Genomic DNA, 59,142 nt, shown 5'->3' with positions numbered 1-59,142 from the left:
GTCTTCTGAGGCGTGTCTCACAAGGTCCTCTGGGGCGTGTCTCACAATGTCCTCTGGGGCATGTCTCACAAGGTCCTCTGGGGCCTGTCTCACAAGGTCTTCTGAGGCATGTCTCACAAGGTACTCTGGGGCATGTCTCACAATGTCCTCTGGGGCGTGTCTCACAAGGTCCTCTGGGGCCTGTCTCACAATGTCCTCTGGGCCTGTCTCACAAGGTCCTCTGGGCGTGGCCCACAAGGTCCTCTGGGGCATGGCTCACAAGGTCCTCTGGGGCGTGGCTCACAAGGTCCTCTGGGGCGTGGCCCACAAGGTCCTCTGGGACGTGGCTCACAAGGTCCTCTGGGGCATGGCTCACAAGGTCCTCTGGGGCGTGGCCCACAAGGTCCTCTGGGGCGTGGCTCACAAGGTCCTCTGGGGTGTGGCTCAGAAGGTCCTCTGGGGCGTGTCTCACAAGGTCCTCTGGGGCGTGGCTCACAATGTCCTCTGGGGCATGTCTCACAATGTCCTCTGGGGCGTGTCTCACAAGGTCCTCTGGGCGTGGCCCACAAGGTCCTCTGGGGCGTGGCTCACAAGGTCTTCTGAGGCATGTCTCACAAGGTCCTCTGGGGCATGTCTCACAATGTCCTCTGGGGCGTGTCTCACAAGGTCCTCTGGGGCGTGTCTCACAATGTCCTCTGGGGCGTGTCTCACAAGGTCCTCTGGGGCCTGTCTCACAAGGTCTTCTGAGGCGTGTCTCAAGAGGTCCTCTGGGGCATGTCTTACAATGTCCTCTGGGGCGTGTCTCACAAGGTCCTCTGGGGCGTGGCTCACAATGACCTCTGGGGCGTGTCTCACAAGGTCCTCTGGGGCCTGTCTCACAAGGTCTTCTGAGGCATGTCTCACAAGGTCCTCTGGGGCATGTCTCACAATGTCCTCTGGGGCGTGTCTCACAAGGTCCTCTGGGGCGTGTCTCACAATGTCCTCTGGGGCGTGTCTCACAAGGTCCTCTGGGGCCTGTCTCACAAGGTCTTCTGAGGCGTGTCTCAAGAGGTCCTCTGGGGCATGTCTTACAATGTCCTCTGGGGCGTGTCTCACAAGGTCCTCTGGGGCGTGTCTCACAATGTCCTCTGGGGCGTGTCTCACAAGGTCCTCTGGGCGTGGCCCACAAGGTCCTCTGGGGCGTGTCTCACAAGGTCCTCTGGGGCGTGTCTCACAAGGTCTTCTGAGGCGTGTCTCACAAGGTCCTCTGGGGCGTGTCTCACAATGTCCTCTGGGGCGTGTCTCACAAGGTCCTCTGGGGCCTGTCTCACAAGGTCTTCTGAGGCGTGTCTCACAAGGTCCTCTGGGGCATGTCTCACAATGTCCTCTGGGACGTATCTCACAAGGTCCTCTGGGGCGTGTCTCACAATGTCCTCTGGGGCGTGTCTCACAAGGTCCTCTGGGCGTGGCCCACAAGGTCCTCTGGGGCGTGTCTCACAAGGTCTTCTGAGGCGTGTCTCACAAGGTCCTCTGGGGCGTGTCTCACAATGTCCTCTGGGGCGTGTCTCACAATGTCCTCTGGGGCGTGTCTCACAAGGTCCTCTGGGCGTGGCCCACAAGGTCCTCTGGGGCGTGGCTCACAAGGTCTTCTGAGGCATGTCTCACAAGGTCCTCTGGGGCATGTCTCACAATGTCCTCTGGGGCGTGTCTCACAAGGTCCTCTGGGGCGTGTCTCACAATGTCCTCTGGGGCGTGTCTCACAAGGTCCTCTGGGGCCTGTCTCACAAGGTCTTCTGAGGCGTGTCTCAAGAGGTCCTCTGGGGCATGTCTTACAATGTCCTCTGGGGCGTGTCTCGCAAGGTCCTCTGGGGCGTGTCTCACAAGGTCCTCTGGGGCGTGGCTCACAATGACCTCTGGGGCGTGTCTCACAAGGTCCTCTGGGGCCTGTCTCACAAGGTCTTCTGAGGCATGTCTCACAAGGTCCTCTGGGGCATGTCTCACAATGTCCTCTGGGGCGTGTCTCACAAGGTCCTCTGGGGCGTGTCTCACAATGTCCTCTGGGGCGTGTCTCACAAGGTCCTCTGGGGCCTGTCTCACAAGGTCTTCTGAGGCGTGTCTCAAGAGGTCCTCTGGGGCATGTCTTACAATGTCCTCTGGGGCGTGTCTCACAAGGTCCTCTGGGGCGTGTCTCACAATGTCCTCTGGGGCGTGTCTCACAAGGTCCTCTGGGCGTGGCCCACAAGGTCCTCTGGGGCGTGTCTCACAAGGTCCTCTGGGGCGTGTCTCACAAGGTCTTCTGAGGCGTGTCTCACAAGGTCCTCTGGGGCGTGTCTCACAATGTCCTCTGGGGCGTGTCTCACAAGGTCCTCTGGGGCCTGTCTCACAAGGTCTTCTGAGGCGTGTCTCACAAGGTCCTCTGGGGCATGTCTCACAATGTCCTCTGGGACGTATCTCACAAGGTCCTCTGGGGCGTGTCTCACAATGTCCTCTGGGGCGTGTCTCACAAGGTCCTCTGGGCGTGGCCCACAAGGTCCTCTGGGGCGTGTCTCACAAGGTCTTCTGAGGCGTGTCTCACAAGGTCCTCTGGGGCGTGTCTCACAATGTCCTCTGGGGCGTGTCTCACAAGGTCCTCTGGGGCCTGTCTCACAAGGTCTTCTGAGGCGTGTCTCACGAGGTCCTCTGGGGCGTGTCTCACAAGGTCCTCTGGGGCGTGTCTCACAATGTCCTCTGGGGCGTGTCTCACAAGGTCCTCTGGGCGTGGCCCACAAGGTCCTCTGGGGCGTGTCTCACAAGGTCCTCTGGGGCGTGTCTCACAAGGTCTTCTGAGGCGTGTCTCACAAGGTCCTCTGGGGCGTGTCTCACAATGTCCTCTGGGGCATGTCTCACAAGGTCCTCTGGGGCCTGTCTCACAAGGTCTTCTGAGGCATGTCTCACAAGGTCCTCTGGGGCATGTCTCACAATGTCCTCTGGGGCGTGTCTCACAAGGTCCTCTGGGGCCTGTCTCACAATGTCCTCTGGGCCTGTCTCACAAGGTCCTCTGGGCGTGGCCCACAAGGTCCTCTGGGGCATGGCTCACAAGGTCCTCTGGGGCGTGGCTCACAAGGTCCTCTGGGGCGTGGCCCACAAGGTCCTCTGGGACGTGGCTCACAAGGTCCTCTGGGGCATGGCTCACAAGGTCCTCTGGGGCGTGGCCCACAAGGTCCTCTGGGGTGTGGCTCACAAGGTCCTCTGGGGCGTGGCTCAGAAGGTCCTCTGGGGCGTGTCTCACAAGGTCCTCTGGGGCGTGGCTCACAATGTCCTCTGGGGCATGTCTCACAATGTCCTCTGGGGCGTGTCTCACAAGGTCCTCTGGGCGTGGCCCACAAGGTCCTCTGGGGCGTGGCTCACAAGGTCCTCTGGGGCGTGGCTCACAAGGTCCTCTGGGGCGTGGCCCACAAGGTCCTCTGGGGCGTGGCTCACAAGGTCCTCTAGGGCGTGTCTTTAAGACACTCTGCATTATTACCCTGTAGTTTACACCCTCTTGGTAAACACCCTAAAAATTATCACTGAATAAAAATACCCATATCTCTGGAACTGTATGACGGATTTATATATCTAAAAAAAGGAATACTCAGGGAAGCAGCAGGAATATAATAAGAGTGAAAAATAGGCGTTTAAGTATTTTTTGTGAGCTTATCAGACCCATCGTCTGTGTGTGAGAGGTTCTATATAAATTGTGTAAAATTAGAAGGATCCACAGCTTCCATGTGTGACCGGGATGGGCCGATTTATTGAAATAATCCCAGCTTCTGACTTTACTGAGTATATGGGCAATGATTGAAGGTCCGATCCATGGGATTACAGTAGCATGTAAAAGTCTGGGCACCCTTGGTCAAAATTACTGTAATTGTGAACAGTTAAAGTTAAATATGACACATTTCTTTTATATGTTAGGCAATTGATATATATTGTCATTTTTTATGTTTTAAAAATTACAAAAGGGAAATGGGCCCATGCAAAACTTTGGGCACCCTTGGAGATTTGTGTGCTCAGATAACTTTGACTAACGTTTCAGGCTTTAATTAATCTGTTAGGGTTATGGCTTGTTCGCTGTCATCGTTAGGAAAGGCCAGGTGATGCAAATTTCCCAGCTTTATAAAAGCCCAGTCTCCTCCTACCTTGTGCCAAACACCAGTAGCCGTGGGTTCTTCTAAGCAGCTATCTAGCACTCTGAAAATGAAAATGCTGGAGGCCCACACAGCAGGAGAAGGCTATAGGAAGATAGCAAAGTGTTTTCAAGTTGTCCTTTCCTCAGTTCGAAATGTAATTAAGAAATGGCAGTTACCAGGAACACTGGAGGTCAAGATAAGGTCTGACAGACCAAGCAAAATTTCAGTGAGAACTGCTCGTAGGAAGCTGGAGGGGCAAATCAGAACCCTCTTGATTGCAAAAGACCTTAAGAAAGATTTAGCAGACTTTGGAGTTGTGGTACATTGTTCTACTGTTCAGAGACAATGGCACAAATATGGCCTTCATGGAAGAGTCATCAGAAGAAAACCTCTCCTGCATCCTCACCATAAAATTCCACATCAAAAGTATGCAAAAGAACATCTTAACTAGACTGATGCATTTTGGAAACAAGTCCTGTGGACCGATGAAGTTAGAATAGAACTCTTTGGTCACAGTGATCAATGTTCACCATAACAGTAATTTTGACCAAGGGTGATCAAACTTTTACATGCCACTGTATACTCCAGTCAGCCCAGAGTAACTTTTACAGCAGATATTACTGTTGCGGACATCTTGGAGAAAATGGGGCTCATGATCTGCACCGTACGGACATCTGCAGGATACACTGATATGTTGCATATTTTGCAATTTACGCTGCAGCTCTGTTTCGTAGGACGTTCCATGAAACCTCATTCACATGCTGGTACTGTAATTCACAGTGGATTAATTTATGCGCATAATATATTCGCCCCCTGCCAGTTGACACCATATATTTTGTTGTTTTGTTTTTTTTTAGCTTCTCAACCAATTAATTTTATTGTCGTAATGCATCTAAATGAATATAATTACAAATAAATTATTTTGTGTTTGCATTTCTACATGTCTCCATGTCACAGACTAGAAATGAACCCTGTGTAGTCCGAACCAACACTCACGCTCTCGCCCGTCTCCCCAACTGGTGGTTTTAGAAGGAGTCCAATAAATACGTAGGAAACACACAGGTCTGCATAGGAGCAGCCAACTCTTTTCAGATTCATCGGAACAGTTGAGAACATTGGACGTGTATTTCAGGCATAATCGGTCAGGCTGTACGTTTCCCGGCTTTTGCGAGCTAGTGTTTTTCCGATAGTTGACCCTTTTTTTTCCGATAGTTGACCCTTGTGCCATCTCTTCTCTTCTAAGTGATGCCGGCACCCGGCCGTCCTCATGATGTAGAATGGAACAAGACTCATCAGACCCGGACACCTTCTCCCGTCGGTCGGACGGCGGTCCCGATGCTTATGTGCCCGGTGTAGGAACTTTTGGCAGTGTCGGCATTGGCTCTCGGACGGGTCTACCGATGCACATCCCTACGATACATGCTACAATATGCTTTGTGCGCTGACACTTTTTTACTTTTTCAGAAATTTGTAGGACAGTAGCTCAGCTGTGGGATCGGACCAGGCAGGCTAGCATTGGCTCCCCATTTACATTTATGAGCCTTGTGCACCAATGACCCTATCGCTTACTTACCAGTTGTCTCTTTTTGGGGCCCCTTTTGGTAGCTGCTCTGCCGTTTTGGAGCTGCTCTGACCCATTCCTCATAATTTGGCCGATGTCAAAGTTCTTTATATCCTTACTCTTGCTCATATTTCTTGCTTCCAACACATCGGCCTCAGGAGCAGACTCTCCACTTACTGTCTAATTTATCCCATCCATTGACAGGTGCCATTGTAATGAGATAATATGATAAACGTCGCCTGTCTGTGGCTTATCGTAACGGCTGATAGGAGCATATGAGCACGTGGAGGCGGTATTAGGTCTGACCGCGACGTTCTGACTGACTGCGGGTGTCCTGACTCGAACTCGAAAGCCTGGAATATGCTGAGCGAGACTGTTGTGTTCATGTTAGGAGACCTGCAGGCTGTACATTGCGGTCCATGCTTGAACCATGAAGAGGGGTTGACTAGTAAAACAAGTTATCGCTTATCTAAAAAAATAGGTGAAAGCTTAATGATTGGTGGGGTTTTGACTTCCAGGTGCTGCACTGGTCAGTGGAATGGGACACTTGTATGCCCATTAGAATGCAGCACCAGTGCACAAGTCCAACCACAACTCCATTCATTCTCTATGGGGCTTCCGGAAAAACCCACTCGGAAGGCCCTTAGACAGACCGGAGCTGTGATTGAGCATGTGGACTGCCAGTCCGTTCTAACGGGGATAAAAGTTCCCCATTCTGTCCATCGTTGCAGGTCTCAGTGGTCAAACCTCCACTGATCAATACGTTTTCACCCAGCCTTTGGATAGGTGATCATTTGTTTCCTGCAGACAACCCTTTGAAGGACACCTCCATAAATGGGAAAACTTGGCTCAACCGAGGTTCTCTGATAGCTGTTGCCCGACTCCTATTTCTGTAGCTTATATGTAGGAGAATAAAAGGATCGGCAGTTGGAATTCCAACGTGAGGATATTTCTCCCCCAACATCTTCTGTCTGGGGATAGTCAAGTGACCGATATTAGTAAGTTTGGCCAACTTTAGTATATTGTGAATAGAGACCTTTAGAAACTGTATTGTCCTCCATGATGGTATCACCTTCTTCGATGGATAAGCAATACATTTTTTTATGCAGAATACCCCCATCATATTACTTCTTGGTGAACAGAAGCATAAATTGAGGTCTACTATGACCACCGCGTCCCTGAAGTCACGGATGAAAAGTGTTCTGCTTTAAGACATACTTTAATAATCTGTGACTGAATGTAGGGCACACAATGATGTCAGATGTGACTCGAGAAGGCATGACTGCATGAAATAATAGAAGGGGGCGTAGAAATGGATAAGGGGTTATTACAAGGTCCTGACGTGTAATGAGTTCACTTACCCGTGCAACAGGAAAAGACACTTGGAATGAGAGCAATAACAGAATATTTAGGTTGAGGTGAGAACGGTTTCGTTAGAGGACCAAGACTCTTCTTACTATGGAAACACAGTTCATAATAAAGTCTCCCTGCCATCAATAGTTTAACATTGGCAACTAAGGAGTCTTCTATCAGACATCAAGGTCATTGCTGTCAGACTCTTGGTTCCCTTCAGCAATGGTGGGAAACTCTATTCTGTCCTGGGTCTGCAGTGAACCGTCCCCAAATCCTATATTTGGGTCCCCGGGGTTACCCTGCTGAAACATGTTGTCCCAGTAGAGGCTGAGGCTCGACCGGTCATTCTGTTCATTCTCCTTCAGTTCGTGCATTTCCTTTGCGCTTCCCCATGGCGTTTGGACATCAAAGGTCTTATCAAAGTGGCTGTAGTCCACGCGGAAGGCTCCTTTCTCCAGAGTCATGCAAGGCTCAAACCGGTGACCCCACAGTATCTCATCCTCCGTGTAGGAAGTCTTGGCTTGACACGTCATACCTTATTTCAGGGAGGCACAGAATGGAAGAAAGGGTTAATGCAGAATCTGATAATATATCTGTATTCATTAAAGAGGAGCTGGGGTTTTAATTTTTGTTTAATACATCAATATGAGAATAAGAAACGTGGTAATATATCTTAGAAGAGAAACCTGATTCTTTCAGTCTTAAAATTCCCAATTTACGGTTATAATCAGTCTCCAAAAATTACAGATTTTCCTTTCATGGAGATAGAAGATGACTGTTTGTTTCATAAAGTTGTTTTAAATATCTTCATCTAGCTCCTCCCCTCCCACATCCATAGAATTATAAAAGTACCAACTGTCATCTCCTATCTCAGTAATGGGGAAATGTGTCTTCACTGCATACAGATTTTTACAGATGAATGAATGAATGATCATTGTCAATTCATGGGTTTGGTCACCCCTGGTCAAAATTACTGTTATTGTGAACAGTTACTCAAGTTAAAGGTGAAATGATCTCCAAAAGGCCAAAAGTTAAAGATGACACGTTTTCTGTGTATTTTACGGAAAAAAAAAATATGATGTGATTTTTTACATTTTAAAAATTACAAAAATGGGCCGATGCAAAAGGTTGGGCACCCTTGGAGATTTGTGTAGTCAGATAAATTTTGACCAAGGTTTCAGACCTTGCTAAGCCTGTTAGCGTTATGGTTGTTCATTATCATCGTTAGGAAAAAGCCAGGTGATGCAAATTTCCCAGCTTTACTAAAACCCAGCCTCCTCTAACCTTGTGCCAAGAAACAGCAGCCATGGGTTCTTCTAAGCAGCTGCCGAGCACTCTGAAAATGAAATGGTGGAGGACTACAAAGCAGGAGAAGGCTAGAAGAAGAGAGAAAAGAGTTTTCAAGTTGCCCTTTCCTCAGTTCGAAATGTATTTAAGATATGTCAGTTAATAGGAACAGCAGAGGTCAAGATAAGGTCTGGAAGACCAAGCAAAATTTCACTGAGAGCTGCTTGTAGGATTGTTAGATAGGCAAAACAGAACTCCCTTGACTGCAAAAGACCTTAAAGGTACCGTCACACTAAGCGACGCTGCAGCGATACCGACAACGATGTCGATCGCTGCAGTGTCGCTGTTTGGTCGCTGGAGAGCTGTCACACAGACAGCTCTCCAGCGACCAACGATCCCGAGGTCCCCGGTAACCAGGGTAAACATCAGGTTACTAAGCGCAGGGCCGCGCTTTGTAACCCGATGTTTACCCTGGTTACCAGCGTAAACGTTAAAAAAACAAACACTACATACTTACCTTCAGCTGTCTGTCCTCCGGCACTGTGCTTTCCTCTGCACTGTCAGCGCCGGTCAGCCGGAAAGCAGAGCGGTGACGTCACTGCTGTGCTTTTCGGCTGGCTGGCGCTGACACAGGATGCAGGAGGAGTGCAGAGGAAAGCAGAGCGCCGGGGACAGACACGGAAGGTAAGTATGTAGTGTTTGTTTTTTTAACGGCCCTGCGCTTAGTAACCCGATATTTACCCTGGTTACCAGTGAAGACATCGCTGGATCGGTGTCACACACGCCGATCCAGCGATGTGAGCGGGAAGTCCAGCGACGAAATAAAGTTCTGGACTTTCCTCAGCGACCAACGATCTCCCAGCAGGGGCCTGATCGTTGGTCGCTGTCACACATAACGATTTCGTTAACGATATCGTTGCTATGTCACAAAAAGCAACGATATCGTTAACAATATCGTTATGTGTGACGGTACCTTAAGAAAAGATTTATCAGACTCTGGAGTTGTGGTAAATTGTTCTACTGTCCAGAGACACCTGCATAAACATGGCCTTTATGGAAGAAACATCAGAAGAAAACCTCTCCTCACCGTAAAATTCTGCATCGGAAGTATGAAAAAGAACATCTAAACAAGCCTGATGCATTTCAGAAATAAGTACTGTGGACCGATGAGGTTAAAATAGAACTGTGTGGCCACAATGATCAAAGTTATGTGTTGAGAAAAAAAGGGCACAGAATTTCAGGAAAAGAACATCTCCCCAACAATTAAGCATGGGGGTGAATCAATCATGCTTTGGGGTTGTGTTGCAGCCAAGAACTGGAAGTATTTTCCAAGGAAGAATGGATGAAAATCTCTCAAACAAGAATAGAAAGACTCAATGCATCTTCTCCAACCTGACCGATAAATGTATTGATCTTCTTCTATGGGCCAAATGGACTTTTTAGGCCTCCGTAGTCTCCAGGTCCCCAGCGCGGCATCTCCCATTACAGACACAGGTTGCATGATACATTGTGCTTTCTTTGCTTTTCCTCTTTATTTGAGATATTTAAATCATTACCTTTTGTCAAAGAAAATAAGTTGTGTAACTCTGTCGGCCGTTGTTTATGTCATTTGTGTCTACGTGAGGCTATATAAAATTTGTGTTGTGAAAAAAGATATCCACGAAATTAGTAGATAGGTAAAATGTGGACACTTCGGTCTTTCTTTTCTCCAAATCCACTGTTGTTGTACTTTATCCTGAAGCCTATGGGCCTCAGTAATATTCAGCTTGCAGGATAACTCCATACTCAGCAGTTTTCATGGTGGAAGCCAACGCAAGGCTCCCCTATTCAGTAGTCGTTCTTCATCATCTTGCCTGATCTGCACTGGTCTGTATTAAAGATGTTGTAGCCAGATAAAAAATTTTACCAGGTGCATGAATATTGTGAAGATAGCAAACTCCATCATACTTTGGTGGTCTAGAAGTGTCACTGGACCACTTAGGCCTGTGATTGGCTGTAGATGTCAAGAGACTAGAATGGAACATCACAAGAGAAACAGCTGCAGCCAATCACTGGCCTCGACGATCCTGTGACACTTCACTTTCTGGCTCTTGATCCATGGGGTAACAGTAGGTAAGTTTTTATTTCATCAAAGCCCTAGGTAAAATTATTATTTAGCCAGGACAACCCTTTTACATTTACATTCCTAACTGTGTTATTTAAAGACACCTGACACGTTCTTCTGGATGTATCCAAATAAATTTCTAAGGAGCACAGTGTCTGAAGACGCAAGCTGACGTAGGACAACATTCCGGTAAGGGCAGGCATAGCAAATTAGCTCTCCGCTAGGACGAGGAAAGCTGGCTCTCTAGCGCCACCTATTGAAGATGGCTACCCTGTAAGTCAATGTCATAACCATTAAAGGGGTTGTCCACTTTCTGAGGAGTTAAATGCTTGTATTCTTGGCTAAATGATGGAAAACCGGGCCAAACGGTGCATAATTTTAAGAAAACTAAATTGCAAAAAGTATTTTTATTCCACTAAATATTTGGATACTTTTACTTGTCTCCATCTGTTGTCCATAAAAAATGAAGATCAGGCGAAACCCTGACGGCATCTGAGTACAATGAGGCAAATGGGGGCAAATGTTTGACCCTTCTCTGTCGTGGTGTCCAGCTTAAAAGATGGAAACTGCTGGAAAAAAAAGTGTGAAACAGAGGCTACAGGTGCAAACTTTTGACTCTATGTCCTACTCATTGGCTCAATCAGGGTTTTTTTTTTATATCCTATTTTTCTGGGATATAAGGCATGAGCCCCTGGTGAAGACTCATGCGTGGTGTGAAACTGGTCTAAAACTATGATCATGCAGAGTTCATATTTGCGCAAAAAGACCAGATAGTGGGAAAAATTATATATATGCCCCTAGATGGAGTGTACAAGTTGACACAATGTATTCAATGCCGCCTATTATTCATTTACCTGTGTGTCAGGATGATGCCGCAGGGATGGTGGTTCCAAGTATGGAAGGTCCTTGCGGTATGCACTAGTTTGTGCGCGCCAGATTCCACCAAGCAGAAAAGGCTTCCTTACTGGTGGGGCACCGTCCCGACCGGAGACAGACACCCCTGTTCGGTTGGTAACAAGTTACCGCGTGTAGGTGTTCCCGGTCAAAAGCCGGCGAATAGCCAGCAAGGTGCAGGAAACTGCAGGACCTTGCGTGACGTCACCGTCATGTGATACCTTGTGATACCTCACGTGACTGGCTATGGCTATGGAGCGCCCTAAGGACCACAATCCAACGCGTTTCAGAATCACTGATTCCTTCGTCAGGGATGGTCCGATGGGCTTTGTGGGCGCTTTTTATATCAGCCTAATCCTGCCTTAGGTGTTAAAAGCAAATAATTCGATCTCACTATTTAACCCATTAGGTATCAAAGTGTTCATCTGGAAACCCCACCTTATGACAATAAATTTATGGGCCATCCTCTATCTCAGCACAATGGGGGATCGATCAAAGGCATAAAGGTAACTGGAATAGAGATCATTAAAAAAAAGTTGGAGGAGAGGCAATTTCATCCACCAGATGTCCAGAGAAGAAAGTAGGTGGATTTTCCAGATTAACGCTTTGATCTGAGCTTTTGAGAGTTTGGCATGGGCCATTGTTCATGGGTGATGGAATTTAACAAACCACTTGGCCTATTCGGACATTGACGGCAATGTGCAGTCTGGCCGCTGGTCTCCTAATAAAATTTGATAGGTATATCTAATACTTCTGTGCTAAGGGTGGGAGATTAGAGGCCGATCTGTGCACAGGCCAAGTTTCTTGGACCACTGAATATGAGGTTGATTGGGCTGATAGAACAAGCACTTATAAGAACACTTGTTCTCGATCATCGGCCCATACGATTCTGACAAACAAGCCAAAGCTCTTTCCTTGCCTGGTTGGATCATTTATGAGGTCATGAAGTTAGAGGCATTCCAGGGGATGTGCTGCCGACAACGAGCACGCCATATGGGGACACAACGATGGCGCTAACAATCATTGCGTCACTGTTTTCTCAGACTTTATGGGAGAGGATCAGAAATGAGAGCCGCTTGAGTTGTACAATCCTCAATAATTAAAATTGCAACAGAAAGAAAGAGAAGTCATGGAACTACAGATATCGCAAGATGGAGACATGTCCATGATTCGCAGATGATAAACAAAATTGGAAACACACTTTTCAAAACATCTTGATTTATTCAGTCTGGAGTCTGAACGCTACGTGCACTTACTACAGCGTCGGCTGCTCTCGATAAGATTATTAATCTTGGGCACAGTGCATGAAAGCGGAGTTGACTGTCAGTGCTGGGATCGCATGGTTACAGCCTTCGCTCATTAGCGATCACTGAAGCCGCTCCGTCCGTGCCTCTAGGTTGCTGAGAGAAATGCAGTTCATTTTCCCCTGGCAGCGGGGCTTTCAGGGTGGCGGCCACACATCCTTAGAACACATTTAACCTGAAGATTAACCCCATATCTGCAGGTTATAGCATTTTGATACACGTCAGATTTCCTTAAACAATAGATCAGTTAAAAAATGGATGAAACTTGTACGGAACTCTGACGTATGCTACATTCATATGGTACTTCCTAGTGCTGTCCTTTTTTTTTTTCTCGAGCAGCGCACCAACCCATACTGCTTCAGAGAGCCACACACACAACAGCACTTCACTAAAAATTAATCCAAAAGTTACCCAAAGTGAATAACTACTCAATTCACTATGGGAAGGGAATCTGTCAGCAGGGTTTTGCTATCTCTTCTGAGAGCAGCTGTCATGCATCTGGATTTGAACAGTGTATCCCGTGCTCTGTAGTCGGCGTCTCTTTACATTGAGCCACAGTAAAGACGCTCTGTTCTGTTATATTTTTACTGTCAGTTTTGGGTAACAAGTGTTTCTCACTTACTCTGTTTGTCTGTCCTATCACCTTTTGGGTGCAGCTTTATATACCTTCCCCTACTGATGTTTCCTGCTGGTGATAGACTTTGTTGGATTCATTCACTTTGCTGTAGTTTGTGTTAGTTGCAGTGGTTTTGTGTGTGATTCCTTTATTTCGTACAGAAATTCTACTCTAGCGATACTAGATTCTGCTGAAGACAATCAGGATAAGCTGCAGGCGAGTGGGGGCGCCATTGTGTTATTTTAGGGTGCCATCCTCAGCGGTCAGGCAGGGACAGACCAGGGTCAGAGAAGGTTTTTTTCCAAGCCTGGACAGGGTTCTGTCAGGTACAGGTATTTGTCTCCATGGATTGTACACTACCTGTGTGAAGGTGCTTTACCAGTTATAACAGAAGCTTAATATAGGAAGAGACCAAGATTCCAATGGTGTATCACATAGCTTACTCGGTGCCACAGTTGTCATACAATCAGAGGTTATAGATGTAGCATCGACCTGACCTGCCGACACCAGGTTCTCCATGTACATTGCATATTGACAGCAAGCTGCTACTCAGTGCTGGAGGTGTGGTTGGACCAGGATGCGTGAGAGCTGTAGTCCTGTAGCGATCTCCTGCTTATGAAGCACTGAGTGTATTGAAACAACAGCACACAACCTAATAAGTGATACATAGCTGGAATCAATGTCACAGCCCCTACCTCATGCTGCCCTCAGATTACATATCAATAACCTGCTGACAGATTCCCTTTAACGCTGATAGAACAATGCTATTGTGCACTGAGGCGTGCACATATTGGCAAGATTGGTGGCCGAGTACGGCGGCACAGTTGCCCGCATTATAAGCACATAGGCACATAGGCACACCCCTGGCCTCCATTCAATCAATATGACAGCCGTTCGTGCATCCCTACAAATTCAAGGGTTTCGCTCCAAAGGGACCAATCAGGATTCACAAGATTGAATCAGTGACGGTATATTAACGTCAGTAGGGTCATCCATTGGGACCAATCGGAAGGTGCCGAAAGCAATCACCCCCCCCACCCCAATAACAGATGTCAGATAGAAAACCTACACATCAATCCTTAACTACGGGACCCGAAAATTTCTGTTATTTTACAATCACTACAATATATAATCCAGATGCAATGAAATTCCACCCATACATGCTTTGATTTTTTTTTAAAAAGAATCAGGGCTGTAAGGCTCCGCATATGTCCTATTATCATCTGGTTTACCAATCAGATTCCGTCATTTAAGTCTACGGATATCTCTGAAATACTGAAATACTGCGGAATGACTTTGTACTTCACAGTTCCTTCTTAGAATCTTCCATTTTTATCTGATACATTAAGACCGGGGTCACATAAGAGTATAAAAAAGTACAATGTTCATCCTGAAAAGTGGGATGATTTTTTTTCTCACTTATCATCCGTCTGCTGTCAGTGTACAATCTGTTTTTTAGTCAGCAATTATTAATCTCAGGACCATTTACAGTTTCCTATATTACAGAATTGCAATTTTCCCATAAAAATCAGGTGCCGTACTGATGGTCCATATGTCATCTGTGATGCAGTGACCCATGTTACAGCCAGGGGGCGCTGTATGTGCTCCTCAGGATATGCATGGAGGCGTATCTGTAATGGTGAGGGTGAAACAGTGACCGGCAGGATTGTAAATGGCCGGTATGTGTCACAGAGGGAGTCTGCGCTGTAAGCCTGAAGTAAGGTTGTTTTGGGACCTGTAGTCCTACAAGTATTTGTGTTTGTTTACTTATAAGGAGGCTTGCAGGGTTAGTCGGAGAGCCGAGCAGGTCTGGCTAACCACCCATCTATGGGAGTGGTTACAGCTACATAGTGTGACCAGGGCTTGGGTCACATGTTCAGAGTGTATAGACCAGAGTGTGAGGTCCTGAATGCCTGTGTGTTGGAATGTCCTGGAGTTGACTGGATTCCTGGAAGCACATGTTGAGACCATGGACTGAAGGCCTGTGTGTTGGAATGTCCTGGCGTGGACTGGATTCCTGGAAGCACATGGTGAGACCATGGACTGAATAGTCAATGTGTTGGAATGTCCTGGAGTGGACTGGATTCCTGGAAGCACATGGTGAGAACATGAACTGAATAGTCAGTGTGTTGGAATGTCCTGGAGTGGACTGGAATCCTGGAAGCACATGGTGAGACCATGGACTGAAGGCCTGTGTGTTGGAAGTTCCTGGGACTGGATTTCCTGAATAGCGCACGGAGAGGCCATATCTGCAGAGCCTGGGACAGCTACTGTGTTGGGGAAGCTACAATTCCTACTGCCGGTCTGGACTATCTGAGGTGCCCTGGTCACAAGGACGGTGATCCCAGTGAGGCAGCTTTTCCCTGGGAACCAGGACTGACAGGAGTCAGTGTGTGGAGCTGGAGCTCCTGTAAGGTAACTCCAGATAAAGGGGGTTACGGGCAGAGAAGTATCTGCCATTGGAACAGACTGTCGGTGGTTAATGTGTTCTGTTAATGTAAATAATGAACTGTTCGTGGTGCGGTTTATGATGTTTAATAAACCGGAAAGACTGTTTATGTGGAAAAACCGTGCCTGAGTGTTTTACTCCTGTTGCCAAACGAGTTTCCCCAACCCACTCAGGTAGCGCTATCTCACACATCCAATTTTGTTTTAAGCAATCATCTGATTTCGGAGTGAAATCGCACCATGCTGCAATTTTTATCTCACGCCAAAAACAGCTGACAAAGAAAATGCGAATCTGCACTGCCTCATTGAATATCATTGGTTCAAGAGTGCAATCCCTTTTTTATCAGATTGCACTCTTCCGAGTTATGTGGGTGACCCCTAAGGGTACCGTCACACATAACGATATCGTTAACGATATCGTTGCTTTTTGTGATGTAGCAACGATATCGTTAATGAAATCGTTATGTGTGACAGCGACCAACGATCAGGCCCCTGCTGGGAGATCGTTGGTCGCTGGGGAAAGTCCAGAACTTCATTTTGTCGCTGGATCTCCCGCTGACATCGCTGAATCGGCGTGTGTGATGCCGATTCAGCGATGTCTTCACTGATAACCAGGGTAAATATCGGGTTACTAAGCGCAGGGCGCTCACCAGTCAGTGCGGGAAGCTGAAGGCGAGGGACATGACCAGACACCGGGAATGTAAGTATGTAGTGTTTGTTTTTTTACATTAACAATGGTAACCAGGGTAAACATCGGGTTACTAAGTGCGGCCCTGCGCTTAGTAACCCGATGTTTACCCTGGTTACCCGGGGACTTCGGGATCGTTGGTCGCTGGAGAGCTGTCTGTGTGACAGCTCTCCAGAGACCAAACAGCGACGCTGCAGCGATCAACATCGTTGTCGGTATCGCTGCAGCGTCGCTTTTAGTGTGACGGTACCTTAAGAGTCAATAGATAAAAAAAAAAAGTTTCGACAGTCTACCTGATTCAGTGAAAAAAAAGAGATAAGAAAAAATCTGATACAAATTGGAGTACACTTAAGAAATAGTTGGTCTTTTTCTCTCAGATGGTGACACAGTATTGGGTCACGCACCTTTGTACAGTAGCACAGTTACCAATTTTTGCGTAAATTTCTAAAATGGTCGAACAGAGGGATGGCACAATGTAGAGTACTATTAGGGCGCATTCAGATGTCTGTGCATATCATTCTGAGATCGGACCATAAGGTCCATGCATTGTAGGGCAATCTCGGAGAAATTTGCATGGACGTCGCAAAGCACCCTCTGAGATACTTTTTAATGAGAAATACAGGCATTTAGTAAACCAGACATGTCAGCAAAGTCTCCTCTATAGCTTGTCTCTTACCTGTGGCTTCAACAATGCCTTCAAGTATTACAATAATTTCAAACTGCTCTCGCTTCAGCGACTCCGCAGACATCTCCCAGAATGGACTGTGGTCATTAATGAAATGACAGATGATCTGAGGTTCCACCAGGAAAAGTCGGTCCTCTCCAGTATCATAACCAAGGTTAATTTCTGATTGCTCCAGTGGAATAAACTCCCCTTCCTTTGTCTGTCGTGATTTGATGAGTTTGGCTCTTATCTTGGCATCTACCATGTGGCTATCTCGTAGATCTCCGATCCTGAACATCAAGCAAAGCTTTTCATCTCTGTGGGACACCACACATTTCTTACTGAAGATCAGGGTCTCGGCTCTCTTTTTGGGCCGTGAAATTTTAACAAACATACAGCCCACCATGAGGGCATCAATCACCGAACCGATTATTGACTGAGCCATGAGCAAAATAACGCCCTCGGGGCAATAGGCAGTTACCATCCGGGTGCCGTAGCCGATTGTCCGTTGACTTTCCACAGAGAAAAGTAAGGCAGAAAGGAAGGAGTCAACATTGTCAATGCAAGGCTTCCACTCGGGATCCCCAATGTGATTCACGTCATCTCTAATCAAGGCGTCCACAAAATAAATAACCCCAAAACCAACCCAGGTGACGATATAACATAACATGAATACAAATATGAACCAACGATACTTTAGATCCACAACAGTGGTGAAAATGTCCGACAAAAACCTCTTCTTTTCCTGTATGCGACCAAGGTTAACCCTACACTTGCCGTCCTTGGTGACGTATCTCTGACGTGTCTGCCGATTAGTGAGGTTGAAGAGCTGACGGTCATCGGCCATGAGCTTACATCGCACCCTGTGCGATTTAGTGGTGACTGGAGCGGAGACGACACTACGGGTTGGGGTTTTACTTCGGTTTGGGATATTTGGAACACTAAGTGCGTGTTTCGTATGCCAATTTGAATTGGCTTCATTTACGGGCGTCTCCGGCTTGGCAGCTCGTTGATAACGAGGTAAGTCTTCAGTATTAATAGTCACACTAGGCCTAGGCTTGGCAACAGGGTTGACAGCACCCGTGTTTGTTTGGTCCACAGCACTGAATCTCCTTAAGTTTGAGATGATGCTGCCTTTCTTGGGTGGAGGGAATTCTGTTTTTTGGTGATAATCTTCACAAGACGTCACAGACATGACCATTGTTTCAGGCTGTTTGAGAACATGGAAAATGAAAAGGAAAATAAGCAAACATGTGAACATATAATTAATCACATAATTAATTAAAATTAATTGGCTGTAGATGGATAACCCCTCCAATTATGACTTTGCTATGGCCATCTTCTAAAATGGAGAACTCCTTCTCTAAGCCCTGGTGACCGTCATGCAACCAAAAATGAACGGGCAACAATATGATCTAAGGAATGGTCGTGTCAAATTTACTTGAGCTGTGTTTTAATAGAGGGAGATCTTGACCAGGCACGTTCTCCATATACTTTTTAAAAGGTCTATACAAAGGTAACTAACATTTGAAAAAAAAAACTTCTAACTAATCAAAAGTTTTGATCAATGAGACATAAATCTCCCTGAGAAAATAGAGAGCATAGCAGCGCTCTATAAGAGCCAAAGTATATGCAAACACTGAATGCATGAGATCTAAACTGTATTGTTACTAAATAAAATTACAACACCACAAAACATCGAGAGAGTTAGAGCAGCAGTACTGCAATCTCCGAAACGCTCTGCTCGGAAGCAATCATTTGCTCTTGGCATTTCAAGACGTTCTCTCCACCGGATTCTTCATGATGAACTGAATTTTCACCCGTATAAAATGTGCGTGGTCCAACATTTGTCAGCATGGGACTATTTGACACGGCGGACCTCTTGTGAAGACATGTTAGCAACGATACCCCGTGACGCAATTGTGTTTTTTTCTGATGAGGCACATTTTCACCTCAGTGGGTGTGTAAACAAACAAAATATGCGTTACTGGAGTGAAACAAACCCCAGAGAAGTTCACGAGAGCCCTCTGCATTCGGACCGCGTCACTGTGTGGTGCGCCATATCACGAGTAGGCATCATTGGTCCTTACTTTTTTCAGGATAATGGTCGTGCCATAACTGTGAACTCCGAACGGTACTTATCTATGATACAGGATTATTTTCAGCCGGCTCTTGAGGCAATAGAACTAGAGGATACATGGTTCCAACAGGATGGTGCCACTGCACACACAGCGAGGGTTACCATGAATTGTTTGAGGCAAATGTTTCCTGGACGGCTTATCTCTTTGAGGGGAGATGTGAACTGGCCAGCACGCTCACCAGATTTAGCCCCATGCGATTTTTTCCTTTGGGGTTACCTGAAGTCTAAGGTGTATATCAACCGTCCCAACACCTTGGAAGACCTAAGGAACAATATTGAAGCTGAAATTGGCAGAATACCAGTGGACATGCTTGTTAGAGTTCATGAAAACTTCAGAAAACGTATGCAGCAGTGTGTGGATAGCGAAGGTCGACATTTGCCAGATACACTATTTAAAACCATGTAATTTAAAAATTCCATTACTGTTCAGTATAATTAAAATATAAAATAAATTTTTCTAATGATCATAATTTTTTTATTTCATTCCCAAATCAGCAAATTATCGCGCTCCACCCTGTATTTACAAAAAAGAAGTTGCAAAAATGAAGGTTCTTAGCGCATAAATTGGCCAATTCATGGCTGCCCATCACCCATGACAAGGTGACACTTCTCTGATGGGTAACTACTTTGATACTTATCAAACATGCCTATCCTGGGCTATTAGCCTACATTTTAAATGGGCAGATAGAAATGAACACTAATTAATAGCACCCTTTGGCTGATGGAAGGAGTGCAGAGTCAGAAAAGGAGGCAGTCAACACCTCCAATAGTGAACAGAAAACAAAAACCTGACCAGCAGTCATTGCAGCTTACGCCTATTCACATTTTATGGAGGTGCTGGTCAGGTTTGGGTTTTCTGCAGTTTACTATTGGAGGCGGTGACCAGCCCAGGAGAGTCATGTTTGATAGGTATCAGAGTAGTTACCCATCAGAGAAGTGTCACCTTGCCGTGGTTGATGACAGGTGACATTGAAGTATTATCAATATTTCCTTTGCTGATAAAACTTTATGTGCCAAATTCTCAACCTAGTCCTTGTTAGGTACAATAGAGTTGTGAACAAATCATTGATATATATATCAATAAAAAGTACCTTTTGAGGGAACGTTCCATATCTGTTGTTGTCTGTCGGTGGCCTGGGCAGATAGGCTAGCATGTGCTTCGCCGTAGGAGCCTGAGCTGGAGGAATGGAGTTTCTCCTGACTCTTGGGTCATCTACTTTCAGCCTGGACTCATTGATGTGATTTCGCAAACAGGGCCCATTAGGCTGATGCAAGTCCATGCTGTTACTGGCAACAGCCAACGCCATTGTGGCTCAGAAGATGACCATGTAGGTTTAGGCAAGAACATGGCACCTTCTGTCTACGTTCCTAAAATAACAGACAGGAGAACTTATGAATAATACACTACAGGAGTTATGTCCAATATTTTCTGTTACTTAAAAAAAAATACCATAATCACAAATGCCACTGAGGATATTACGAAATTTCGATGAGGTCTCAAGTATTCATACGGTGGTGGAAATAGAATTGTATTACTGCTTCGCCTTGAGCAAGGCTCTATTTTATAGATCAAAATATTCTCTTCCTGGAAGAATACTTATGTTCCAATTTTTTTTATGTAGACTTCACATGCAACCCAATGGTCAGCATGGTCCAACTGTAATGCAGTTACAGTGTATTTAGGATGCAAGCCATACGGATTCCAAAATATGATTGCGCACATGTGACATACAGATGTAATATTTTCATATAATATACTACTTCTCTTTGACATCTCTCGAGCTACATCATTTTAAACCCGACCTACCAGCTCTTCTGGAAAGTCCAGGTGACCTCCTAGATTCCTGGGCTGGTTGGCAAACCTCCTGGGTGTCACCAAATCCTCCCTAAACCACCCAGAAAGTAGGTTTCTTGGGACCTTGTTGGTGCCTGAATGCATTTTTAAAAAAAACTGTAGGCAATGTATTCCCATTAAATTATCTGAACACGTCCACCCCTCCAAAACAGAAGGAGCTGAGCACGAATGGGCAAACGTGGCACTTCTTCAGCCTTCTAGCTACTTTCCAGTACCAGTGTCAGGAAAAGAAATATTTATTTTCTGTGTACCGGGTCCTCTTTCTGAAATGTCTCTTGACCACTATGAATCCAGTAGGCCATTAAGTGTTGGAGTGACCCAATGAAGGTTCAGCCGTACACATATATTTGGTATAAATGAGCAGGATTGGGCTGGATTAAGATTGATGGAGGAACCTGGACAAAACTTTTAGTAGGAACATCTATTCCACCTCCCAACTCTGTATTACTCCTTATTGCAGCGACTCCCGTAGACAAGCCTGTCGATCACTTTTCGGCTACATTGTTGAGCCATCAGGAGAACTTGGTCAGATGCACATCGCTATTTGTGTTGATAACATAGGAATGTTTTAGCCCTGGCACCACCCCAATCCTGACCAGAACAATCCATTTGTGGACAGAGTATCTATAAACATTGCCCACATTTGCTGGGATTTGTTTCTAAAAAATAGTGACGTTCCCGGCAAATTTGAGACAGTTGGTTCAAAAGAACTGGCCTGGGAAATGAATATGGGTGTTGGTGCCCCTCTATGTTTCCCAGATGGTGACCTGCACCTTGTGACCTCCCTGCAGTCCATCCCTGTTTCTGACATTCTATAATATGGAGGAAGATACAATTTCATCTTCTAGTTATGAAGATCGATGATATTGATGATCTATCCGTGGTAGGATTGGACACCCTCCACTCCCACCAGTTGTGTGTTACTAGGTCCCGTGGACGCTGGTGTTAGGAGGCTGTAGCCCTATACACCATGAAGTGGTCATTACCGGATACTGGAGCTCAGATCACATTTATGTCAGTAGAAGCTGAGTTGCAGTACATCCAAGAATATCCACTAGACATTGTACAGAGCTGTGGGGTTCTGGCTTTCTATACCATGGACTTCCGGAGGCCAAATAACCTGGTAGCACCCGATCGGTGATGGTAGCGAGTTGTCCGACCCCCCCACGATCTGATATTGGTGTCCTGTCTTAAGGCTGGGTCATCAATATAGTCCTGGACAGACCCTTTAAAGAGCACCTAAAATACTGGACCCATCTCATGATAAAAAAAAAAAATCCTAAAATTGTTAAAATTCCAGCCCCATAGAAAACGTAGATAAAAGTAACAAACAATATTGGAAAGACCTACATAACTCTACATATGTAAAAGACAAATTAAACTAAAAAAAACAACATAATATTCATAAAAGCCAAAACATCTGTGCTCCAGCGTCTAAGCCGCCTCTTACTGGATAGAGGGTCTTCATTAACACAGAGCATCGCTCTATAAATGACGCATGCATAATCTATGCGGAAAGAGAACAGGTTTAGGGCCCGGATTATGAAGACCTATAATCCCCAACAAATGAGGCCTGAAGCTCATCAAAAGCTAAGATTACTGTGCAGATAAGGCAGGAAAACCCATGCTGGTGAATGGCCGTCCCCGCACAATCACGCTTTTCTTCTGCACACTTGATTTCTGCAGGATTTACTGATAAGTTGCCATGTTTCGCGGCTGGAGGTGAATTTTGCTATTTATAAATTCTAATTTGTAACTGGTAACCAGTCTGAGCTGGGATCTCGGAGCGAATCTCACGTGTTCGCAACGTGTGCATAAACCGCTGTCCATGTGCATCTAATGGGAAAGAACGTAATCTGCAAATATCGCAATGGGTTGCTCTATCCAATCGGAATATTATTGGGGGCATGCCCTGCTTGAGACCCCTATCTTTAATAGTAGCCTAGTAGCCACATCACAAAGCATCGCGTGCCTTGGAAGACACACCAGGCATGACTGTATGTTCTATCTGAGCTAAGTGCTGATTAATTGCAATTGGAAACAAAGACTTTTTTTTATAAGTGAGACGAATCGAATTCTATGGGAAACTGTTGTGGGCATGCTCTGTGACCTGTGCAGGAGTCACTGTGCAGGTGTCACGGGGCTACCGTGACAGAGAGGTTCCAGAGAACCGCAGCGCTCTGGGCCTCGTTCATACACAGTGAACAGAAGCTCTTCACCTGTATTCTGACCTGGCTGCTTTGTGCCAGCAGTGCAGGAGTTAACCTTGTTGCTGAGTTGCTGAGATCTGGGTCTCTCTCAGCTGACGTGGATTTTGTAATCTGATCCTCTATATAGACCCAGTCCTGACTTCAGCTATTGTCAGTGATCAGTTCTACTGCCTGGCTTGGAGGTTGAAGGAGCGTAGTGTTGGTGTTGGAGGTTTATTTACAGAGATTGGTGTCTGCGGTTTTGGTTGCATGTTTAACCTGTTTTCCTTCCTAGTTTATTCCTTCTCTTCCCTTCTCTGTGTTTCCTCTGTGGTTGTGTGAGCATTTGGTGAGTTTGAGTCTTTTAGTTACCTTGTCTGTATACCCTGTTATTTGTGGTATTATTACACTGGTGCAGTCCACCTCCTTTGGGGGGAGAGGGGGCCACTGATAGGGCCTGCACAGGAGACAGGGATACGCTGACAGCTCAGGCCTCCTAACCATCATAGGTACCCCTGAGATAAGGGAAAGCCAGGGCGCCATTAAAGTGGTAGGGACAGGTGCGGGTCCCAGTACGCCGTCCTGCCCCTTTAACGCCATTTATGGCGTGACAGCAGTAAAGAGAGGAGAGAAACTGTGATAAAACCTAATGTCAATGGTGGATTTTGCATTTTTTGACCCCAGACTTAGGATAAAAAAGACATGCTTCATTGCACTCCTGTCCAGCACGATAAGACTGTTGATAAGTGATCGGAACAGGAAGTGTCGGACTATTTTGAGGATTTGGCCGGTGTCACACTTGCGAGTCCAATGCTAGAAACTCGCGCATCAATACCCGGCACTGCCGCCGGCATTCAGGACCGGAGCGTGTGGTTGCATTTATTTCTATGCAGCTGCATACTCCAGTCCCGAGTGCGAGAAATAGAAAATTAAAAAAAAAAAACATTTTACATAAAAATTTGATATAAACAATAAGTCACGTTCTTGGTAATAAGTTCCCTTTTAACATTACAGCAGAGTAATTTTCATGAAAGCTGTCACATTGAACGCACATATACAGTAACACTTTTTTGGTCAAACTGGTGGGACCATAGATGAGCAAATTATTTTGAGGCGTATTAAATTTGCTTTAATTCTGTTTTTGCGATTCTCTGCGTAGGAATACGGCAAAATGACAGCAGCAAGAATTTTGGTGAACTCAAAAGGGCCAAAATGGGGTACAATAAAAAAGATATATAATGCCTGTCACTCCTATCAGCCCAGTCTTTTCTTTTCATTCATCCTGTCGCTCCCTTTGGTCTTCTCTTCTAGGATCATTGGAGCTTCTGGCACTGACTAGGTCTTGTAAAGTACGTCATTACATTGCGTGAGGCCTATTTTATATTTTAGGCTCACATCATGTCATGAGATCCCAAAGCCTACTGAGCACTGAAGATACTGTCAGAAAAGACTAGACTGGAGGGAGGTGAAGGTTGCCTGAAGAGAAAACTGGACTGGAGGGAACAGCATGATGCCTGAAGAGAAGACTGGACTGAAAGGAGTGGCAAGATGCCTGAAGAGAAGACTAGAAGACTAGAATGGAGAGAGCAGCACGTTCCTTGAAGAGAACTCTGGACTGGAGGAAGCAGCAGGATGCATTATGAGATGACTGGACCAGAGGGAGCAGCAGGGTGCCTAAAGAGAAGACCGGAGGGAGCAGCAGGGTGCCTGAAGAGAAGAATGGCCTTGAGGGAGCAGCAGGATGCCTGAAGAGAAGAATGACCTGGAGGGAGCAGCAGGATGCCTGAAGAGAAAAATGGACCAGAGGGAGCAGCAGGATGCCTGAAGAGAAGACCGGAGGGAGCAGCAGGGTGTCTGAAGAGAATACTGGACTATAGGGGTGGCAATATAACTGAAGACAAGATTGGACCAGAGGGAGGGGTAGAATGCCTGAAAAGAAGACCGGACCGGAGGGAGCAGCAGGATGCCTGAAGAGAAGAATGGACCAGAGGGAACAGCAGGATGCCTAAAGAGAAGACTGGAGGGAGCAGCAGGGTGCCTGAAGAGAATACTGGACTATAGGGGTGGCAATATAACTGAAGACAAGATTGGACCAGAGGGAGGGGTAGAATGCCTGAAGAGAAGAGCGGACCGGAGGGAGTAGCAGGATGCCTGAACAGAAGAATAGACCAGAGAGCAGTAGAATTCCTTAAGAGCAGACCAGACCAGAGAGAGAGTCAGGATGTCTGAAGGGAAGACTAGAGCAGTGGGAGCATCAGGATGCCTGAAGAGAAGACAAATATGGAGAGAGCGGCAGGATGCCTGAAGAGAAGACTAGACTGGAGGGAGCAACAGGATACATGAAGAGAAGATCGGACCGGACAAAGCTACAGAATGATAGCAGAGAAGACTCCGAACCATAGGAAGAAACCATTGAGGGCTAGGCATAGATGAATATTAATGATTTTTTTGTTTGTTTGTTTTTTTTACCAAATGTCTTTCCAGACCACAGAGCAATGGTTAGATATATTCGACTTGCATTGAAAAAATTTGATGCAAATACATTTTCCCAGGAGCACAACTGATTATTCAGAAAAGCTAGGAAATTATCATTATAGAGGCAGCTGCAATTCTTAATATCTGGTTAATGTGGAATATTTGTAAAAGGGCGTAGTAAGCAGCTTGTGCTATGCAAAATCTTGGGGCTTATACCATGCCCCTTTAACTAGGACCAATCCACAACCTTCAGCATTTGTCCAAATTTTACTCTTCTTCTGGTCTTCTGGATCCAGGAATTGTGTCTTTCTGTCTCTGGATCTCTCTGTTCTCTATCATGTCAGGTTGAAAAGGCAACCTGTTGCACACTGTTGACTTCATGCCCCAACTCCTTAGAAGGAGGCTCAGTTGGCATCCATGCACTACTGTGGACATCACCTTCATTCCTGCATCTTCTTGGCATTCTATTTCTTAGACAATTCTGCCTTGAAATTATTATAAACCCAGGTTTGGTTTCTCACTGGGTACAATTTTGCTCCTTGCGTCAAACCCACCTCTGCTACATTGCTGGGTAAGAGAAAAAATGGTAATCAGTTCACCTGCCAGGGAGGGCAATTCAGTGTGAAAACCACTTGTATTCAGCATAGTAACCCTGGTAGACCTTGTTTGGTGCAGAGAGTCTACGAACACAGCAGGCGCTATCCAGGTCACAAGTGGCAGATAGGGTCCGTGAGACTAGGCTTCAGCATCAATGAGAAAATGTTAAGACATAACTTTGACTGTGCAATTAAAAAATAGTGAGAAAAAAACAAAAAAATATTTTAAAAAAATCAAGAATCCATAAGCTAACGCGTTTTGGGTTAGCAACTTTTACTCATAGCTACAAATAAGGGTTGCTAATCCGAAAACCTGTCACCCCCAAAATGGAAGTTGAGCTAAGCCCACCGGCATCAGGGGCTTATCTACAGCATTCTGGAATGCTGTAGATAAGCCCCCGATGTATCCTGAAAGATGAGGAAAAGGGGTTAGATTATGCTCACCCAGGGACGTTCCCCGCTGCGGTCCGGTCCGATGGGTGTCGCGGTCCGGGGCCTCCAATCTTCTTACGATGACGTCCTCTTCTTGTATTCATGCTCCAGCTCCGGCGCAGGCGTACTTTGTCTGTGCACAGGTGCTGGGCCTCTATGACCTTTCCCGGCGCCTGCGCACTTCAGTACTTTGCTCTGCCCTCAACAGGACAGACAATGTACGCCGGAGCCGCAGTGTGAAGACAAGAAGAGGATGTCATCATAAGAAGATAGGAGGCCCCGGATCGAACCGCAACACCCATTGGACCCAGACCGCAGCAGGACCGCCCCTGGGTGAGTATAATCTAACCTGTTTTTCTCAGCTTACAGAATGCTGTAGATAAGCCCCTGATGCCGATGGGCTTAGCTCAACTTCCATTTTTTTAAATATTTTTTTGCTTTTTCTCACCATGTTTTCAATTGTACAATAAAAGTTATGTTTTAACATTTTCTCATTGGTGCTGGAGCTCAGTCCTCATAGACCCTTAGCTGAGCATTGAACTCTGTGGCAAACTTAGCTCTGTTATATCGTCAATTCTACTCTGTTGTACCGCTGCCAGCTAAATCTGCTTCACCGCTAGTCCAGTCCTGCCATAGAACCTCTGTTCCTTATTGCTGAGTCAACACTGAGTATGAACCACCCCACCTGCCTGTTCTGATTGGCTCAGCAGGAAACTGGAAAGTGAAGCCAGAAGAAAAAGGTAGCTGTATCATCCTGGCACTGCCACGAAGGGGGACAAACAGTTTGAAGGTAAAATAGATTTTCATTGAACTTGAACTATGTGTTTTCGGGAACGGTCCGTCACCTTCATCAAGTATACTCAAACAGGAAGTAACCTCTTGCGCATATACCGGACGGAGATTACGTATACCGTTAGAATTGTTATGTCATCTCCGACTGGTATATGTGCCGGACGTGACTTTCTAAAAGAGTATACCTGAAGAAGGGGACAGACCATTCCCAAAATGCATAGCTCAACTTCAATGAAAATCTCACTTACTTTCAACCTGCTCGTCCTCCTTTGTGGCAGCACCCAGATGATACCGCTACCTTTTTCTTCTGGCTTCAGACTGCTCCTTGAGGCTGTTAGATGGCCAAGAATTTTGGAACTGAATGTGATGAGTTGACAGCTGTGACACTGAGCAACTTTAGAATGATAACGATAGCGATCCGTGACGTTGCAGCGTCCTGGATAGCGATATTGTTGTGTTTGACACGCAGCAGCGATCTGGATCCTGCTGTGACATCGCTGGTCGGAGCTAGAAGGCCAGAACTTTATTTCGTCGCTGGATCACCCACTGACATCGCTGAATCGGCGTGTGTGACGCCGATCCAGCGATGTCTTCACTTGTAACCAGGGTAAACATCGGGTTACTAAGCGCAGGGCCGCGCTTAGTAACCCGATATTTACCCTGGTTACCATTGTAAATGTAAAAAAAAAAAAACAAACACTACATACTTACATTCCGGTGTCTGTCGCGTCCCCCGGCATCAGCTTCCCTGCACTGTGTCAGCGCCGGCCGGCCGTAAAGCAGAGCACAGCGGTGACGTCACCGCTCTGCTTTACGGCCGGCGCTTACACAGTGTAGGGAAGCTGATGCCGGGGGACGCGACAGACACCGGAATGTAAGTATGTAGTGTTTTTTTTTTTTACATTTACAATGGTAACCAGGGTAAACATCGGGTTACTAAGCGCGGCCCTGCGCTTAGTAACCCGATGTTTACCCTGGTTACCCGGGGACTTCGGCATCGTTGGTCGCTGGAGAGCTGTCTGTGTGACAACTCTCCAGCGACCACACAATGACTAAACAGCGACGCTGCAGCGATCGGCATCGTTGTCTATATCGCTGCTGCGTCGCTTAATGTGACGGTACCTTTAGACTATGCTCATGCATAGTTTTTTTGGGATGTTCAAAAATGACAAGGTTTTCAAGCCGAAGCCTATTTGGGAATAGTTCCTTTTTTTTTGGGGGGGGGGAGTAGTTTTCCCTTTTCCTGAAGTAATTTTTGGAAGATTATTTTTTTTCCTGAAATGTTCTTTTCAGTCATTTGATTGGACAGTGCCTAGTTAGGAAAGAATTCCCACTTAGAAAATTATTTGTATGAAAAGCAAAGAGGATTTCTCAAAGAAATAAGAGTTGTCCAAGAGTTTTTGAAGAGAAGTTTTGAGAGCATCTCCTAAGATTTGGCACTAGATTACTCTCATTAATGGGGTGAGGTCGGGGGATATTTACATGACTGCTTCCGGTTCAGTTTGATCCCATAGTGTGCAATAGTGTAAGTGATGCCATACTAAGTTAATCCTTTCTATTCCCGTCCAGGGCTTCCACTCGGCTCTGCCCGTGGCCTCTCTGGTGACCCACATTATCAGGCAGTCATCCTCCTCACACACAGCCGGCTGTGTCAAATGAATGGTTCGTTTTGTGATTGGATAAATCTCCACTTCATTTGATTAGAGTTATTGCCTGCAGCTCTTCTCGGAGTATCAGTCACATGTAGAAATGGTGATTGCCCCAATGCCATGTGTCTGTGAATAGCTGATAAATACTGCTCCATTGCTCGCCATTGAGTTCTTTAACGAGGACTTTTCAACTCTCCTGAGATCATATTTTAGTAATTACTTGCAAAAAAAAAAAATGCAACTTTTTTTTCTTTCTTTTTAGAATTTTGAGTTTCTTCGTTAATTATTCCTACTGGAATCAAATAAAATCAATGAGCTCCTGGGTGTTACCGTTCCTCGTGTCAGTATGGCGTGTCCTTACACAATCTGAAACTCTCCAAATTGATTGAGTATTATTGGTAGGTTTCACAATTCAATTTTTTTTTCTAACACTTGAAAAACAATCCATGTTTTTAAGACTTTTTTTATTCAACGTCATGGACCCATTTTTGGTCTGTGACAGTTCTTACTGTCATTTCTGCTTTTGTTTTTCTTGCATGACAATAAAAGTCTGAGGTTCTTCTACACTCTAAATTACAGACTGCACATGGATGACGTTCACACGATTTTTTTTTTTTTTACGAGGAAACTGACTTGGGTTACCAACTTGGACCAAAGTAGGACATGTATGCTTTTGATGTGTCAAACTATCTAGAGAACCATCCTTTTGACAAAGGGAATGGTAGTATCACAATTCATACATTTCAGGGGGATCAACAAAGGAATAAAACAAATTTCAGATGATGGTTGGTTCTAAAAGGCGCTGTACAAGCGTTTATAAAAATAGAGCCATGTGATGGGTCCTCTTTTAATGAAACACTATTTATAGCTTTCTCCTGGGCTTACAAGGACTGGTGGCCTTCATTGAACTTCTTAGTACTGTAGTCTGGATCCTGGGATAAGCTGGTTACAGTGAGAAAATGGCAAGTTACAGGAAATTCTCTTTAGTGTTAACTAGGAAATATATCCACAATTCACCCAGAGCGACATTATCGTTACCATTTTTATGGTAACGACATTATCATTACAATTTACCTATGCTTATAGATTTTTTTTTATTTGTCCACATTTAAAGACACTTCTTCACAAAAAAAGGATACCTGTGATTTTTTTTTAAGTTTACCTTTCTGTTCCAGAGTAGAAGCAAAGAAATGGAAGTTACGGGGAGGATGGATCCATTACAAAATGGATGCAAACTGCAGACATCAGCCCCCGAGTCAAGAAATCCCTACAACCTTGGCCCACTGAGGCTTGCAGTCTGATTCGCCCTATTGGAGTGACGTGCTCAGAATCTCTCTCTTGCTGTGATGAACTAAAAAAAAAACTTTTTGCAGTCGTATTTTTTATTTTTATTTATTTTTAGTTGGGGCTCACCAAGAGTTAGAACTGTTATGTTCTTGGAATCACACATACTGATACAAATGCCTATTGAGAATATTTATATATTATTATTATTATTATTACTTTATTTTATTTTTTTCAGAAAATAAATGACTTGGAGGGAGGGAAGGGTTTTGGAAGGTATTTTTTTTGGACAGTGCATAGTTTAGAGAGGTTTCCTTCAAATGTGCTTCAGAGATGTGATATGCACTTTTTTGTGTGTGCTCATTACTCGAGATTTCTGAGCATGCTTGGGTTCTCCGAGCATTTTGGGCGTGCTCGTAGATTATGTTTGTGTCGCCGCAGCTGCATGATTTGCAGCTCTTAGACAACCTGAACACATGCAGGGATTACCTGTTTGTTAGGAAATCCTCACATGTATTCAGGCTGTCTAGCAGCCAGAAATCATGCAGCTGTGGCGACGCAAACATAATCTACGGGCATGCCCGAGATACTCGGAGAACACCCGAGCATGCTCGGAAAACTCGATGTCATGATCCATGTTTGGATCTGTGGCAGGTCTGGCCTCTCAGATTAAAACTTTTTTCCTTTCAGGCTATCGGGGGTTGATTCAGTCTTTCCCCGGTGGCCGCTGGTGTAATTACATTGCTGTCTAGTTTGATTTTGCAGGTGTTGACCACTCCCACCTTCCTTTAAAAGGTCACCTGATGCATCAGCTGACTGTTGGTCACAGGAGCAGGAGACAGGAGCTTGCTGAGTGCTGTTGTTCTTCAGCTAAATTCTGATATCTGGTGCCATACTCTGCTGTGTGGTGAATTGCAGCAGAGAAAGCTAAGTGTGGTGTTGTTTCTTTATCCCTTTGTTGCCTGTAATTTTTCCCTGTGTTGAATTAGTGCAGTGGTGGGACCAGTGCTCTCACCTGCCAGTTCCCTACTTGGGGATAGGAGCAGGGCAAGTTGGGGATTAGGTATCCTGTTTGGCGATAGGGTGAAAGAACCAATATAGGGACAATAGTAAGATCAGGGCACATCCTCATGTGTGTAGGAGGTGTCCAATTCCCCGTTCCCTACAGACAGGACCCACAGTTATTAAAGTGTCCCCGATGTACCCTTGTGTGCTTTGCCGTTTGGTGACTGACCACTCGTCGGGTTGGGTCACGCTAGGACAGTCACTTTGTGACATTATAACCAATCAACCCATTTTTTCTGGTGAGCCATGGCTCAAATGCAGGCCTTTGCCCAACTGCTCAAGACCCTCACCGAGGAGTTTTAGGTGCTGCGTGATGAGGTGGTGCAGCAGCTATAGCAGTTGGTGGGGTTTTTGGCTTCGGCCCAGATAAAGATTCAACTAGAACCCAAGATATCTCTTCCTGACAGGTTCTCTAGAGGGAGATAAAAAAAAATTTTCAGGAAGCTTGCAAGTTGTACTTCAGGCTCCGCCCTCATTCATCAGGGAGTTAGGAACAGCGCGTGGGGATTATAATCTCCCTTCTTAAGTGTGATCCCCAATCCTAGGATTTCTCCCTGCCATCCGGTTCTCTATCTTTATGGTCAGTGGACGAGTTTTTTGCGGCATTGGCGCTTGTGTATGGGGATCCTGATGGCATCTCCCTGGCGGAATCCCGGCTGCGTAAAATCAAGCAGGGGGGTCGGCCAGCTGAGGAGTGCTGCTCGGAGTTTAGGAGGTGGGCCACTGACGCAAAGTGGAATGACCCTGCCCTTAGGAGCCATTTAAGGCAGGGTCTGTCTCAAAGGTTGCATCATATTCTTGTGCAGTAGGCCGCCCCCAGGTCATTTGAGGTCACCATGTCCCTTGCCATCCGGGTAGATAGATGCTTGAGGGAGAGACATACACCAAATGTGCCCCCGGTAGTCCTTGTTAGGGAGGGGGCACACCTGAGCAGGTAGATGAACCCATGCAGGTGGGAGGAGTTGGTTCCCAAATGGGGTTGCCTGCGGTTCGCCAAGGTGTGGAGGCATGTTTTTACTGAGGGCAGATTGGTCATTTCATCGGTGTCTGCCCAGCTTGCGCCAAAATACCTGTACCACCTAAGAAGCCACGTCCCCCTGGTCGTGTGGAGGGAGGCGACCAGGGGGTGTATATTTCCTCCATTTTTACTTAACCCTCACCACAAGCTAACCCTGAGTGTCGGAGTCCTCTTAGGAGGAGGGGACAGGGGAGGGTAGTGTCAGGGTAGTGTAGTGTAGTGTAGGGTAGTACCCCTTTGTTGTCTGTAACTTTCTCCTGTGTTGTATTAGTGCAGTGGTGGGACCAGTGCTCTCACCTGCCAGATCCCTACTTAGGGATAGAAGCAGAGCAAGTGAGGGATTAGGTATCCTGCTCGGCGATGGGGTGAAAGAACCCGTATAGGGACGATAGTAAGATCAGGGCACATCCTCATGTGTGTGTAGGAGGTGTCCATTCCCTGTCCCTTACCGACAGGGCCCACTGTTGTTAAAGTTTCCCCGGTGTACCCTTGTGTGTTTCGCCGTTTGGTGACCGACCACTTGTCGTCTTATGTCATGCTAGGACAGTCACTTTGTGACACTTGAGTTACGAGCAAACTCATATACATATATAGTCAATCTGTAAAATCACTAAAATGAGTGTGTGTAGATATAGATAGATAGATAGATTTTAGTGATTTTACAGGTTGACAACCCCAATATGGACTATAAATGGTTAAACTGATAAAACTGATTGTCCCATGATGACCCCATTCAGTTCAACTGTTTGCTGGAGGAAATTACTCTGGGCAGCAATTGCTAGTATCGGGTAAATGCTGTATGCATGGTCATTATTTAGACATGTGGTTGTCCATACATGGTACATCCTGAGACCTACAGAACAGCTCTCCATTCTCATAAGATAGTGTTCTAGCAGTGGTTGAACCCCTTCTACAACCCCTTTGACGCAAGAGAAAATATTAAGTTATTATATAGTAGTAACCTTGGATAGATTTTCTAAGCCAAATTACCTTTCTACAAAAAGCAGACCTCTCAGCCCCAACATGTCATGTTAGAGGATTTCTTTAGTATTTCACAGGTGAGAGAATGTGGGGCAATTTGTGATGGCTCAATAATAATAATATGTGCAATACTAAGGAAATCCTGAAAACATGATCTGTTGGCCAGCGGGAGGACAGGAGTTTGGGAAATACCATATTAGATGAATAGTACCATGAACAGTTTGGTGTAGGACTGTAAAGGATTTGGGAGAAATACAAGGAGCAGAACATATGGGATTTGCTTGGTAATAGCTGTTGAGGCAAAAAAACTAAAAAATCACGCAAAAATCTCCACTGACCCCATTCATCACAATGTCGGTCATAATACTACATCATACTAAGAATTCCGACAAAATTTCATAAAGTTGTTTTTTTTTAGGAGAGGGTCTAAAATGAAAGGTAAATTCTGTGATGGGACAATTCCTGTAATTCTAGACTTGGACACATTTCAGGAAGCCAAAGCACCCAAAATTTTCCGTACGAGGCTTATGTTTTTTGGCAGTTTTCTGTCAATATGTATTGTAGTTCCCATTGCCTTGCTATAAAAATTGAAAACTATTTCCAAGAACAGTTGGACTCCTAAATATTTCTAGCACGATGGCCTGATGTTCACATGCCCTTTTTACAAGCCTTCTACATGCCACATCTCCTGGCAATGCCCTTTTTTTCTGGCCACAACCCTTTTCACCCAATCAACGTCATAACCTTCCTGTATGGCCACCCTTTGAGAAGTTTAGGGAGCTTTCGTCACCGTGGAGCACCTGTCCTGAATCTGGGCATTGCTCCTGTCTCCCCAGTTTACTAAACTCTATTGTGGTCCACTTTGGGATTTGCTGATAGCCCAGAATAATACCTTGTGATCATTTTCCTGGGCCTATGTGCCTGTGCCTTGGTATTACAACTTCTAATTGCTCCAGAGTCCTGTGTGCCTGCACTCCCCACAACCTCTGCTACCTGTTCCCTGTCTCCTCTCCACCTGTGTAATCCAGGACCTCTGCTACCTGCCTATGGTCTCGAGGACCTTTGCTACCTGTTTCTGTTGTCCTGTCCACCTGCGGTCTCCCTGCTACCTGTCTACGATGATTTCCAGGATGTCTGCTACCTGTTTCTGATCTCCTGTCCGCCTGTGGTCTCCATTTCCTCTGCTACCTGTCTGTGGTCTCCATGGCCTCTGCTACCTGTCTATGGTCTCCATGACCTCCGCTACCTGTCTGTGGTGTCCATGACCTCTGCTACCTGTCTTTGGTCTCCATGGCCTCTGCTACCTGCCTATGGTCTCGAGGACCTTTGCTACCTGTTTCTGTTGTCCTGTCCACCTGCGGTCTCCCTGCTACCTGTCTACGATGATCTCCAGGACGTCTGCTACCTGTTTCTGATCTCCTGTCCGCCTGTGGTCTCCATTTCCTCTGCTACCTGTCTGTGGTCTCCATGACCTCCGCTACCTGTCTATGGTCTCCATGACCTCCGCTACCTGTCTGTGGTGTCCATGACCTCTGCTACCTGTCTTTGGTCTCTACTACCTCTGCTACTTGTCTGCAGTCTCCATGACCTCTAATTTTTAAATCTCCAGTACTTCTGCTGCATGTTTCTCACGTGCCTCAACTGCCTGCTGCACAGAAGCTTGTGGCCTGTGTGCCAACCCGGAGCTTTGGCTTTGAGGATGCACCTAACCAGGTGAGCCTAACAGGTCTGATCAACATTGTTGGAAGTCTGAAGGGGGCCTTCTTAATCTTTAGGAGAATCTCAGACTTTTCCAAAGAGTTGACAAGTATGTGTTTAAGGAGGAAGAAACCAAACATTTTCCATGTGTAGTCACTTTCCCGGTACCCTCTTTTAGCTTTCCTTCACTTCCTCAGTGGAGGTTGATGGACTGATTCTCGTGCATTCAAGATGGTCACCACAATGGCATAGGGCGCCATCTGAACCACACATCCCATAGCACAGGACATGCAGGAGAGATGGATCAGATCACTGTGCTCCCCATGACACCTCAGTGGTCATCTTGGTTGCAGTAGACGCCAGTATCGGCAAAGGAGGCAACGGGGGGGAGGGGGCAAATAGGAAACACGGGAAATTGCTAGACAAGAGAAATTGCTAGTTGCTCTTCAATCCAAGGTGGAGGGTCACTTTAGGGCTCTACGTTTTGACGGTCATGTGAATATGGTCCCCGGTAACTAAATCTAAAATACACAAAGGGCTTTCCAGCAACAAACATCTTGAAACAAATCTTTTTTTTTACAGTGTAGGAACGGAATTCCTTGATTTTCTCTTACATGGTGCCTCCTGCACCTCCCATGCTTTGCTTGTCTTGCATGTACAGAGTTAAATCTTAGTTTTCATCTCCGCAAGACTCCAACCAAGAAAGAAAATTAAATTGCAGATTACTCCGCAGTGCCTTTAAGCTCGAAGTCGGGGAGAAGAATTGTAACATCCAAGAGCTCTGCCGGATTTAGCCGGATTTAAGAAAAGAAAAAAAAAAAAAGGAAAAAAAAGGAAAAAAAATCACAGGAATAATTTTTTGGCATGAGTTTAGAGGCTTTTATTTTGTTATCCGTCTAAACATTTCCAATGGGGATAAATGGGAAGCAATCTTTTGTATGATCAGAGAGGTGCACGAGGTGGAGGAATCCTCAGCTCACGTCCCAAATAAGCTAAACACAGCACAAAATTACTAAACCCCACTGGCTGCCTAATTCTGGTCTTATTTTTATCTTCTGATCAAGCCCACATTACGGAGGAGTAATTCTGCTCCATCTGCCTTTAATCTCTGCTCGCCAGAAGTAGCCATCACAAGGCAAAACTATACAAATGGTCATAAATATCATTTTCAATAATTTATCAGTGGAAATCGGCTCTTATTTAACTGTGGTTACCGACATTTTTCAGGGATGTACCGTGGAAATAAAAAAAAAAAGTACATTTTTAGAGGACGAATGCTGCAGTATCAGGAATACAAAGCCCATAGCCATTTGCCTAGAGAAAAGGTCACATGAAAAAAGGCTATTAACATGAAGATATTGGTTTAATTTGCTGGTTAATAATGTTCTAAACCTGTCTGGCGCCAGCACTTAGTATCCCACTGATGGGTTTCAATCATGGGGTGTCGGCGACGCGCGTTCAGTAACCGCTCAGTGTATAGAGAGCAGCGGCTGTAACCGCGCCCCCTGGCACTGACTGATACCGAACAGCTGTCAATCAGAGCTGGGCCGCGGTTACAGCCGCTGCTCTCTATACACTGAGCGGTTACTGAACGCGCGTCGCCAGAATAATGTTCAGAGGAGTTCTAAGAGCCAGCGTTGTCAAATTCAGAACACTATTAATCTGCAGATTACCTGCATATCTGCAGGTTAATAGCGTTTTTTTTTTTTTTCATGCGACAGGTTCCCTTTAAGGGCCTGTTTACACTGACTGATAGCAGCTGTTAAAAGACTAATGATTGGCTACATGTTTGCCAATCAGTGGTCGTTTAATAACCTGTTTTAGAAAAGGTGAACCCTTTTCCTGATGCACACAGAACGATCAGCAATCGAAAATCATTCCGTCGTCGTTCTTGGCAGCACATGTCTATTCTACTGAAGACAATGATTTTTAGAAACCCAAAAAATCACTTCGATTGGCTAATTCATCAGCTGATTGACACTTTACACCTAGGAGCGTTCCTAGGAACATTCATTCAAAAAAACTCAGTCATTAAACAGGACCTGTCACCAGGTCATCTTTTCATTTTATTCCCGCTGTTTCCTTGAGTAATACATTGTTTGTTTGTTTTATTCCAATACATGAAGTTCCACAGATGTGGGTCTTTTAATTTAGTCCTAAATTTTATGGCCTGTACAAAAGGGGCGTGGCTTCCAGATCCTCTGGGGCGTGTCTTTGTGTAATTACCCTATGAGCAACGCCCCCCCTTGTAAAGACAATAAAAAGGCCCATATCTCTGGAACCATAAGACGGATTTTTAAAAAACAAAAAATGGAATACTTAGTGGAAGAGCGAGAATAAAACAAAAGCAGAACCTACATACTATTGACCTCGTGACAGATCCTCTTTAAAACCTCATTCAGACATCTGTTTTACACGGAAGTGTTGCATCCGTGGTTTCACACAATGTACGGAGCTTTTCACACATCTGTGTTTTAGCGTACAAGACAAATTACTGGCGTCTATTACCGTCTGTACACGCATTATATTCCTTTGCATCAAGGATCATTTTCTTTTTTCCTAGTTAAAAATTATAACATTAAAATTTTTTTAAAAAATTTGGTATTTCCCCTTCCACAAAAGTCCGATATGCCTAAATATTAAAATCTTTATCCAGTAAACTTGTCACCCTAAAGAAAAAAAAAAAAGAAAGACGAGATTTGCATTTTTAGTTTGCCGTGCCACTTAAAAAAATGCAATCAAAAGCAATTAAAATGTATGTAAAGTATTCTGTAATAGTACCAATACAATCAACTCACCACGCACAAAAATCCCCAAAAACCTTCTAAACAGCTCAATCAACAGAAAAAATAAAAATTCCGATACAAACAATTTTTTTTAGCAAAGTTCTAATTATGCACCTGAAGAATTGTGTTGTCAGGTCATTTTCACTGTGTATCGATCGGCAGAAAAAAAGGAACCCCAAAACATCGTGACGGAATTTAATTTTTGCGTATGTGCGTGTGTGGATTTTTTTGTTTCGCTCTTTCACCCCACTTGGAAATTTTTTTTTCACGCTTCAGAATATATTGAATGTTAAAATGAATGGTGTCATCAAGCGAAAAAAAAACAATGTTGATGGGTTTAAAAAAAAACATAAAAAAATAAAAACAATTTGACAACGGAAAGAAGGCGAGGGAAAAAAAAAAAGCAAAAATAAAAAATTGGCCTGGTGTGGAAGAGGTTAAAAGCTACAGGAAGAGTAAAGGCTCTGCTCTGGCCAACATAATCCTGATCTACAAATTAACATTTGTTCACTGAGACCGGATTATATTTTATAATCTGGAGGAATTAAGGGTCTATCGAACATGACACTGCACAGTGAAAGGGATATGGCCGAGGGGGGGGGCAGATATCATTGTAATGGGGGATTGGGAAGCCAAAACCACAAGGGGGTCCAAAACGTAGAAGAAGAAAAATGATTGTCCTTGCATAGATTTGAACCAATAACCCAAGCAATGGAAACCTACAAGGCAAACCTGTCGGAATAATGTTTATTGTTGCATATATTACAACTCTTACAATCACTAACTACAATTTCTAAAGTACACCTGAGTGGACGAATCTCATTGTCCTCAGTCAAATTTGAACCCAGGGCACCAGCATTGGAGAGCAGCAGTGCTAACAACTGCGCCATCATGCTGCCCAAGTTCTAACCTCTGGGTAAGTCATCTATATGACTCCCGCCACCTATGAGAAGGTCAGGAAAAATAGACGTAGCTGCCCAACACATCTAACCAATCTGTTCATTGATTTCAACTTCTAAAGTGAGGTGCAAAACAGGTCCGGACTGGCCATCTGGCATTTCAGGCAAATGCCAGAAGGGCCTGTCTGGTCATGGGCCGTCTTGTCTGCTACATTGTTAACAGAATCGGAGTTCTCAAGATTCCCATACTGTTAAGAGTTGTGATGGAGCTCAAAGTCGCTGACTCCGTCACTCCGTCACTTTGGCTTTGTAGTAAATCTTCCTTTCCTCCATCCAGGGTAATATTAGTAATATATCCCATCTGGTTCATCGGGACGGGGACAACATGGGCCTGTGTGATTTCAAATGCCAGGGCTGAATTTCAACCCCAGTCCGTCCCTGGCTACAGATCTGTACAGGCACACATAAATACTTATATAATCATTATTTTATAATTCTCGTTATTAAAATTAAAACAACAAAAAAGGAAAAGTCATGGAGCTATGGAAATCACAGGATGGAGACGTTACTGATCTGAAGAGGATGGAAAATGGAAACAAATTTTTCAAACCATCTTGTTATATTCGTTCTGGAGTCTGAGTCATGTGCAGAAATCTCAGCACATTAATAAGGTTATGAATAGTCGTCTGAGGAATGTTCTGCCTCTGAATGCACTTGGGCAAATCATCAAAATCCACTGCTGGCAGTGCCTTGTGCAATCAGCGACCCATGATGGGAGACAAGTCTGGAGACGCTGCAGTCGGGGAGCACGTTTAGGTCAAACAGGCTGCTCATGGTAGCACAAGCAACATGCAGACTGGTCAACAATAAAAAAGGAGCTGCCAGCAGAGGATTTTGATGATTTGCTCAAGTGCATTAAGAGCGGCTGAACATTCCTCTGGCAACCAATAATAACCTCATTGATAGTAGTCGAGATTGTAAGTTCCGGGATTTCTGCGCATTAATTAAATTCAGATGTTTTGAAAAATTTGTTGCAATTTTTCATCATTTGTAGATCAGTAACATAAAATGCCTCCATTCTGGGATTTCCATAATTCCACAACTTTTCTTTCTTGGTGTTGCAATTTTTGATGTTTAGGAGTGTATATGTAATATATACTTCTCTGTGCAGGGTTAACTTACAGTTTTGGCTGAAAAATACAGAAGCGAAAAACAGACAAAAAGTTTGCAGCTCTAAAGCACTCACAAGATAATTATAAACTACTAGATGGTGGCCCTAACGCATCGGGTATTCTAGAATATGCATGTCCACGTAATATATTGCCCAGTGATGTAGTATATTGTCCAGCCACGTAGTATATTGCCCAGCCACATAGTATATTGCCCAGTCACGTAGTATATTGCCCAGTCACGTAGTATATTGCCCAGTCACGTAGTATATTGCCCAGTCACGTAGTATATTGCCCAGTCACGTAGTATATTGCCCAGCCACGTAGTATATTGTCCAGCCACGTAGTATATTGCCCAGCCACGTAGTATATTGCCCAGCCACGTAGTATATTGCCCAGCCACGTAGTATATTGCCCAGTCACGTAGTATATTGCCCAGTCACGTAGTATATTGCCCAGTCACGTAGTATATTGCCCAGCCACGTAGTATATTGCCCAGCCACGTAGTATATTGCCCAGCCACGTAGTATATTGCCCAGCCACGTAGTATATTGCCCAGCCACGTAGTATATTGCCCAGCCACGTAGTATATTGCCCAGTCACGTAGTATATTGCCCAGTCACGTAGTATATTGCCCAGTCACGTAGTATATTGCCCAGTCATGTAGTATATTGCCCAGTCACGTAGTATATTGCCCAGCGACGTAGTATACAGCCCAGAGCCACGTAGTATATTGCCCAGCGACGTAGTATATTGCCCAGCGACGTAGTATATTGCCCAGCCACGTAGTATATTGCCCAGCCACGTAGTATATTGCCCAGCCACGTAGTATATTGCCCAGTCACGTAGTATATTGCCCAGTCACGTAGTATATTGCCCAGTCACGTAGTATATTGCCCAGCCACGTAGTACTTGCACAGCGACGTAGTATACAGCACAGAGCCACGTAGTATATTGCCCAGTGACGTAGTATATTGCCCAGTCACGTAGTATACAGAACAGAGCCACGTAGTATGTTGCCCAGCCACGTAGTATACAGAACAGAGCCACGTAGTATATTGCTCAGCGACGTAGTATACAGCACAGAGCCACGTAGTATATTGCCCAGCCACGTAGTATATTGCCAGTCATGTAATATATTGCCCAGTGACGTAGTATATTGCCCAGCCACGTAGTATACAGAACAGAGCCACGTAGTATGTTGCCCAGCCACGTAGTATATTGCCCAGCCACGTAGTATATTGCCCAGTGATGTAGTAGATTGCCCAGCCACATAGTATATTGCCCAGTGACGTAGTATATTGCCCAGTGACGTAGTATACAGCACGGAGCCACGTAGTATATTGCACAGCGACGTAGTATACAGCACGGAGCCACATAGTATATTGCCCAGTCACGTATGTCAAAGGTTAAAAAATAAAAAATAAACATACTCACCTAACGATCCGAGGGCCCCTTGTAGTTGAACATACTCACCATTCTCGTCGCTGCTCCTCAGCGTCCCGTCTCTCTGCCTCCTGGGATCCAATGGCGCTGGGCCGATGGGCGCGCGGCTGGCACCATTTTCCGTTCCCAGGATGCTTTGCGAAATTACCCAGTATATTGTCCAGCCACGTAGTATATTGCCCAGTCACGTAGTATGTTGCCCAGCCACGTAGTATATTGCCCAGTGACATAGAATATTGCCCAGTGACATAGTATATTGCCCAGCCATGTAGTATATTGCCCAGCCACATAGTATATTGCCCAGCCACGTAGTATATTGCCCAGTCACGTAGTATATTGCCCAGTGACATAGAATATTGCCCAGTGACATAGTATATTGCCCAGCCATGTAGTATATTGCCCAGCCACATAGTATATTGCCCAGTCACGTAGTATATTGCCCAGTCACGTAGTATATTGCCCAGCCACGTAGTATATTACCCAGCCACGTAGTATATTGCCCAGTCACGTAGTATATTGCCCAGTTACGTAGTATATTGCCCAGCCACGTAGTATATTGCCCAGTCACATAGTATATTGCCCAGCCACGTAGTATATTGCCCAGTCACATAGTATATTGCCCAGCCACGTAGTATATTGCCCAGCCACGTAGTATATTGCCCAGCCACGTAGTATATTGCCCAGCCACGTAGTATACAGCCCAGAGCCATGTAGTATATTGCCCAGTGACGTAGTATATTGCCCAGTCACATAGTATACAGCACAGAGCCACGTAGTATATTGCCCAGCCACGTAGTATATTGCCCAGTGATGTAGTATACAGCCCAGTGACGTAGTATACAGCACGGAGCCACGTAGTATATTGCACAGCGACGTAGTATACAGCACGGAGCCACGTAGTATATTGCCCAGTCACGTATGTCACAGGTTAAAAAATAAAAAATAAACATACTCACCTAACGATCCGAGGGCCCCTTGTAGTTTAACATGCTCACCATTCTCGTCGCTGCTCCTCAGCGTCCCGTCTCTCCGCCTCCTGTGATCCAATGGCACTGGGCCGATGGGCGCGCGTCTGGCGCCATTTTCCGTTCCCAGGATGCTTTGCGAAATTACCCAGTATATTGCCCAGCCACGTAGTATATTGCCCAGCCACGTAGTATACAGCACAGAGCCACGTAGTATATTGCACAGCGACGTAGTATATTGCCCAGCCACGTAGTATATTGTCCAGCCACATAGTATATTGCCCAGTCACGTAGTATATTGCCCAGCCACGTAGTATATTGCCCAGTCACGTAGTATATTGCCCAGTCACGTAGTATATTGCCCAGCCACGTAGTATATTGCCCAGCCACATAGTATATTGCCCAGCCACGTAGTATATTGCCCAGTCACGTAGTATATTGCCCAGCCACGTAGTATATTGCCCAGCCACATAGTATATTCCCCAGCCACGTAGTATATTGCCCAGCCACGTAGTATATTGCCCAGTCACGTAGTATATTGCCCAGCCACGTAGTATATTGCCCAGCCACGTAGTATATTGCCTAGTCACGTAGTATATTGCCTAGTCACGTAGTATATTGCCCAGTCACGTAGTATATTGCCCAGCCACATAGTATATTGCCCAGCCACATAGTATATTGCCCAGCCACATAGTATATTGCCCAGCCACGTAGTATATTGCCCAGCCACGTAGTATATTGCCCAGCCACGTAGTATATTGCCCAGCCATGTAGTATATTGCCCAGCCACATAGTATATTGCACAGCGATGTAGTATACAGCACAGAGCCACATAGTATATTGCCCAGTGACGTAGTATATTGCCCAGCCACGTAGTATATTGTCCAGCCACATAGTATATTGCCCAGTCACGTAGTATATTGCCCAGCCATGTAGTATATTGCCCAGCCACGTAGTATATTGCCCAGCCACGTAGTATATTGCCCAGCCACATAGTATATTGTCCAGTCACGTAGTATACAGCACAGAGCCACGTACTATATTGCCCAGTGACGTAGTATATTACCCAGCCACATAGTATATTGCACAGCGACTTAGTATACAGCACAGAGCCACGTAGTATATTGCCCAGTGACATAGTATATTGCCCAGCCACGTAGTATACATCACAGAGCCACGTAGTATATTGCCCAGCCACATAGTATATTGCCCAGCCACGTAGTTTATTGCCCAGTGACGTAGTATACAGCCCAGTGACGTAATATACAGCATGGAGCCACGTACTATATTGCCCAGCCACGTACTATATTGCCCAGTCACGTAGTATATTGCACAGCGACTTAGTATACAGCACAGAGCCACGTAGTATATTGCCCAGTGACGTAGTATATTGCTCAGCCACGTAGTATACAGCACAGAGCCACGTAGTATATTGCCCAGCCACGCAGTATATTGCCCAGTGACGTAGTATACAGCCCAGTGACGTAGTATACAGCTCGGAGCCACGTAGTATATTGCCCAGTGACGTAGTATATTGCCCAGCCACGTAGTATATTGCCCAGTCACGTAGTATATTGCCCATCCACGTAGTATATTGCCCAGTCACGTAGTATATTGCACAGTGACGTAGTATACAGCACAGAGCCACGTAGTATATTGCCCAGCGACATAGTATATTGCCCATCCACGTAGTATATTGCCCAGTCACGTAGTATATTGCACAGTGACGTAGTATACAGCACAGAGCCACGTAGTATATTGCCCAGCGACATAGTATATTGCCCATCCACGTAGTATATTGCCCAGCCACGTAGTATATTGCCCAGTGACGTAGTATACAGCACAGAGCCACGTAGTATATTGCCCAGCGACATAGTATATTGCCCAGCCACGTAGTATATTGCCCAGCCACATACTATATTGCCCGGTGACGTAGTATACAGCCCAGTGACGTAGTATACAGCACGGAGCCACATAGTATATTGCCCAGTCACGTAGTATATTGCCCAGCCACATACTATATTGCCCGGTGACGTAGTATACAGCCCAGTGACGTAGTATACAGCACGGAGCCACATAGTATATTGCCCAGTCACGTATGTCACAGGTAAAAAAATAAACATACTCACCTAACGATCCGAGGGCCCCTTGTAGTTGAACATACTCACCATTCTCGTCGCTGCTCCTCAGCGTCCCGTCTCTCCGCTTCCTGGGATCCAATGGCGCTGTGCCAATGGGCGCGCGGCTGGCGCCATTTTCCGTTCCCAGGATGCTTTGCGAAATTACCCAGATGACTTAGCGGTCTCGCGAGACCGCTAGGTCTTCTGGGTAATTTCGCAAAGCATCGCTGGGAAAGGAAGATGATAGCAGGCGCGAGTGGACAACGGAGGGTGAGTATAGCAGGTTTTTTTTTTTTTTTTACTATTTTTAACATTACTTTATTTCACTATTGATGCCGCATAGGCAGCATCAATAGTAAAAGGTTGGGAACACACAGGGTTAATAGCGGCAGTAACGGAGTGCGTTACCCGCGGCATAACGCGGTCCGTTACCGCCGGCATTAACCCTGTGTTAGCGGTGACCAAAGGGGAGTATGGAGCGGGCGCTGGGGACACTGTCTGCGGGGAGCGGAGATAATGGTGCGGATCGCCGGGGACACTGCGGGGAGGAAGGAACGGCCATTTTCTTCCGGACTGTGCCCGTCGCTGATTGGTCGCAGCAGCCATGACAGGCAGCTGGCGAGACCAATCAGCAAATGAATAACCGTGACAGAAGGACAGACAGACAGAAGTGACCCTTAGACAATTTTATAGTAGATAACAAATGCAATGACAAAATCCTATTAAAAATACTAAAAAGGAAAAACATGACAGATACACTCGTAATAAAAAATATATACAAATATAAAAAATAATGTAAAAAATGAAAAAGATAATATTACAATTTAAATTGATAACATAGTAAAAAATATATATTCCGACAATAAAGATAGTATAAATCTAAAAGAATATTAAATAAAAAATATTCAAAATAATGTAAAAAAATAAAAAAGATAATACAATTTAAAATGACAAAACATAATAAAAATAAAATATAATACAACAATAAAAGAGTATAAATATAAAAGAATATTAAATAAAAAATGCAAATATAACAAAGTGATGTAAAAAATAAAAAATAAATAAATAAATAAAAAAGATAATGCAATTTTGTATTACAAATACAAATATAAAAAATAATGCAAAAAAAACAAAAAAGGTTATGTAATTTTAAAGGATAAAATATAATAAAAATAAAATATAATACAACAATAGTAGACTATAAATATAAGAATATTAAATAAAAATACAAATATAAAAAATAAATAAGATAATGCAATTTAAAAGGATAAAATATAATAAAAATAAAATATAATACAACAATAAAAGAGTATAAATATAAAAGAATATTAAATAAAAAATGCAAATATAAAAAGTGATGTAAAAAGTAAAAAAGATAATGCAATTTTAAAGGATAAAATATAATAAAAATAAAATATAATACAACAATAAAAGAGTATAAATATAAAAGAATATTAAATAAAAATACAAATATAAAAAATGATGTAAAAAATAAAAAGGATAATGCAATTTTAAAGGATAAAATATAATAAAAATACAATATAACACAACAATAAAAGAGTATAAATATAAGGATATTAAATAAAAAATGCAAATATAAAAAAGTGATGTAAAAAATAAAAAAAGATAATGCAATTTTAAAGGATAAAATATAATAAAAATACAATATAACACAACAATAAAAGAGTATAAATATAAGAATATTAAATAAAAAATGCAAATATAAAAAAGTGATGTAAAAAATAAAAAAGATAACGCAATTTTAAAGGATAAAATATAATAAAAAATAAAATACAACAATAATAGAGTATAAATATAAAAGAATGTCAAATATGCGATATATAAAATCTGAGCTGTAGCCTAACGCAATATACTATATATTTAGTATAAAAGTGAAATTATGATATATGTAATGTAACAAATCGGACTATGTGATTGTGGACGGATATCGGGGCCGTTGGCACATCTGCATGAACATGAATCGAATGCTTGGCATCCCCCCTCCCCCCCATAAGGCCGCTTATGGCACGACTTCCGAGACCTCTGTATATGGTACAGCTGGTATAGGGGGGGCGTTATTACGGGGGACTTTATTCTGTTGGGTTTGGCTCTATGTTTTGCAGGGGATACGACAAGACTTGATGAACTTGGTCACAAAACGGGTTACAGATTCCTACCTCATGTTGGTGTCTCTGAGGGTCTTACATTCACAGTCCCCCTATGAGAGTGGCAGCAGGACGGAGCATTTAGAGGCAGCGAGGGTCCCGGACCCCACACATGACTGGTGGGCGCACTGCTGTGTAGATGCGGAGCAGTGTCACTGAGGCTCCAATCCCCTTCGGAAGGAGGTCACTCAGTAATCTGTCTCAATGTCAGGCAGAATTACTGCCAGATGATTTAATCAGCGGACGAGCAACTAGAAGCCTGTGGGCACGGCGGGGTTAATCTGACTTTTGGCTGCATCTTCTGCCATCAGTATTGACCTGACGCCAGGAAAGACGTAAAAGCATCTAATTTCCCTCCGATATGCATTACGTCCATTCTCTACATCATACAGCTCCTCATGGGAAGCATCAGTTTGTTGCCCCGGTCTTAGATCTTCCCACCTGGGAACTAATCCCTCCCTCCATCTTACTTAAAGTGGAAAGTTTCTGCTCTTAAATTATTCCCGATGCTTCCCTGGGCACTGTATGGTTTTTTTCTATTTAATTTTCGCCATACCGTTCCAGAAATATGGACCTTTTTTAATTAATGCTGATTTTGATGGTCCGTATCAAGGGGGCGTGGCTTACGGGATCCTCAGGGGCGTGTCTTTAGGCTGCTCCATGAGCCACGCCTCCTTGTAAATACCATAAAGATCAGCACTCAATAAAAAGCCGCATGCCGGATTTTAAAAAAAGACAAAAACCGTTAGGACCAGCGGGAATTAAACAAGAGGCGAAATTCACAACTTTTGGCGGCCTGCAACTTCTCCTCTTTAAGACAGAGAAAGTTCATCATAAACGATTGTTGTGTCTACAACATTTCATTGGTTGCTGTCATCTCGGCAAACTTTTCATAAATCAATAGTATAATTGAATATAAAAAAAACTTTGTAATACAACTAATCAGAGAAATATGCTTCTTTCTCCACTTATGAGCCACTTCTCCTGCCTCATGAGCTCATCATCTCTGAAAAAGTGCTACAATCGAAATCAATTTACCCAAAACAAGATGAGCTGATGGCTAACTGAGGGATCAGATGACGGCTGCCTATTGAAGTGTATGGAGAGGGAGGAGGCAGGAGGAGCAAAGTGAAGGAGACAAAGGCTCGTGCTTGAAAGCTGCAACTCTGTGTGTTTTTATTACAACCTAGAGACAAATAACTTGCAAACTCCCCTTTACACTGCACTCACTGATGGATCCTCAGTTAATTTATTATTTATCCAGAAATGTGCAAAGAACATAGTCTGTATAAATAAATATTTTTTTTCCTTATCAGCCACATCTTCTCTCCTTCATTGTCCTAAACTCCTTCTTCATTCTGAAAACCGGCTAAAATCTACTTTGCTCAAAACATGATGAACTAACAATTCACTTAGGGAACAGATTACAGCCGACTGTAGGAGGCAGAAAGAACAGAGTGAAAGAGAGAGACACAGATGGTTCTGCTTTCTAGTAAGTGTTTATCTCACTCCAGTGCTGGATTCACAGCTACACTGCTGAATAATGCTCTATAAAATTGTAAATGCTGCTGCTTCTGACTATATGCTACATGGAACTGAAATCCCTTCTGTCTGTGTGTGCTGTGTATGAGAGACATCAAAGCAGCTAGTTTCTACTCACTAGCTCAGAGTAGGAGGCAGAAAGAACAGAGTGAAAGAGAGACACAGATGGTGCTGCTTTCTAGTAACTGTCCATCTCACTCCAGTGCTGGATTCACAGCTACACTGCTGAATAATGCCCTATAAAATTGTAAATGCTGCTGCTTCTGACTATATGCTACATGGAACTGAAATCCCTTCTGTCTGTGTGTGCTGCGTATGAGAGACATCAAAGCAGCTAGTTTCTACTCACTAGCTCAGAGTAGGAGGCAGAAAGAACAGAGTGAAAGAGAGACACAGATGGTGCTGCATTCTAGTAACTGTTTATCTCACTCCAGTGCTGGATTCACAGCTACACTGCTCAATAATGATATATAAAATTGTAAATGCTGCTGCTTCTGACTATACGCTACATGGAACTGAAATCGCTTCTGTCTGTGTGTGCTCTGTATGAGAGACATCAAAGCAGCTAGTTGCTACTCACTAGCTCAGAGTAGGAGGCAGAAAGAACAGAGTGAAAGAGAGACACAGATGGTGCTGCATTCTAGTAACTGTTTATCTCACTCCAGTGCTGGATTCACAGCTACACTGCTCAATAATGATATATAAAATTGTAAATGCTGCTGCTTCTGACTATACGCTACATGGAACTGAAATCGCTTCTGTCTGTGTGTGCTGTGTATGAGAGACATCAAAGCAGCTAGTTTCTACTCACTAGCTCAGAGTAGGAGGCAGAAAGAACAGAGTGAAAGAGAGAGACACAGATGGTGCTGCTTTCTAGTAACTGTCCATCTCACTCCAGTGCTGGATTCACAGCTACACTGCTCAATAATGGTATATAAAATTGTAAATGCTGCTGCTTCTGACTATACGCTACATGGAACTGAAATCGCTTCTGTCTGTGTGTGCTGTGTATGAGAGACATCAAAGCAGCTAGTTGCTACTCACTAGCTCAGAGTAGGAGGCAGAAAGAACAGAGTGAAAGAGAGACACAGATGGTGCTGCATTCTAGTAACTGTTTATCTCACTCCAGTGCTGGATTCACAGCTACACTGCTCAATAATGATATATAAAATTGTAAATGCTGCTGCTTCTGACTATACGCTACATGGAACTGAAATCGCTTCTGTCTGTGTGTGCTGTGTATGAGAGACATCAAAGCAGCTAGTTTCTACTCACTAGCTCAGAGTAGGAGGCAGAAAGAACAGAGTGAAAGAGAGAGACACAGATGGTGCTGCTTTCTAGTAACTGTCCATCTCACTCCAGTGCTGGATTCACAGCTACACTGCTCAATAATGGTATATAAAATTGCAAATGCTGCTGCTTCTGACTATATGCTACATGGATTTAAAATCCCTTCTGTCTATGTGTGCTGTGTATGAGAGACATCAAAGCAGCCGGTTTCTACTCACTAGCTCAGAGACAGCTGAAAATTAGAGATGGAGCCTGCAGAGGGGAAAACTGTATACAAGTCATAGAGTGGCAGGAAACAGTGTGTTATTTCTCATGCACAAACACAATAGAAACAAATATTATTGTCTGAGATAGAATTATCCATCTAAGGCTTTTTTTTAAGAGGCGTCTCCCCTGATAATTCCTGATCTGCTGCACGACGATGGCATTGTATGCGCCAGCTTTGCCCTTTGAGCGGCATCTCGTCCATGCCATCTTCAGAAATCCCATCTACATTTCCTTACATGCGGGAGGAGCGCGGCGCGGAATACTAATACATCCATAACTGGAATTGTTTCCTGCATGTTTAATATCCCCTCGGCTAACAATGAGGATGGATGAGTGGAGGCTTACAGCTTTAATCCCCTATAAAGATACATTTCCGAGAGCTCCTATTTATGCCGCCTTTGTGTTCCTGAGCAGACAGATGGGAAACCTGCCACACAAAGCGCCCGAGCAGCGGCAGCAGCGAGATTCCTTCTCATCATTCAAAAGGGACAAGGCACACTTTAAAGTGAAAAGATTAAGCAATGCATTGAACTTTTGCCAGGTCGGGAACTACATTTCCCATGATGCCAGGCTAATCAGGGGTAAGACATCATTTTTTATTTTTGATTATTCAAAAGGATCAATTTTTTTTCAATTTTTTTTTTTATTTTTTACTGTTCCTGTGAATCAGAAATGGAAAATAAAATTCAGAAATGCAAATGCATAAACAAGAAGAAAAAGTTTTTCAGACTTGTGGAAACGGCTCCTATTTTGTTTGCGCAGTGCGGTAAATAGAGTGAAGGAAAAGAGCGGCAGTATTGTTATACGTACGCCAATAAATGCAACGCATTCTGCAAAAATACAACCCAACGTGTGGATAAGTTGAAGGTAACAGGAAAAAAAAAATGTTATAGGTTTTTTTGCAATACAACAATAGAAAAAATAAATAAATAAAATCTAATATATAAAGCTGAATGTGTGTGTGTGTGTATGTGTGTGTGTATGTGTGTGTGTATGTGCGGGATTGGCATCTGCACCGTCGCAGCTACAGCCACAAAATTTTGCACAGTCACACGTCTGGACCCCGAGAGCGTCATAGGCTATGTTGTGAGGTGAAATTTTAACCCTGCGCTTTCCAATTCACCAAACAATTTTGCCCCTATCTACATAATGGGGAAAAGTGAAAGGAAAAGTGTTGGAGGCAAATTGACAGCTGCCAGATGTGAACAAGAGGGACTTAAAGAATGAGAGCGATGGCGCCAAAGAGTATATACCGAACAGTTGCTAAGGTGGGGCCCCGACATGGGATACTCACCACACACGGGGATATGAACACACACAAAATGCGCCACACACTACCACATGCTTGAACACATATACCACCCTCAGCACACATTTCACCACACATACACCAACCTCACCACATAAAAGTCGAAACACAAAAGTCGCCGCTCAAAACTCACCACGCGCAAAACTCACCACATGCAAAACGGCTCACGCAAAACTCGCCACAAGTGCAAAACTCACCTCATGGAAAACTCACCACACGCAAAACTTGCACACGCGCAAAAATTGCCACATGCACAAAAGTTGCAACACATGCAAAAGTTGCCTCACACAAGACTTGCACATACTCAAAAGGCACCACACATAAAACTCGCCACGCGCAAAAACTCGCCATGCGCAAAACTTGCTGCACACAACTTGCTACACTAACCTGTCACATGCAACTCGACACACAAAAAGTTGCTACACGCATGTTGCCACACAAAACTCATCTCACACAAGTCGCTACATGCATGTCGCCACACGCAACTCAACACACACAACTTGACAAACGAAACTCGCCCTAAAACACACACAAGTCTGGTATTATCCTTCAAAAATAAAAATCTGATTAATAAGCAGACAAACTACAAGAGCAACAAATGTACCATATAGGAAATACAGCAGCTGTCAGTCACATGACCTGTCTATTATGTGTATGTGTGAGCTAATATATACTGCCAGGGGGAGGGCTTCCTGTTGGCTGGGGATTTATCAGGCTGCCAATTTATCTTACAAATACTGAGGTAAAAATACTGAGTAAACAACGTGTGAACGAGGTCTAATACAGGAGGAGATGACACACAGGTATATACTATATACAGGGGAGATGACACACAGATATATACTATATACAGGAGAGATGACACACAGGTATATACTATATAGAGGAGGAGATGACACACAGGTATATACTATATACAGGAGGAGATGACACACAGGTAAATACTATATAGAGGAGGAGATGACATACAGGTATATACTATACACAGGAGGAGATGACACACAGATATATACTATATACAGGGGAGATGACACACAGCAGGTATATACTATATACAGGGGAGATGACATACAGGTATATACTATATACAGGAGATGACATACAGGTGTATACTATATATAAGGGAGATGACAAACATGTATACACTGAGGTGAAAATGAGAGGTGCGAGGTGAAAATGAAAAGGTGTGTGAGTGCAAAATGAGAGGAGTGAGGGAAAATAGTGGAGTGATCGGAAAATGACAGATGTGAGGTCGAAATGACAAGTGTTAGGGGGGAATGAGAGATGTGAGGGGGAAAATGAAAGATGTGATTGGGAAAATGAGAGGCGTGATGGGAAAATAAGAGAAGTGAGGTGCTATAACTAACCACAGATATTTACTATGCCCAGGCAACGCCGGGCTCTTCAGCTAGTATGTTATATAAGAGCAGTAAAAAGCATATGCCCCAATGGCCTAATTTATCACAGGATAAAAAAAACCTTGAATAATACAGATAATAAAGTATGATGCCAACAAAAGGGCCACAGTGAACTCATCCACAGTACCTTCCACACACGGTATAATGACCCTACTGTACCCCACATCCCTCAATCCCTCCAACAAAGAATGGTGACTCCATCACAGTATGATCCTTCAACTGTAATCCCCACACAGCCCTCCATACAGTATAATGGCCACAAAAAGTCCTCCACACAGTATAATGGCCCCTCATAGTCCTCCATACAGTTTAACGTGTTCCTACATTGCATTGCATACAGTATAATGGAACCACATAGAGCTACATACAGTATAATGGGGCCATGCATTGCCTTCTATACAGTAAAAGGGCCCCACATAGTACTCCATACAGTATAATAACCCCACATAGTGATCCATACAGTATAATGACACCACATAGTGCTCCATACAGTATAATGGGCCCACAAAGTGCTCCATACTGTATAATAACCCCACATAGTGATTCATACAGTATAATGACCCCACATAGTGCTCCATACAGTATAATGGGCCCACAAAGTGCTCCATACAGTATAATAGCCACAAAATGTGCTCCATACAGTATAATGGCCCCACATAGTGCTCCATACAGTATAATAACCCCACATAGTGATCCATACAGTATAATGACCCCACATAGTGCTCCATACAGTATAATGGCCCCACAAAGTGTTCCATACAGTATAATAGCCACAAAATGTGCTCCATATAGTATAATGGCCCCACATAGTGCTCCATACAGTTTAACATGTTTCTACATTGCCTTCCATACAGTATAATGGCCCCACATAGTGCTGCATACAGTATATAATGGCCACAAAAAGTGTTCCATACAATATAATGCCCCCCACATAGTCCTTCATACAGTATAATGGGGTCATGCATTGCCTTCCATACAGTAAAATGGCCTCACATAGTGCTTCATACAGTATAATGGCTCCACACAGTTTTCCATATAGTATAAGAGGCACAAAAAGTGCTCCATACAGCATAATGACCCCACATAGCGCTCCATACATTATAATGACCCCACATAGTGCTCCATACAGTATAATAGGCACAAAAAGGGCTCAATACAGTATAATGGTCCCACATAGTGCTACATACAGTATATAATGGCCACAAAAAGTGTTCCATACAATATAGTGCCCCCATATAATCCTTCATACAGTATAATGGGGTCATGCATTGCCTTCCATACAGTAAAATGGCCCCACATAGTGCTTCATACAGTATAATGGTTCCACACAGTTTTCCATATAGTATAAGAGGCACACATAGTGCTCCATACAGCATAATGACCCCAAGTAGTGCTCTATACATTATAATGCCCCCCCCCCATTAATGGCATGGAATCACCCTTATTTTTAATACTCAGCTGAGGAAAAGCAGACAGCTGCGGGCTGGTGTTATTATTCTGGGAAGAGGCCAATATCCATAAAGCTTCCCAGCCTATTAATAACAGCTCACAGCTGTCTGCATAGCCTTTACTGGCTATTAAAAAAGCCTTCCCCCCCTAAAAAAAAAAATTATGCAGGGTCCCTCTATTTTTAACAATCAGCAAAGGCTAAGCAGACAGCTGCGGGATAATATTAGTAAGCTGGGAAGTGACCATTGATATTGGCCCCCTCCCAGTCTAATATCACCAGCCCTTATCTGTCACAGAAATAGCAGATCCATTAGATATGCCAATTCTGGCACTTAGCCTTGGCTCTTCCCGCTTGCCCTGGTGAATTGGCAAGTGGGGTAATAGTGATGTAAACTATGTAATGTCCACTGACATCAAGCCCAGGGGTTAGGAATGGAGACTAGGTCAGGTATAGCTTAATATAAGGAGATGGCTAATAGAAAAAATGATTAAGAAATGCACACTCTGTCCCTGTACTGTGACATCACTGTGTATTATCCCTGTACTGTGACATCACTGTGTGTATTATCTCTGTACTGTGACATCACTGTGTATTATCCCTGTACTGTGACATCACTGTGTGTATTATCTCTGTACTGTGACATCACTGTGTGTATTATCCCTGTACTGTGACATCACTGTGTGTATTATCCCTGTACTGTGACATCACTGTGTGTATTATCCCTGTACTGTGACATCATTGTGTACATTCTCTGTACTGTGACATCACTGTGTATTATCCCTGTACTGTGACATCACTGTGTACATTCTCTGTACTGTGACATCACTGTGTGTATTATCCCTGTACTGTGACATCACTGTGTACATTCTCTGTACTGTGACATCACTGTGTGTATTATCCCTGTACTGTGACATCACTGTGTGTATTCTCTCTGTACTGTGACATCACTGTGTACATTATCTCTGTACTGTGACATCACTGTGTGTATTGTCCTTGTACTGTGGCATCACTGTGTGTATTATCCCTGTACTGTGGCATCACTGTGTACATTCTCTGTACTGTGACATCACTGTGTGTATTATCTCTGTACTGTGACATCACTGTGTACATTATCTCTGTACTGTGACATCACTGTGTACATTATCTCTGTACTGTGACATCACTGTGTGTATTATCTCTGTACTGTGACATCACTGTGTACATTATCTCTGTACTGTGACATCACTGTGTACATTATCTCTGTACTGTGACATCACTGTGTGTATTATCTCTGTACTGTGACATCACTGTGTACATTATCTCTGTACTGTGACATCACTGTGTACATTATCTCTGTACTGTGACATCACTGTGTGTATTATCCCTGTACTGTGACATCACTGTGTGTATTATCCCTGTACTGTGGCATCACTGTGTACATTCTCTGTACTGTGACATCAGTGTGTATTATCCCTGTACTGTGACATCACTGTGTGTATTGTCCCTGTACTGTGGCATCACTGTGTACATTCTCTGTACTGTGACATCACTGTGTGTATTATCTCTGTACTGTGACATCACTGTGTACATTATCTCTGTACTGTGACATCACTGTGTGTATTATCCCTGTACTGTGACATCACTATGTGTATTATCCCTGTACTGTGACATCACTGTGTGTATTATCCCTGTACTGTGACATCACTGTGTGTATTATCCCTGTACTGTGACATCACTATGTGTATTATCCCTGTACTGTGACATCACTGTGTACATTATCCCTGTACTGTGACATCACTGTGTGTATTATCCCTGTACTGTGACATCACTGTGTATTATCCCTGTACTGTGACATCACTGTGTGTATTATCCCTGTACTGTGACATCACTGTGTGTATTATCCCTGTACTGTGACATCACTGTGTACATTATCTCTGTACTGTGACATCACTGTCTTATCTCTGTACTGTGACATCACTGTGTACCTTATCTCTGTACTGTGACATCACTGTGTGTATTATCCCTGTACTGTGACATCACTGTGTGTATTATCCCTGTACTGTGACATCACTGTGTGTATTATCTCTGTACTGTGACATCACTGTGTGTATTATCCCTGTACTGTGACATCACTGTGTGTATTATCCCTGTACTGTGACATCACTGTGTGTATTATCTCTGTACTGTGACATCACTGTGTGTATTATCCCTGTACTGTGACATCACTGTGTGTATTGTCCCTGTACTGTGGCATCACTGTGTACATTCTCTGTACTGTGACATCACTGTGTGTATTATCTCTGTACTGTGACATCACTGTGTACCTTATCTCTGTACTGTGACATCACTGTGTGTATTATCCCTGTACTGTGACATCACTATGTGTATTATCCCTGTACTGTGACATCACTGTGTGTATTATCCCTGTACTGTGACATCACTGTGTGTATTATCCCTGTAATGTGACATCACTGTGTGTATTATCCCTGTACTTTGATATCACTGTGTATTATCCCTGTACTTTGATATCACTGTGTGTATTATCCCTGTACCACATCACTGTGTACATTATCTCGATACTGTGACATCACTGTGTGTATTATCTCTGTACTGTGACATCACTGTGTACATTATCTCTGTACTGTGACATCGCTGTGTACCTTATCCCTGTACTGTGACATCGCTGTGTGTATTATCCCTGTACTGTGACATCGCTGTGTGTATTATCCCTGTACTGTGACATCGCTGTGTGTATTATCCCTGTACTGTGACATCGCTGTGTGTATTATCCCTGTACTGTGACATCGCTGTGTGTATTATCCCTGTACTGTGACATCGCTGTGTATATTATCCCTGTACTGTGACATCGCTGTGTGCATTATTCCTGTACTGTGACATCGCTGTGTGTATTATCCCTGTACTGTGACATCGCTGTGTATATTATCCCTGTACTGTGACATCGCTGTGTGCATTATTCCTGTACTGTGACATCACTGTGTGCATTATTCCTGTACTGTGACATCACTGTGTATTATTTCTGTACTGTGACATCACTGTGTGTATTATCCCTGTACTGTGACATCACTGTGTGTATTATCCCTGTACTGTGACATCACTGTGTGTATTATCTCTGTACTGTGACATCACTGTGTGTATTATCCCTGTACTGTGACATCACTGTGTGCATTATTCCTGTACTGTGACATCACTGTGTGCATTATTCCTGTACTGTGACATCACTGTGTATTATTTCTGTACTGTGACATCACTGTGTGTATTATCCCTGTACTATGACATCACTGTGTGTATTATCCCTGTACTGTGACATCACTGTGTGTATTATCTCTGTACTGTGACATCACTGTGTGTATTATCCCTGTACTATGACATCACTGTGTGTATTATCCCTGTACTGTGACATCACTGTGTGCATTATTCCTGTACTGTGACATCACTGTGTGCATTATTCCTGTACTGTGACATCACTGTGTATTATTTCTGTACTGTGACATCACTGTGTGTATTATCCCTGTACTATGACATCACTGTGTGTATTATCCCTGTACTGTGACATCACTGTGTGTATTATCTCTGTACTGTGACATCACTGTAGGAAAAAAAATGTTATTCAGCTGAGGACTGGTTTTTCCAGCTGGACAATGCACCATGCCACACAGCTAGGTCAATCAAGGTGTGGATGAAGGACCGCCGCATCAAATCCCTGTCATGAGCAGCCCAATCTCCAGACCTGAACCCCACTGAAAACCTCTAGAATGTAATAAAGAGGATGATGGATAGTCACAAGCCATCAAACAAAGAACTGCTGACATTTTTGTACCAGGAGTGGCATAAGGTCACCCAAAAGCAGTGAGAAAGACTGGTGGAAAGCATGCCAAGAGGCACGAAGAAAGCTGTGATTAAAAATCATGGTTATTCCACAAAATATTGATTTCTGAACTCTTCCTAAAGCATTAGTATTGTTGTTTCTAAATGATTATGAACTTGTTTTTTTTGCATTATTTGAGGTCTGCAAGCAATGCATTTTTTGCTATTTTGACAATTTCTCATTTTTAGAAAACTAAGAAGTTTAGTTTCTCCTTGCGGAGATTGACATGCTAAGTATGCCGAGATGAGGAGACTTATAGCCGCAATGCTCCTCTGGGAATTATGGTAATTATGCAAATTGTCTCTTCAGAAAGGAAGAGAACTAGAACTCTAGTGCCACCTATTGGAAGGTAGCAATCCTACAAGTCAATGTTGACCCTTTAACGAGCCTTGTCACATGACTTAGGATAATAGCCAAACCAGAATCTCAATTTGCAGACACTGTGTTTCGGGGTACTCATTTTCAGAAAATAAATACAAAATTTATTGCTTGGAAGAGACATGTTGTCAGTAGTTTATAGAATAAAAGAACAATTTACAATTTACTCAAAAATGTACCTGTAAAGAGATGAATCAGACAAACTGAAAATTTTGCAGTGGTCTCTTAATTTTTGCCAGAGATATATATATATATATATATATATATATATATATATATATATATAGTAAAGTCTAGAATTGGACCTTTTTTTTTTCCTTGTGCCAAAAGTTTGTCAGGAAAATCAAGAACTTACAATCTGTAAAAGCTTTATGAAACAAAATGCTAAATGTTTCTATCAGGGAAAACCCAGCACTTGATTTCCAGTGTGAGTAAAATCCCAAAATTGAAAAATCCAAATTAAATACACTGCTCAAAAAAATAAAGGGAACACAAAAATCCCACATCCTAGATATCACTGAATGAAATATTCCAGTTGTAAATCTTTATTCATTACATAGTGGAATGTGTTGAGAAGAATAAAACCTAACAATTATCATCGTAAATCACAACTAATATCCCACGGAGGTCTGGAGTTGGAATGATGCTCAAAATCAAAGTGGAAAATCAAATCACAGGCTGATCCAATTTCAGTGGAAATGCCTCAAGACAAGGAAATGCTCAGTAGTGTATGTCTCCTGCACGTGCCTGTATTACCTCGCTACAATGCCTGGGCATGCTCCTGATAAGGCGGTGGATGGCCTCCGGAGGGATGTCCTCCCAGACCTGGACTAAAGCAACCTCCAACTTCTGGACAGTCTGTGGTGCAACGTGA

At 44.0% G+C, this 59,142-nt stretch overlaps 1 protein-coding gene across 3 annotated transcripts; it reads right to left on the bottom strand.

Annotated features, from left to right (window-relative positions):
- Positions 1-6,867: 6,867 nt before the first annotated feature.
- LOC138651952 (G protein-activated inward rectifier potassium channel 4-like) lies at positions 6,868-46,900 on the bottom strand. Of its 3 annotated transcripts, none has more exons than XM_069742600.1 (4): positions 46,762-46,900; positions 20,257-20,533; positions 17,038-18,235; positions 6,868-7,555 (listed from the first exon to the last, which is right to left on the bottom strand). In XM_069742600.1, the coding sequence occupies exons 2-4, from the start codon at positions 20,470-20,472 to the stop codon at positions 7,197-7,199; spliced, it is 1,773 nt and encodes a 590-aa protein (XP_069598701.1). In that variant the 5' UTR covers positions 20,473-20,533; positions 46,762-46,900; the 3' UTR covers positions 6,868-7,196. The 3 variants fall into 3 exon arrangements, with proteins under 3 accessions (XP_069598701.1, XP_069598703.1, XP_069598702.1); XM_069742602.1 differs by lacking the exon at positions 46,762-46,900 and adding an exon at positions 19,116-19,427 and having other exon boundaries at positions 20,257-20,312; XM_069742601.1 differs by lacking the exon at positions 46,762-46,900 and adding an exon at positions 19,345-19,427 and having other exon boundaries at positions 20,257-20,312.
- Positions 46,901-59,142: the final 12,242 nt, after the last annotated feature.

The sequence above is a fragment of the Ranitomeya imitator genome, chromosome 10 (assembly GCF_032444005.1).
Source record: "Ranitomeya imitator isolate aRanImi1 chromosome 10, aRanImi1.pri, whole genome shotgun sequence".
Classification (NCBI taxonomy): domain Eukaryota; kingdom Metazoa; phylum Chordata; class Amphibia; order Anura; family Dendrobatidae; genus Ranitomeya; species Ranitomeya imitator.
Note: the sequence above shows the minus strand (reverse complement) of the source record. Positions and strands in the feature narration are given on the sequence as shown.

Excerpts from the sequence above, each read along its gene's own strand:
- LOC138651952 (XM_069742600.1), bottom strand. The coding sequence starts at position 20,472 with ATGGCGTTGGCTGTTGCCAGTAACAGCATGGACTTGCATCAGCCTAAT. Across the intron at positions 18,236-20,256 it reads ATGGAACGTTCCCTCAAAAG|CCTGAAACAATGGTCATGTC; the intron begins GTACTTTTTATT and ends GTTCTCAAACAG. Across the intron at positions 7,556-17,037 it reads AGGCATTGTTGAAGCCACAG|GTATGACGTGTCAAGCCAAG; the intron begins GTAAGAGACAAG and ends CCCTGAAATAAG.